We start from the raw sequence: 72,089 nt of genomic DNA, 5'->3' as shown, positions 1-72,089 counted from the left end.
TGACATTTACGACCCCCATGTCGTCTCCAGCGACCAGGCTTTTCCGCAGCGTATTCAGGGGGCTAGCAGACTGAGGAGAGACACCAGCAACAAAATAAAAACGAGCTGAACCCACACATGTGCACCTCCACTGTTCACTAATCTATGGTAAATTGATCATTCAGATCACTGTCACATTTGGAAAAAGTTCGCTACAGCGTCCTCTTCATCTCAGCCAATCTGCTGGTCGTAAACGTATCATAAAATAGAAGCGCTGCTCTTTTAAAACACAGGTAACGCATCGGTTTAGGATCACACATTAGATTAGACTTCCTGAGATCTGTAAGTCTTCGCATATAAAAGCATCTTTGTACTTGAACTGTGCATCACAAGTTAAGTAGGCTCAAAGAGTCTCAGGAGTTAAGCACAGCTATTGCCCTTCAATCCCAAAAGAATGAATTACCTCTGATGTGTGTGTGTGTGTTCATATCCCTGCCACTGAGTGACTCGAATTGTAAAGCACCAAAAGTAACTGGTCCTGGACGCCGTGATGGAAGTGATCACCCATGAGAGGGAAAAGAGCCACGGCTGCAAGCAGGAATCCATCAGGTTGAAGCCTTTTTGGTCCCTGGAACTGGGTTTGGGAGAACCTTTCCAACCCTTCACACACCTCTCTGTCTCTAGACGTCCTTGGAAAAGCTGAGAAACGTGTGGATTGAATGAATCCGACATGAACGACATAAAAGCAGCTGCAGGTCGAGCCAATAGCTGTGGTTTGTTTTTTAGGTCTTTGATGTCTGTCATAGCAAGAGTTCTCAACTCACGCCGGAGCGCTGCCCCCACCACACGGAGCAGTATTCATTTTAGAGGGATTGAAAACATCGTGTTATCAGAACTTTTAGCCTTTGTTCAAACAGGCCTTTTAATTAAGAGCTCGTATTTGCAGAGGCACACGGCTGGGGGTGAAATGGAAGAAAGGAGGGGGCGGGGGGGCTGGCAAAGGTGCAGCGTGAATGCAAATATATCACACAGCAAAGAGAAGAAAATTAGTCAACTCGGGGAAAAAAAGCTGTAATTAAATTCTCTTGCAGCGAAATGACAACAATATGGTTTTAAAAAGAGAAAAAAAAAAAGCGACACAATGTTGGATTCTGAGCAGCCGTTGGTCAATGGGATGTGTAGAAACGCTCCATAAAGAACATTTGGATTCTTTCAAGCCTGTGACAAAAAGGGGAAAGAGACAATTAAGGATGAATTTAAAATAATCGTGACATCAATTATCTTGCCGCTTCCTTCTATCCTCCAAAGAGCGCCTCCCTATTGGAGATGGAAGGCCTCCAAAAGTTCCTGTCCCACGAGGCGGGTTAGGATGCACAGATAATTACCGGATGATGATGTTTTTGATGCCACAACCTGTCATTCATCCCCTCGGATGAACAGGTAAACCGTCCCGTTCACGTCACGCCGGCTATTTTTGGTCAGCTCTTTTTATCTTGGGAACAAAGTCTTCCCTTATTTGTCTTGAGCATATAGATTTAACAGCAGAATAAAAACAAACCTCACCCTGCAGGGTGGCTTTGTTTCATCTCTCTGGCGTTGGGAGGCATTTTCAGACTCCATTAGGAAGGAGTTAATCCACATTTGGAAGGAGGGAGCATGCGTTTCCTATGTGCAGGAGCGCTCCCAGTCCCAACACGTGATGCTTAGATCAACACATTAATTCATAATGTATTGACAGAGGTTGGTAACGGAATAAAAGGGAATCCATGTGTGGCACAGTGCAGTGTGTTAACAGCAATGGAGGACTTTAAAGAGCACATTTAGGTCAGGGAGAGGAACTGCTTGTGGCTCAGCTACTGTTTCCTTGTGGAGCTCTCAGAGACCCACGCTGAGAGCTTTCCAATCAAATCAATTGTTTGCTTTGTTGGATTACTCCCAGACAAATTTGAATACTTAATCCATAATTTCGCCAAATCACATTTACGGCGTCACATTTGCACAAGTGTTCTCTTAAGCCTATGAAAGTCCATTTTAAGTAATTAGGGTTGAAAATTGAAAATGTGTGACTGAGAAGGAGCGAGACAGCGGCGGGCTCGAACTTACTGGAGAGAGCTCTTTTATGCTGTTTACGATGGATTATCCTGGTTTAACACTGAGAAAGAATGACTGAATGCTCGTACCGTAAATATGATTACTGCTGGCCTTTATAAGATTTGTACACAGATTTTAATTAGATCCATCAACAAGGCGAGCGCTGTGTCTGATAAATTGGGTCATTCTTGTAAAAGCGGGCCTTCTTGGTGCTGGATTCACCCCGAGGAGGAATACACGCAGCTGCTGCTGAGGCGTGAGGGGAGAATCACCAGAGAGAAACAGAGGTGGGTGGACCAGAGCGCAGATTCGGAGCAGTCTGAAGGGTGCAGGCAGATTTCTCTCATTTTGGTTTCAGATAAACCTCCGGCACACTCACCAGCATTTTCCTGCTATTGCGTTCCACTTGTTTTATTTTCCCGCGGTTCAAATGCAACACGGGAGTTCTTACAAGAACTAAAGTGGGGGTAGAACGGGTGCGGGGGGGGGCGCCACACGTTCAAAGAAAGATTAATAGGTAAAAGGTCAGTGGTCACGGTGTTGTGGAGCGCTTAAGAACCTACCGATGACACCCGCGGCTCCCCGTCCCAATTAAATTCAATCATATGTGAGGTGGTCTTTTTAAAAACACAAGGCTGCATGTGAACACCTTTAGTGTGTGTGTGTGTGTGTGTGTGTGTGTGTGTGTGTGTGCAACCTTCTCTCTTAGACAGCTGCTCCTGAATAAACATTGTTTACTTCCTAATCGAGCAGGGACTGGGTCGGGGGTCTGAACTCTCACTGTTACGGTTTGAGTGCACACACACACACACACACACATACACGCACACACACCAGCTTTAATAACTTTAAGCGTTGATATTGGTCATTAAAGTGCTTTTATTTGTGCGTGGATCCCTCGGTCATGGGGCAAACATAGAAGATAATTCTGTAAATTAACAGAAACCCAAGTGAGACCACAACAGCATGTGTCATGAATATGTAGGTAATCCTAGTTATTTATTTTTTCCCCCCAGAGTTCACAGATATCCACAGGCTCATCCACACTTCCCAGTCAACACTGGAGGGGCCAGGATGCACTGGGTTCTCCTGCAGGAACAGATGGCCTTAGCTCTGGAGGGATGATCACAGGGAGGATGGAGGTCAGGAACCAGCGAGGGAGGGGGAGGAGAGCTGGAAGGAATCATCAGATGGCCTGATGGCAGCCGAGGAGATGTAAGGAGGCGTGACCTATAAGGATTGATATCTGGAGAGGATGAGGGTGATCAGTGCAGAGGGTAAGAGGTGAACAGGCCCTGAAAAATAGAGGTCTTATTGGAGTGATGTGGAGATGGAGGAAAAGATCGTCTTTGGTGTGTGTCGTAGGTGTGACTGGCGCTGGAGAGAACACGTGATCAGGGTTAGGGACAAGGTAAACACCAAGGTACTAACGTCAGTGTATGCGATTACTGAAATGGATGGAAAATAGGAAATAAAACTCTTTCATGTATTGTACATTTTGGAGATCGGATGGGATTCTTACCCAGGCGAGACACTGGTGCAGTAGGTTTTATATTAGGAGGTTCAGGTACCAGGCTAATTTAAATCATGTGTCACGGGCACAGCGTAGTTGGTTTGAACTGCTCCCCGTTTTAACAAACTCTCAGTCAAGATCTGCTCCATTCAGTTAACATGAAGGGAAACACATCCTTCAGAAGAGGCACCTTTCAGTTAGCGATCAGTAGCGAAAGAACGGGCGCTTTGGGTGGATTGGAAATGAAGAATCTCTTGGCAACAAGACGTAGAAATGCACCAGACAGCTCTGGATTTGATTGGCAGGTCAGTCGCCGCGTGAGTGCATTGCAGACATGTTGCACCCCCCCAGCCACCCACATATTCCGTCGCTCCCGTGTCCAACTCTCTCTTTCTCTTGGTTTTCATCACTAATCACGGCCTTAGGGCCCCGTGAATGAACGACCGAGGTTAACACTCCCCGGAGGTAGAGAGCAATTGTAAATGAGGCAGAGGTGAAGATGAGCGGGTAAAACGGGCAGATAAAAGAGATGAGGGATGAGGGATGAGTGGCCAGTGTGTCTTTAAAGGGCCGGACACATGGGCAGAAACACAAAGGGAAAAAGCCACCTGATAGACATAATTTATGCAGTGATTTATTTTTATTTTTTTCTTATCTTCAGTGTTCTGGCCCTGGCATCTGACCATTACTGGCACCTGCTGCACCCTGTCGGTAGTTATCAACCCCCCCATGCACACGCACTCACACAAGCAAAAGAAATTTGACATTGAAGGAAAATGCTGTGACATTTCGGTGTCTGGGTTAGTTGTGAAGGTCTGCAGTCAAGAAAGAGCTGAAGCAACAGTTGAGGTTTTTTTATTTTATTTACAAAAGTTTGGCTTCAACAAGGAGTTTAATGCAGAGCAATTTGCAGGAGGGAATCTAATGCAGCCGAGCACACACACACACACACACACACACACACACACACACACACACACACACACACACACACCACACACACACACACACACACACACACACACACACACACACACGTTAAAAAAAAACCAAAAAAAAAACATTTGGTCGGGTTTTGGTTTAGTCCTCATTTAAAACAACAAACACCATCATTAAATTAGTTTGATAAGAAAAAAACCAATTCAACACCCAAAATTGAATTTTTTAATATTAGAGGTGGTTTTAAAATGTTTGTAATTACACCCTAAACCAGCCGCCAACTCCAAATTTAGCACACTGGCTTAATACAACTGAGAGTTGTGTCAATCTTCTGTCACATCTGCTCAATTTTGATGACTACATGATAAAAATGCAGCCCGATTTATTTAACAACAACTAAAGCCATTATGGGCCTGCACTAATGGTCTTAATAATCCTTGTTTTTAATATCCAATTTAAATTGTATATATGATCTCCAGATTCCTTTCAAACACCAAAAAGTGAAATTGTTAAAGGACAATTTAGGTTTCCAAAACTTTGCTGTAAAACAACAAATCTGAGGATTTTAAAAATTGTTCCTATCATTTTTGCAGTAGTTCTGTCTCTCTTTGCATTGTGGTGTATAATGAGAATGGATGGATTTCACAATGTTCACGCTATTTACATCAAAGGCAGTCTCAAAGACACACAGGCGGCTTCCCTGCACTTCCAAAAAGAAGCTAGTTTAGCCGAGGAGCCGCTCAAGTTATGTTTGCTGTGACGACTTTGAACCATTTGAGTTCCATAGAATAAACCCTGAGGAACATCAAACCGAAGCTTAATGCGCTTCAACCCCTCTCGCAACTGTTTTTATTGTGTTTTGTTTTTTTTAAAACTAAAGTGAGAGGATCAGCGTGACTTTCGAGACTTTGTATTCCAGCTATATTACACACATATCCCATTACTTAAAGTAACCCCCCCCCCCCCCCCCCCGCTTCATGTTTGAATAGTTATCTGACGCTGCCCGTGGTAAAATGTTGCGGTTTTGTGGGATATAAACAGCCTAAAAATCCCAAGATTCGCTGGCTCATTATAGCTGTTGATTTGGACACACACACACAACTACAGCATAACAGCAAAAATTGGGGAAAAAATGGTCAGATTCATTACTTTAGCCTATTAGTCAACTATAACTCTATAAGTAGGATGTTTTTACTGTGGCCTGGGGATTTAGAAATACACTCAACACATGACGCACCGACATGCTCTACCCCACTGAGCCTGCGAAAAGGATAGCTACCAAAATAAGGTAGCACCATTATCTAGCAATAGTCATTCAAAATAAAGATTAACAGCGTGTGTGCAACAGTGCCACAATAATCCCTTACACATCAAGAACGCCCCGAGGCTGCAGCAGCCTGGGTGCTGCCAAAGAGTTTCTAATTGCACTGCTTTTTCCCCCTGCAAAAAGAGGAGCAGAATGGTATTGTTTTTGACATACAAGGGTGATTCCTGCATGCGTGATGGAGACAACAGAGCGAAAGACAAAAGGAGTTGGTTTGAAAGACAATTACAATATCGGACAGGCTTCAATACAAAAGCTAATTTCAACAAATTAAAGCCCATCGTAGCGTTTCATTGGAGCTTCAAGATTTGAATCTGAAAGTCATTTCTTGAAGTTTTCTTTTCTTTTTCATTTTTGCTGGCTATATAGCAATGAGCTAAAAAAAAAAACCCTAGCAGCTACCACGCATGTTCTAATTTATTTTACCAAAGTCTCCATGTCTCTCCTGTTAAACAGACTTCTTTGAGGTCTGAAAACTGCATTAATTGTCAAAAAAACATGCTATCGGCTATTATCGTGTTACCCACCAGTGCCGGCTGGCTTTAACAAAAAAAACACTGCCCTCAGGGCTAAACATGCCAAACAGGAAGGTAGATGTGGCTTCCTGACCTCTTTCAAAGCACAAGAGAGGTTAGGGTTCAAAGGTCAGAGCTTGTCTCTGTATTCGAACCTCATTGAGTGTGACATGTTTGGTTCGGCTGTGCCTCGGGGCTGTGATTTCCTCCGACCCGATCGACTTCGATATCCTGCTTTGACTTCCAGCTCCACCCCCACAGCCAGTTTCTCCTGCACCTCTACCCCAAAGCCACCCTCAAGTCAAGCCATGTTAAATTTAATTAGTCACATTCACCTTGCTTTTCTTTCCCTGCTTTGTTTCTGTCTTGAAAAGGTTTATCTATTTATCTCTTTCCATCTAGTGCTTCCCTTGGCCTTCCTTGGCCGACGTTGTCCCTGATTGAGCTGGTAATGCCCGAGGAAGAGACATTAAAGCCGTAATATGCAAAACAGTACTTATTTGTTACACTTCTCTGTCTATTAGGGGCTTTTTAGCTTATCTTTTGTTCAGATGACAAAAAAGGAAGGGTGCAAAGCATGTGGGAGACAGGAGATAATCATCCACCTGTTTGTCCTTGGTAGCCTCTCCTTCATGACTTAAGGGTGTGACCAAACTCATACACCCACACGCTCTATAAACAGTAAAAGTGGGTGTTAGATGAGAGGATGCAAATGGGTTTGTCTTAAATAACTGACTAAAGCACACTTTTCCTGCACCCTCTGGCAAATCCCTAATCAACACACTGACATTCTCAACCAATATTGAAAGGGCCTGAGAGACAAAAGACTCTGCCAGTCAGGAGGCTTATTCACTAACTCTGACATGTATTGTTATTTGAAACTGCTGTCAGACAAACTATAGGCAACACACACACACCAGTCCGCCTAATCATCTGACAACAAGGAGCCCATTGTGCTGTGTTATGACTTGAAGCAGCCCACCACCCAGAGGGAGGAAACATCTTCAAATCTAAAGCTTACCCTTGACAGTCAAGAGCCAGATATCACATGCCAAGCATATGAGGTTGGGGCAATGCAGACAGAACCAGAAAGCATGTTAGTCAGCTGAGACATCAGTTCTTTCCCGTGCTCACGCTGACCTTTGCCCTGTCCCAGACGGACAATAACAGGCCTCTGAAGGAGTCACGGGAAGTGATTTACTTGGTTACATCATTCAAACCCTGCAGGCTGTTGTCAAATCACATTTTAAGAGTTTGCATCCAGCTGCTGATCGAGAACATCGATGTGTATGGAAATAATTATAACAATGCAAATAAAAATGATATTTTTCGGGCAAGTTATTGTTGTCATTATCTAATCTTTAAAGCAATCGCATTCCACAAAAAACATTGCACCGTGACAAAGAACAAGCTGTTCCTTTATATTAAAGGGGAACACATCAGATGTGGCCCCAATGTGCACAACATCCGTACACCATTTTAAATTATCTTATGAGGAGATCGAAACAGATTTTTCTTGTGAGTGTGCCCCTGACAGTTAATCTCCTCAAATAAAGCGCTGCGAACTGAGTTATGGGATATTTTGTTTTTCAAAATTACCTGACATTTGTGGGTGTGTTTTCTCTAATAAATTACTTTCCTTTTTTTTGGCATATAGTGTTCTGATATACAAGCGTAAGACACATGCACAAAAAGCTTTTAGACACTCAAAGTAAGGAAATTGTGTCTTGGATGTGAGATTTTTAATAGGAAGTTTGACATGTCTGCTCTGTTAATCAGACTGTAGGCTACCTCCAAGACACTGATATGAGCAAAGCTGATTAAGTATTTGAAGGCACGCTGAGCATTTTAGATCTCCATTCCCTATTTGATTTGAAATGTAATTAAAGGAACAGCACTTGCAAATCATTCAATCATGGATGGACTGATTGTTATTTTGTGATGTGAATTCCAACTTCATTTCAAAGCAGAGCCACACAAAGCCTTTTAGAAGCAGCTACTCAGCCATGTTAATTGCCAAATCAACTGATTTGAAATAAGCCAGTGGCTTCTGAGGTCTGTTTATGATTTGTTTGAGGTTGTTATTGCTCGTAGTGGATCTGCATCATCTCATTTGTATCGCGCGAAACAAAATCATTCCGTTAACAAGCTACCTTTGACTAACATAGCGTAATCAGTGCTTAATCAAAGTGTGCATCATAGCATGTACATTCAATAGGAATAATGAAATATCAAATTCTAATTTGTTAGAAGAGTACCCAAAGAATAATGATTACTTGCGATGGCTGCATGTGCGGCACCATCATCGAGTGGCCTTATCACCAGTAAAAGCCCACGTTGCTGCCCGATAGTTGTTGTTTTATCACATTTTGATGAACTCAGTGAGAAATGTGAGGATATTCTAGCCAAACTTTATGCCTCACGTGTTAAAGGTGTACAAATTACCCTCCTACCAGTGAGTTAAATCATCTAATCACTGAAAACACTCTGACCAAACACACCGCATGTGTCATCTACTCGTGTGTAAGAAGAACAACAACAAAGGGAATTTTTATATCTCATCATTTTCAGTCGGTGAACAATTTAAAAGCATGTGGCAAAAAGTGCCTGACCTACAGTCCTACAGTCAGCACGAGCTCCGAACCAGCCCTGGCGGAAAAGGGGTAAAAGCTGTGACCATTTTCACACCATTTGGCTCGGATTGCAAAAGACAGAAGAGTATAAAATACCTTACTGTTGTGGAAGTGCTTTTTTCAGGGAAGGCTTGAGGACGCAGACGGATCAGGGATGAATGAAAACACTGTGCCAGTGCTGCAGTCCTGTCAGATCCGCAAACCAATGGCCTTCAACCAGTTGGAGTCAGCGTCAGGACTACCTGGAAGACACCGATTCTGCTGAGGTGCATGGAGAAGTGAAACAAGCAAGGATAGCAGAGAGAGAAAGATGCCCCAGGTTAAAGTGGAACAAAGAAAAGTGCATGGAGAAACAGATCCACACATTGTTTTGAACTGGATATGGAGACCTCTTGATGGGAGAATGACAGACGAGCAGGGAACTCATGACAAAGGACAGTTTGAAACGAAATGTCAGAGGAGGCGAGCAAATCATGCAGTGAAGCTGGACAGAGTGATGCAAGTCTTGAAAATGAATTGTTTGAGACAGGAGAGAGACAGAAAGAGGGAGCAACAGAGATCATCTGTCATGGGGAATGTGGAGGGTTTGATATGTCAATGAATTGTAAGCTTTGATGATATTATATGCTGTCACTCGTGTTTCTTCTTATGGGCACAAAACTTGACCCTCCCCTAAATAACACGTGCATAAACATCAGTATGGCTATTATTCTCATCAGCTCGTTTGGGCTTTCATTTGATCTTACAAATCTCTCACTCGGTCCTGGTTATGGACCAACCAGTTGGTTCGGATACCTCCCAGCTCCCCAACATGTCCTGGGTCATGCAGGAGATGTTTGAATATTAATTAACCAAACCCCAGAAATGTAGACGGAGTACAATAAGCAGCCTCCACTGGTGGTACATCGGTTTGCTATACCACTAGTGGCTGGGCTGGAGCCGCTTAAATCGGACGTCAATCCTCCGACACACCGACGGGGTGTACATCAGCACCATCTGGGTTTGCTGCGTCAGGACCCGAGTGCTTATAGCAGTTATCTGATATTGAAATTGATTTGTCTGACATTGATTGCTTTCTCTACCGACAACACGCCCATTTGTTTGCTATTGTCTCTGGCTTTCTTGCTCAGTCCTCCATCAGTGCCTATAGCAAGACGCCTCCCCCACAGATAGAGAGTGTGCCAAAACTTTAGGAAAGAAAGAAAGAAGGAAAGAAAGAAAATCACAACCGTCAATTAATCCGTAAGATACAAAAGAAAAACATTTTCTCCAAAGTTTTGCAAAAGAGCTCGTCCCACTTCACATGAACCAGTTGACAAGATCCCTCTTTTCTCTTTGCACCCCCACCCCTTCTCTTTTCCTTCCAGTACAATAATTCTAATTATGTTCAGACAACTAAACATGCCAGCTCTAACGACAGCGCAGATATGGGGAAATTGGCTCATTTGCACAATAATAAATGTAGGTTTGAGCCCATAGAAAGCCTATTAACATTTAAATGATACAAGGGCGTTATCTCTAAAGTGTGTGCTTATCCAGGGTGGCTTTCTGTGGGGATGTGCAGGGAATGATCAAACAGCCAGTGTCTGACTGTGTCCAGTACTCCTCAGTGCAACACGGTCAACCCGGCTGACAAGGCTTTGTAATTGGGGCGAAAAGGGAGCCCGCAAAGGTTAGAGAGTGGCACTGAAGAGAGCTCAGGCGAGGATGCTATCGGCTGGGAAACGTCGTGATACCATTGATGACGTGCTACAAAAATAACCAAAATGAGTCCGTGTCATTGACCTGCCATTCTCCACTCGGTGTCCTTGCTCACGCTGCAGGGGAGGTTGCTATTGAGTAAGCAACTGCAGCCCGTCTGTCATTGATCCATATGTGGCTCAGGTTTGTGCAAGTGAGAATCTATATTAATGAAATATCAGTAGCTTAATAGTACTCTGTATTGATAAACCCATGGCTCTATCTCTGCTGAAGAGACAGGCAGATTTGTAATTGCATCTTTTTTCTTGGATCTATGACATTCCCCAGATAAACTTTAAATTGGCTCTTCACTATGCCGTAGCAGAAACTTCTCCCACCTTCAGGATTAAACAGCAGCAGATGAGATGAATACCAAAACCCAGAACCTAACCAGAACAAGATGAGTCTCTGGCCTAATGTTCTCTAGGCCACTAGGAAAGTTTGCATGAGCACATACTTTAGAGACGTTTACACCGCCTCCATGTTCTGCAACCATGTAAATATCTCTCCAGACCAGAGGGAGCCCACAGACTCTCATTCAACACCAGAAAGAAATATGTAGTAAATGGTAGCACGCATCCCCATGGCCTCAGCAAGAAAGGAAGAAGTGAAATAAAAGACTGAAAGGCTTCGCTAAATAAGCAAGATGAAGAAGTGTACAACGATGAGCATCATGTTACTGCTGATGTTCTAGTGAGATCAAGTGACTCTCACTGCCTGACACGATGTCAGTTCAAGCTGAAGGTGCGTCGCTTGTGCACAGAACCTTTCGCTCAGCTATCTGATGATCAGCGTGGCCCAATGAACAGGTCAAGTCCGCAACTTCTTCTTTAAAACTTTGCATTTATGCGAGGTTACGGATCTCATTCGTGGAACTTCACTGTTTATAGGTCTATAATCGACTGTCATGTCAGTATCAAGAATTTATATCCTCGCTTTCGGCGTGTAGAGCGGCCTCTATTCTGTTGCCATCCTTTCAGAGGATGGAGACGGACTGGGTTGGACCAATGTCCTTCTCCAGTTCAGGATGATGTGAGGTTGGGGGGGCTCTCACTGTTGGACAGGTTGTGGCTGATTGTACGGGACAAACAGTTTTTGGTGAAAGGTTGAGTTCAGCCGGAGTTATTGGAGTGGAAGAAAGGCTGCGGTTTGGGTGGAGAGGACGTAAAGGTCATCGGATCCGTGTATTCATTCAGAAGATAAACTTCAGAATATCAGGAAAAGCCTTTTCTTTTATTATTAGCACTACTGTGGCATTTAGACTCCTAAAAACTTTAAATGCCACCGGTATTTATGGATCTGACATTAACAAAAGTGCAAGAAATTGAATTTTTATATCAGCAATCAAAACTTGTTTTCATAAATATATGATTGATTAATGATTTTATTTTGAACATGCAAGTGCAAATATTGGGTAATTAAATAAATGTGAGAGCTAGAGAACAAGTGAGGACAGGTGAATTGTTCCACGTGCATTTTATGTACATTATATACATGTTCAAAAAGGAGTAGGAAGACGTAAATACTTATAGGGTCCCTCGGCCTTTAAACCCTCGAAACTGGTCAGGAAAAACTTTGTTTACAGCGTCATATTATCATGTTGGAAGGGGAACTCCAACACCAGCCTTCTTCTTCACTGTTTCATCCCTTGAATGAGTCACCAGCTCGAAGCGGGACCCTGTGGGAACATTTAGGAGTTTGGGACGTTGCTCGATGGTACCTCTGCAATGCTCTGAATGTGTCTTTGCCCTTCCCCCTGCTATGAAAACACCAAGTTTTTTCCACGCTGGGGCTCGACCAGAGAAACCTTCTCAGCCCAGCTGCCAACAGAATGTGCTAACGCAACATCCTCTTTCCAACCAAAACACATCAAAGAAAATAAACCAGTTCGCAATTCACATTCCAGTTGACAGAAAGTTGGTAACCCGCATGTCCCAAGGACTACACAACGGCATTGCTGCGATGCCGCGGTTGGTTGTGTGCTTATTGAGCCACAACGTGCACAAAATCTCTGTCTTAAAAACAGGCGGTCCCCACTCATATGTAAATTGAAATCTAAGCTAAAGCTGCTACTGTTCGCAACAAACACACATACATTCTCATTCATGCCAGCTTTTTTTCCCCTCTTGTGGGAATGCACTTTACCTCTTCAACCCTCATTAACATACCAATAGTGAGCAGACAGCTGAAGCTAGTTTGTCAAAGGTATTTTAATTACCAATTAGAAAGTTGGCTGCCTGCACATGAGCTGGTTCAATATCACCCCCCCAACCCTTTTCTTGCTCTCTTTCTCACTCACACACACACACACACACACACACACACACACACACACACACAGGTGTATAGTTCTGCTCCCTCTCAGTGCTACAGCCTTGATAAACAATGTCTCATTCAGCTCCATATGAATAATTAAGTGTCAAGACTTGAGAGCAGGGCACTTATTTATTCAGCGAGAATACCCTTGCCGAAGGTATAGAAGCTTATGGCCTGCCCTGACATTATCTAAATGGCAAACCTACAAAAGACACATAAACACACGGGCATCTCCTGAATGTGCACCGCGCTCACTAAATAACATTCATAAATGATAAAGCAAGTGGATAAATGATGTGGTAAATATGAAATATTGATGTGGATTTGGGAGACGAGGCATGCAACGTCATCAGATTGCTCCTCTCTGGATCGCACGGATCTCTTGGTTCAAAGGTGGATCCCAGGGACTGTCAAACTGCTTTGATCACTGACGTGTCGCAACAAGAAGATATCAAGCTGTTAAATGACGTGATTACGAACAAAGCTTTTCCAGTGACAGGCGTTAACCTGTGAGGTTAGTGACTGTCAGTTATCATTTTGTATTTGCTGTGATGCTGTTTCCTCTAAATATATACACTGTAATTAAATATATATAAAAATATGTGCGTATTTCTTGATTGTGTATTCGCACCATTTGATTCCTTCTTTGGACAAACTGCATAATTTCAAGCCCTTTACTTGACCTATCAAAAACGAATATAAAAAAATAATAATACACAAACAGAGGAAATTATTGTACTTTGAAGCAACATCAATATGCTGCTGGATGCAGCATCAGCTATGTTTGTGCAGCTTGAAATTCAAATTGCATGCTGCAATTCTTTGGCAGTGCTTTGTCTGTGTTGATGTAAATTAACACAGACAACACACTTACTTGCTTGTTTGGGCTGAATCCCATTAATGTCTATAGCTACAGACAAGAGTTTGGCTTAGCTTGTACGAATCACTTTGCAGTACAATTCCAAATTTATAGCCCAGAGCCTCCAGGGTTGCAGCTCACAACGCATAAATAATCAAGAAAGCCATGGTCTTACACGCTGCAGTTGCACTTCTACGGTTAAAACACGTACTTAGCGTTAAACTAGAGCCGGGTCCTCCTGGTTAGAGACTTCCATGCTAGCAGCTCCAGCGGCTGGCAGAAAACAACATATTAAAACACAGATGTGCCTTCACAGCAGGAGCTGATATTCGCATCCCGCACTCGGGGTGTAGCGTATTGGAAACATGGAGCACAAACCGGTTGAGCCACTGGGGAACTCTGCAAGATGCATTCAAAGTCTTGGCAGGATATCTGTGTAAACAGTGATAAGTCATATGAAAGCTATTAAAGTCAGAACACAAATGCCACAGCAGGAGGTTGCTCTTCATTACTCAAGTGCTTTGCTTCAGGGTGTTAACAGAACACCGCAACACCTTGGTGCTCTAATATCTGTTTGGGGAAGATGTAAAAGTGGTATTGGGAGAAGTATATGTCTGGCACGTAGTCATAGCTGGCGCTCTCCAAGTTGTGCCGCTACCCAGTTGACACATGAAAATGTTTTCTGCCGTCTTTGCACATATGAACTCCGTTCACACCTGCATTTGCTTTTTACCACTGTCGACTGTTAATGTTGTGAAAATTGCCAGATCTCTCAATAAGGTGTTACGCTTTCACTTTCTGTAAGGGAAATCTATAAGTGGAGTAGCGTCTAATCGAAATGTGATTATGCTTATAAATGCGTAACAATGATTTCTCTTCAGCCGTCTTTGCTTCTGGATGTTTGGTATGTGTGTTCGTGGGTGGGGATTTTCAATTTTTAAAATCGTTTCAAGTGTTACCTACCAGAGATTTTAGGAAATTTGCAGTAAGCCCTCTGTAAATAAATCTCAAAGCAAACGCAGCAGGTTGACTCCTGGGGGTTTTAATTACAACAATCCCCCCCCTCCCCCCTCCCCCTCAAATGCACTTGCAATTCATAATTAATATTTTACTTGTGCTATTTACTCCTGACGTGCAACGGCCACTCAATAATCACAGTCACCGGGTCATTTTTTCCAGTTTATTACTTCATCTCAGGAGAGGAAGAACCAAAAGTATTTCTAGTCAGGACTGTAGAGACATTGTGCAAATATAATAAATACAACATGCCCACAATGGCTCGCCAAACCATTCAAAGATCACTGGAAATGGAGTCAACATCTGTCACTTCAGAGCATCTGCAAAAAGGGGTGACAATAATTTACTGTGTGACTTCATCCTGCAAGTACATGGTGAACGCTTGGGAACATCGGTTATTAATGTTTAAAAAATGTCTTTTCAGAACATAACATCTGCTGCAGATATTAGCGGCACATTGGCAAATGATGTCGCACCATCCTGGAAACTGCTTTCACGCTCAGTCTGCTGCAGGTATTTAAGCAGAGGAAACAGACATCAATCAACCTCAGGTTTTAGGGTTACATCGATTCTCCTTGACAATGCAAAATCAGCGACCGCGTGGTCGTCTACCTCAGTCCCGGACCTGAATTGTTAAGAAATTGTGCATTTTTGTAACAAGTGTCAAATATGTCGGTCCATGTAAACGGTCAAAGGTCGATGCCAAACCACAGGAACGCTCTAATTTGTGTTGAGCAGTTAGTTCACTTTGATGTGGCCTGTTGTGGCTAAAAGAAACACCGCAGGATCAGCGGGAAGGAAGGAAAGAACGATGATCAATGCTCCGCAGTGAGACCACAGACGCCATCGCTCCGGTTCCAACGTTAACACAAGGCCAGAGCTCCCAGGACCCGACGACCCAACGGTCGCACTGCAAGAAAACTATGTAATAATTCATCTTTTTCCAATTTCCTGCAGCGTGTACGAGCATTTAGACGGTCCGCATCGCTGCTGTTAGAATGTGCCTGGCTGATATGTGACTACTGGGATCATATCGCTTCAGTACTCTGGCCTGGGGCAAACATCACGCTACACACATCAGTACATAAATTCCCATCCATCTCACCGCGGTGCAATGGGCCTCATTCGACCCGAGCTGAGGGGGGGTCAGCACCAGGGTGGACAGATGTTAATGGTAATGGTTTGTGTGTGTGTGTTTGTTAGGAGATAACACTAGCAAGCTGCTGTATGACCTATAAGGACCAGTGGACACTGTGTATTATTTTCATTGGGATTGTTTTTTCTTCATAATACATCTTTCTTTATAGCTCTAGGTCATAACTGTTGCAATTAATCCCCCCGCGCGCTCATCTTACATTAACGAGAAGGCTTTATCTCCGTGTGTGTGCGCATAGCTGTGTGATAGCTCTTAACCCCAATCTCAATCCATTGAAGCAGAGAGGGATTTAAAGGGTTACCCTCTAAAACACCTCCGTGCAGTTACTCACGGGTGCACGTTGATAACATATATACCTGTAATGCTGAGATCCTATTGGTGACAACCAATTTCCGCTTTCATGATGCCGATATAAAAAAAAAACCTTAGAGCTGATAATTCCTCCAAGGCTCATAACTCACTCTTAATCGGCTCGTTCTTCTGTCGGCTGTGACACCTCTGCGGAGCCTTAGATCTCCCATCTTCCACCTTTACTCAAGTATCATCGCCTCGCTCATCCTCCCCCATCTTGTTGAGGAAGGGGGGGGGCACTCCATCCAATCACATAGGCGGAGCAGGCGCGTAAATAGGAATGTGAAACTAGGCTTGACTTAAGGAATTTGGCAGCACACCTCTGACACTCAGCCCCCGGATGTCCTATATAATGAGTGTTTTAAAGAGTGCCCAGCCTGTTTTTAGCCGTGTTTGTTAATTAATCAGTGTGAATGTCGTTCCGGCAGATGGCAGCAAGGCTAAGGGGCCTCTGGGGAAACATCTAACAGGGTAACAGGAAGGAGAGGAGAAGGAACGACAGTCCCCAGATTGTAGACAGGTGACCTCTGTCACAATACAGCAGTAGGAGCTTGTACTGTACGCACTCTTGCACTGAAATGGCTATCAAAGGGCAGAATTTGCATGTGCGCTGGTGTATTGGAGCAGTCATGGGCACATATCCACGTACATGGAGTAAACTATACACAAAGAATTGTTCTGGGAACTTTTCCTCCAGCTCTGCCCCATTGGGAGCCATGACTACTGGTTTCTAGGGCAGATACAGTGAGGGTGGAGGGTGGTGAGGTGTTATAGCGGCTGTGGGGGTTCTATCACACAGATGGACTGGGCCCACTACATATGCTGACAGAACATTATGTGTCTCTTTCCACTTCTCTGTGTAGAGCCCCGCCCGAGCGCACAGGGCCCCCGAGTGGAATATTAACCATCCCAATTCAATTTATGGGAGCCAAAGCTACTTCCTGGATGAGCAGTGTCGACACTTCTGTGTAATAGATGATGAGCATGTGGGGACTGTGCGATGTTCTCATAGTAATGAGGTAAGAGCAGGAAATAGGAGCTTTGTTGGGTGTGTTTGTTGGACGCCCTCCCAAATTGAGGCTCTGTGCTAAAAAAAGAGCCAAAAATCTTGTGTAAAGGTTATGCTTAGGTTTAGCAAGGTGGCCCCCGCAAGGGATGTGCACAATCAAGCTCCTGGCATTTGAGTTTATCATTACAAGCCAATAGCAAGCTGGCTTTGTTTTTAAATCTCTTCTGCTCTGCACGGTATCCCAAATAATGTTGATGGGCTTTGTTGCATATAAATGTTCCGCTACACATTTTCCATACTGTGGATCCAGTTTCCATAACAGTTTTCCATCTATAGAATGTACATACCTTTGGGTGTTTATTTAAAAAACCCAAGAGCATTTGAAACACACGATTAACACAATCTACGGTGTTTGGGTGTCACATCGACCTCTCTCACCCGTGTTTAAGCCTACTTGCCGTTATGGTGCACTGACCACTTCATGGCCTGATTCATAATATTAGATTGCAATAATTGCTCGGAATTACAGTGGTAGAAAGACTTTTGAAATAATGGAGCCGCGTTACGTAATTCTCTTTTAGTGGATCACTTTTAGGCACAGTAATCGTTCTACAGCCATTTCAACACATCGTCAACATATCGTATCCTGGCAATTACTTGCATCACGAAGCAGCCTGACTCAGTTAGGAATTTATTTTTTTCTTTTTTCCCCTTCTCATCAGTGAACAGAGCAAAGATAACATAAACTAGTTTATTACCAGCTGTAAATAATTATTTATTCCCGCGATCAATGATATGTTAATAGATGCAACCATGCAGCACATTTCTGTGCAGTTAAATGTCGTAGTTTGTTCCATTTCTCACCTCATGTCGGTGGTACATGGCTCCACGTGTGCCACTCCCTCGGCTTAGCGCTCATATTTAAGCCCACGTTTTTAGCTGGCTGCTTTTCAAAAACCCAATTGGACGACAGAAAAGCCTGTCACACTTTCTGTTGTCTAGCACAGCAGGAAGTAGGACAGTGTGTGTGTGTGTGTGTGTGTGAAGGGGGGGACAGAGGGAGAGACATGGGTTTGGCTGTCATTGACAGACAGAAAAAAATGGTGTCTTAAATCGAATCAAGTTTTTTTCTGGAGGTGACCCCCCCCCCAGTCACATTGTCGCTGACCCCCACTCCAGCCACCGCTGAGGTCCCAGTCGGTGAAAGACAGGGACAAATCCAGGCACAATCCTCGTTTCCATAAATAAGCAGAACAAGTATAAATACACTGAGAAGACAAAGATAATCTGGGATGCGGATTGTCATGTTATCCCGAATTACAGACAGAAAGCATGCGGGGAGGTGGGGGGGGGGGGGGGGGGGTAGATAACGCTTAGCTTATCCCTGATGGAGATTCTTAGTCTTGGCTCCACTTAATAACAGTTTAGGCTTGGCGTTTCCATGGCAACAGATACTTGATTGCTTGCCCTAATCTTCTTTAATGTGGCTTAATGCCGTTTGTATTTTTGAACATTTTAACCGCGGCTCCTCTGAGTCAGCGCCGTTCCGGGGTGAGCTGGATCCACGATGTGATGCAGCGTCCCAGGACTCCCAGAAAAACGGGGTCACTTCTTTCTCAACGGCTGACATTCAAGATGGCTGCCAAGAATTTAAACACACTTTTGGCGTCCTCGGTAAACCACACACACGTGACTCAGGTGTAGGCAGGAAGTCACAATTCTTTCTTTCTTTCTTTTCCTTGACCCCTTTAACCCTGTGGGGGTCACAGACAGGGTGCTGGAGCCTATCCCAGCAGCATATGGGCAAAGGTAGGATACACCCCCAATGGGTCACCAGCTCATAGCAGGGCTCTACGCGAGGATTTTGGGGGTTCGCTACCTTGCTCAGAGGTATCTTGGCAGTGCTCTGAAGGCATCTGGACACCTTCCCGTTTCCAGGTTTTGTCCAGACCAGGATTTTGAAGCGGGAACCCTCTACTTCACAGTCCCCTACAGACTGAGTATTAGAGTTTGAGAAGGGTTGAATCTGTTCCTCCACCGACTGCAGGACTCCTCGTCTTCTCCCACTGTGCCAGAATAGAGCTGTCACACACCATTAGTGGTTACTACTGACTTGGAAAAAGTTGGACAAAACCACAAACTCCTCCAGACAGGAGTCGAAAACCCACCAAATCTATCTGAGATCAATTTGCTGCATGTAATATTTCAGATGTTTGCAATTAAATACAGACAGGAGCACCTCAAGGTATGATTAAAATGAAATTGAGCCTGCCAATCGTTGCAAGGACCTCGAGGAACGAATGCGGCGATATAAAATCAATACCCGTGTCTCTGAAAACACCCAACCAATCTCACAGATTCCCTGTAGTACTGATGGATATGTACTCTTCATGCAAATCAATACCTTCTTCAGTTTATCGGATAGAAGAAAATGGTATATTACTATATGTCCATGAGGCAGTCCATCACCGAACTACAGAAAAGAAGAATTGATGGAAGCACTTTTTATTGATATGATAAGCACGGCCATGATCGTAGTTTCCAGGCTTTCATCCCCTACTAAAAGAAAAATCCGTGCTGACAAATGCTGATGGAAGGAGCGTCGACGGCTTGAATTAATTGCGGGACAGAAGATTACTTGGCTCATTAGTGTAGATGTGTCTTCGTTTTCAGGTATACGACTTGAAGCAACTCTTTAGGTACCAGCAGACGGATCCTCTGTGGGCTTCTTCAAGGCTTTAATGTAAATAGTGACATCTGCACCAGGCAGCAGAACAGAGTGAAGCCAAAACAGACACATTTCTGGAACAGATGCTTTAAATATGAAAAAAATAAAAGTTGGGACGACTGCTATGATTAGTAATGATTGGAATTCCTGTCACTGTTGAGAAGAAATCATCTATGGACCCCCAAAAAGGGCGGAAAACACAACAGGAATGTTGAAAAGGTGATGATTGCTGCCCGCACGCCCACAATCGAACCCTCATCACTGGGCTAATCAATACCTGGCATGTCTGCTTGAAACGGTTAAAACAAAGGGTTCCTTTTTGTAGCATTTGTGTGTTCATATCGTTTGAAGGACAAGATTACTGTCCTGTATTTGTTACTTAATTGGGCACTATGTGATTTTGCGCAATTTCAGGTTTGTCTCAATTCGTTGTTCATTTCCCCTCGATACGCTAGCTGCCTGCCCTCATTCACCGTTAGCGGAGCACAGACCCACTTTTGGTGTCAATGGGCATTCATGACAGTTAGGAAGGGGTCGAGCTTGCTCTGCTTTGTTTTGTTTTGTCATGCAGGATCACAAAGTGCACCTTTAAAGCTTGATAAGGCAACAAAGCAGTTCTTCGTGAGCTTCGTGCTAACCCTAACCAAGCCATAATTCATCTCTACCCAGAGGTGCTATTGAAAAATACATGAAATTACATGTTGCTATGTTACGAAGAAAAACCCACTGGTCCCACATGCATGCACACACACTCAGACACACACACAGCAGCTGTGAAGCTGGCAGTAGCACAAGCCCAGCTGGCACCGGGCGCGTCTCGATGGCATACCAGGGTTCTGTTGAAATTATAGATGTGCCAACAGATGTTTGGCATAGATGATATGATATCGCCGCGCAACACTCTGTATGTTTACTTGGGTCTGCTCTTGTGTGCACTCATCTCACGTGGCTTTGTTTGTGTGTACTCTCCAAATGTCGTGTTTGGTTGTTCTTTGCCTTGGCGGGGCTTTGAGAGATAGAGCGTGTGTGTGTGTGTGTGTGTGTGTGTGTGTGTGTGTAGCCGTTGGAGGGGAATTAGAGGAATAAAGAATTCATGTGAGTGGTTCAACAAGAGCAGCCACCAGTTGTTCTTTTTACAATACTGACGCTTTATTGTAACAATGAGCATCGGAAGCCTCGAGCAGGATAGAACGGAAAAGAGATTTGGAGAATATAACGATGGAGGTGCAAAGAAAGAGTTTCGGGTTTGACCGACATGTTGAAGAGAATGAAATCGGGAGGGAAAGCGGTACGAGGAAGAGGAGAGGTGGAACTGAGAGGCCAAAGGATTTGGTGAGGTGGGTTATGTAATTAAGTTGTATGGTCTTTGTTTAGTGAGTGAGTGAGTGAGTGAGCGAGTGAGCCACCATCTGCTGATGTGAGTAAAGAGGGAGATGCTCAAAAGGGATGAGATGGATAGAGAGGTTGGGGTGTGGGCTGGGAGGGTGTTTGGGTTGGGAGGGGGCTGAGAGAAGGGAGCAAGGATGGGAAATAACATGGATGTGGGGAAAGAAAGGAGGAGAGAGAAGGAGGGAAATCAGCATCTGCCGCTGGCACCACTGAGGACGTTTAAATGAGCCGCGCTCCACTTGTGAACAGTCGTAAGAGAAAGTGGAACAGAAGAGGGCGAAAGAAGGGAAAGAGCCAAATGGTGACGTGCGGAGGTGAGAACGAGCGAGCCCCACACAGAATCGGGGTGACGGAGAGGAGGAGATAGACGCTGTTGCAATAATTAAAGCAGAGGATGAGGTCACCACCGGGAACATGGCGCTGCTTTAATAGCCCGGAGATTTGGCCGACTTCCAATCAGTCCTTTAACTCCACATTAAGCTGATTACCCCCACATTTAACCAAAAATCACCACCCACACTCGCTACCGCCTACTATCGCTTTGACGGAAAGGTTTTTTTTCCTTTTTCAAATTGAGGTGGGTGTGGGGGGGGTGGGCCTCGGGGGCATGAGAGCAAAAGGGGAAGCAGAAGATGTGAGCAGAACCACATACTCGGAATTAATGCAGCTTTGTGCGTCTCCGTGCTCCGTGTTGTTTTGCATTTATTTCGGGGTTTTAATACCAATAATTGCAGCTTTTGCCTGAATGACTCATTGTTTTAATGCAGCTGTGTTTAACGTCGCAATCATCCAAACGATCCTCGGCTCTGCAAAGCTCCAGATGAGTGCAGATGCGCGACGCTTGTCGACGCTCTCGCACACACGATCACATCCAGTCATCTGGGAGCGAACGTGCGACCCCAATCGTTATTAATGGACACGATTAGGAAATTGAAGTCGGGAGGGTAAGCCGCGATGTACAAACAACACCTGAAACGTCTCGTTTACGTGCAGAAAACAGAGGTAGAGAAGAAACGCAGAGGCTTTTACATCTGAAGGTCTGGGCAGAAGGATCGTTTGACATCTGACAGAAATCTATCAAACAGAAGCGCACTCATCCAATAAAAGTTATGTTTGAATACTAGCCAACCCATCAATACGGCCTTCTCTGGGTTATTGAAAGGCCCGCACTCTGGATAATAACAGTGATTGTAAGTGTAATAAGCTCTGGTTTCCTTTTTAAGATGCTGATAATTAAAACAAAATGAAATTAGAAAACGCTGCCTTTGCTAATGATCCTACTGTGCTTAACAGTGAGCACATCTATGCCAACACTACAGCAGGTGATATTAACACTTCGATTTTGGAAGTAAAAGAACAACAGTGTTCCATCCAACACAGTCTGATACACCAGACAACCTTACCGTGCACACAGCCTACAGCACAGAAAGCTATCGGCTACGCATGTTTGAGATAAACAAAATAAATTCTGGCCTGTACATCGGAAGTAACACGATGAGGTACGATGTCGGGCTGATTTCATTTTTGTCTTGAATCTTTGGCATCTCCCCTCAATCTGCTCGCTGCCTATCTAAAGATAAAAATACCACTAGGTGGTGCACCAAAACACAAGACACCACATTGCAGCCAGTCTCCGACAAGTAGGTTGAGGGTGGGGTGAGGGTGACTGTGTGTCGAGATAGGAATTTAAAGTAGGAGTTAGCTCATCTTGGCATCATTAGCATAGCACAGATCCTCTTTTGGGGGGGAGGGGCGTGTTTGAGGGCCTGGCTAAATAAAAAACAAGTTTGTTAGAGATTGCAGCAAAGGCTAGCACAAGAAGCCCCCGTTTAGAAATCATAGTCCATCTGTGCTCGTTCACGACCGCTAATAGGGGCTAACTTGATCTGTTGTGTTTTGTATTTATCTCGAACGTCAATGGAAGTGACATCATGCAAGTTCACACAGTGCAGCGTTAAGGTCCTCTCCATAAAGCAAACAAGCTAACGGTGCTTCCCAGAGATACTTTTTAAGCTCCTCTGGATGCGTTTGCTATATTTTAGGCTGCATGTAGAACTATCAAGTTTTATATCCATGACTGCAGCTTAATGAGGGAGTAGCAACGCGTTCCTCGATGCACCAACACACTGCAGCGTGGCAATATGGGGAGCTTGGAACTCCATCCAAACACGCCCTGTCATGTGTTCCCGGAATAGGAGCACCAGTTTGTCTTCATGCTTCCGTCGCTGCAGAAAAAATACTTGCTGTTCTGTTGGTTTGCCAGAGCGAATCTGTGTGAGAATAACAGATGTCAGAGTACGAAGAAGCTGACGGCGGTACGCTGTGTACGGTCTAGCCGGGTAGTTATTTGTCTCACTCGTCGTTTGTGTCACTTTTTATCTGAGCATTTCAAGATATCAGAAATGATCTGATTGATTAATCTACTTGGTCTGATTTTGTTCCAACCACTCACCCTCCGCTGTCCATTAAATCCCCACTTTTGAACATTAACGATCCAAATCTGAGATCCTAATCTAAATTTAATACTCGCCCCAGTGTTCTAATTATTTCACTTCAGATTGTCTAGTGATTAGGCAAAGTGGTCAAGGAACGGCGAAATCATCATCTCCAATTATGCGATGTGGGTTCTACAAAAGTTTTTCTTTTTAAGACAACAAAAACGAGCAACCTAAATAACAAAAAAATGTCTAAAAAGTGTTTGTAAATTAAGGAAATATGCTATTTCACTTCCAGCGATCCAGAATTATAATGAGCACAAATTCTTCTGACATTAAACACTCGTCCATAGTCCAAGACACCAATTATGCTAGCGTGTAGGGGTGGGAGTTAGCATGAGCTGAGGCAAAAGTGACAATAAAACTTAGACACAAGTAACCTTTTAAAACAAACTTTGGTTCAAATAGACCCGTTTCCAACTAAGAGAGAATATTTTCTGATGCGTTTAACCAACAAATGAGGTTTTGACTGTAGCAGGAAACCCATTTTTGCTCTGTTTTTGGGTATAAATAGACCCGTTCAGCTTGTGTTTGTATCGGGCAATTAACAAAACTGCAAAGGGAACTAGCTGCTACTCAAGCATAAACGGATTTTCTGATTCCAGGTCTTTCAACCCCGTCTGCATGAAGTAAAACGCTGCACATCTCCTGCTTTTAGCAACCTGCTTGTGTACTTGTGTTTGACAGATCCACTGGCTCTGATCAGGCTTCCCTCCAAAACCTCACATATCTGGTGGTGCCACTTGGCTGAACTTGCAGAGCCGTCCCTGGTTAGATGGCGGGTCCCGGTCTCTCTCTCACCGCTTGACCTGTCTCTCTCTTCCTCTCTCTCTTTCTGTAGCCACAGGATTAACATAGCAGGCGAAAGCTCTTCAGCTAAATCCCCCCTCCCCTGCAGCGCTCTTGCTGCTTGGACTACTCCGGATCGAAGCTCCACACGCAGATGAGAGCTTTAGCACAAAGGGGTGAGTGAGAATCACATCTGGGCCAAGTCATGAGACTCTTCAGAACTGGGGAAGCGGCGCGTGAAGACAACATGTTCACAACTTTTCCGTGAAACATTGTTCCTTGGTAGGAAAGTTGCTATCGACGCCGGCTTTCTCGAAATGTGAACTTTCTCTCTTTATCTTTTGCAGTGTTTCTCTACGTTCTTGGATTACAGTAGACACTCATACCTTCAGACAAGCAGCATGAAAATGTATATTTTATTCATTCAGGTAGATTTTAATGAGGCAATTTTTCAATGGTTGCTGTCAGGGGTGATTATAATACGACGTATGTCCTGTTGGCGCACATGTGGCGTACCATTCATATCTAAATGCACTTCTCTACGTCCTCCTTTCCTGTTCCTTTCTGATCCTTTCATATCTGCCTTGACTTCAAAGTGGTGGGCTGCAACGTTACCTGATGCTAATAGTCCACATGAAAGAGAATCTGTATGAGGTGTGAGCATCAGGGACTGACGGGGCCTCCTGGGGGTACCCCTCCTTTTCTTCTCCATCAAGCCAGGCAGTCTATTCCCCAGCTTCTAGTTAGTGGTGACTTCTAAAAGACCTTCAGAGATTCTGGGTGAGATAGCATGCGCACAGCCTGGCAACAGTCCTTTCAAACACGAGTCGCAGAAACAAAGAGGCCAGTTCAAAGGAATTTAAGCGCGCGGCCCCGTGATATATTACCCTGGTCTGCTTCGGATTGAGATGACAAATGTGAAACTGTAAACGAGACTTGACACACGTTTCCTGCACGGCAGCAACGGCGGGGGTAGTAGCTGCAGACGGAATATCCCAGAGCGTCGATTAGAATGGAGGAACGCAGGTGGCCATACCCACTTTAGCAGTTAAAACAATAATTACAATCAGCGCTGGTCATTTTAGAGACAACAAGATTTAGAAGGTAGATGATTCCTCCATATATCCGTTGCAACGCTCATCTTGAATCACATGTTTGCAAATAAACCACCATTTTGTGACAATGTTATTCAATATATCCATTGATGATAGTCATCGTCAGTCTATTTTAGAACAATAGTGCTGATTAAAGTTCAGCACAGTTTCTGCCCTCTTTGCAGGTTCCTCAAGAAAAAAAGTACAACATTTTCTTTCCAGTGAGATTTATGGTGTCATTCAATGCAACTCTTCAAGACTAACAACTGGCACACATGTCAACCGCAGGGCCTTTGACTCAGTAATGACTCGGAAAAGAATCAGGCCAAACCTGGATGTGTAAAGTTAGCCGCCGCCTTGCTTCAGTATTTTTCTGGGCAGTGGTTCTGAGGTCTGATTTGATTTCTCAAAGCGCCGCGTCCATGTAAACCTCCTTTTCATTTGACTCTAGTCATTTGGAACATTTCCTCATTGAAACCAGGGCTTTGATTAAAAACAAAAGGGGGGCTTATCTCAAAGGGCTGGGTTTCTTCCCCCGGCCTTTGAAAAAAAAAAAACGGTCACAGCGAATTATGGTAAATAAATGCACAAAGCGTCTCCTCGTGCATATGCAGGTGGGCTGGCGTCCAAGACGCCGGCCTACAACACCACGGTGCTCATGACTAGCATGTTCTCGGGCTTCCTGCTTTATTTCCTTCCTCTGCTGAAGCTGCAGAGAGAGAAACTGGCGAGCTGATGAGTCTGAAAGGACAGTCAGCCTCTCGTGTGTGACCGCGGCTGTTTAACGCTGCTAAGCTGATGTATAATTCAACAAAGGACATTCGATATCTGGAGTGAGAGCTCTAGTGTACCAATCTGAAAACTGCACTGAAAGTTTAGCTTCACTTTTATTCAATAAATCTGAAGCTTAAGCGACACGTTTCAACCCACATTAGGTGCTTCTGACATTCTATATACTTTCAGTTCACGTAAACTTGTATTCAACAAGCTTTTGGTCATCGGGAGTCGGTGAGAACTTTGAGAGGACCCCTCCAAAATCTTCCATCTGATGATGCAATGATCCTTCAACACTGAACGGCACGTCACAACCACAGCCAAGTGTCCACCTCCTGACTCGTGGCGGCAGACTCGAGAGTTTGGAAAGAATCCTCCTCCTCTATTATTGTCTCTACTTTTTAAACTTTCCACTCGAGGCACCGGGGCTAAAAGAGTACCCACTAGGCCAGGGTCCCAAGCTTGTTATATATGTTAATGTAGGTCTGTTAATACCCTGATTGTCCGGGTGATCGGTTTCACTGGTGACCCATGAGAGCTACACCTCCCACGTATTGATAGTACCCTGGTGTAATGGCCACCGCCACCGTACCAACCCGTACAGCCAGTTAACAGACGGCTTGTATCAATATCAAATTGACAATAAAGATGAAAACAAGCTTGCCTCTCAAAAATGTAATCACATGTCAGATGGATCAAGATCAACCTTTTTTTTTTTTTAAATGAAAATCCGGTGAGGAGTAACCTGATTTCTCAAAGCGTGCATCGTTATTACTGTACGAACCGCCTACGTCTCTTGGTTTCAAGCGCTTGCGATTCAATTCGAATTGAATGCAAAAGAGTCTTTTTTTCTCCGCACATGGAGCTAACTACAAGTTCATGTTATCATTCCACTTCCCATCTGTGGAGCCAATTCTTTATGGTGTCACAAGATTGCACCCCAATTTCAGCTCACTCAAATGTTAGTCTTTGGCTGCCGAGTCTTGCAGATGAGTTGCAGAGAAGCTGCTAATGGAATTTAAATCGGGCCACGTTCTGAGCCTAATTCTGAATATCAGGGGGATCTGTCTGAGATAATGACAGCTAGCGGTTTGTGGCTGCACGCTTTAGCATTTAGAATTTTTTTTGCTCGCCGTTGAAATACCTGCTCCTTTAGGCCCAGTTGCTGAAGTTTGGCATTCAATTGCAGCCAGTTGCATCACAGTTGAACGTCTTTGAAGTTCCAGTGGCTCTTCTTACCCCCTCGATCAGCACCCTTCCCCCCCTTTGACCTAAATAAAAAGGACAACACGCGTTTAAGCCATATTGTTCCTGGGTGAAGCACAACAAAAGTCCGCCGTCCCTCCATGTCAGGCACCCGTTTGCTGACGTGTATGATGGACTGTGCCATTTTGGTTTAGAGTGAAGTTCTTAAAAGCCTAGACTCAGATCTGAGACTCCAACCCTCTCTTATCTGTCAGTTGTTATCTCCAAACTCACATCTGAACCCACAGGGATTGGCTTTATATGCTCTTCGACTTGCTCTCTGTGTTGTTTTCTGTACTCATTTGTTTGTCTTGCTTCACATTTGATCTTCCATTCTCCCCCTATGGCATATTCCTCTTTATGTTTTTAATTTAGCAGCTTTCCCTAACAAATGCCAAATACCCCCTTCTCTGTTTCATCTGCGGGCTTTTTTGCTTCTCTGCCCCTCGCTCGATGCACGTCCTCGGCACAGCGAGGCATCGGGAGCGTCTGACGCTCAACTGCAAAGACAGGCGGCGGCGGCTAATGCATAGAAAACACAAGCCAGGCATGCATAGCACAAAGGAATGCTCATCTCTGCTGTACAGTCCAGTAATATTCATGGCAGCTGCTGGCATGTGTACACACACACGAGGCCCAAATTATCGTCTTTCTCACCAGGCACTCTAAACACCCGCAGGGACCAGAATGCTAAAGTGAAGGGTAGCATGAAAGAAGCCTCCTGCTCCTTTTCAATGTGCCTGTTTTCCTCAGTTATCTCCTATTTGCCCATAAAGTCATTATTCGATCACACTGAGCCAAGGAAGGCATTCAAGCAGGCACATCATTTGGAAAATCTACCGGAATAGGCGCCGTGTCGAATGGAAGTTGGAGGGCTTGCAAGATTTGGTAACACCTGGAGCTAATGGGCGTGCTGTTGCATGAGCAAGTCGCTCAGTGGTAGTGTGAGAAAATGCATTAAGCCACAGGGCTAACATTGCTAATACCCTTCTGTCACTTCAATGCCGATGCGCAGCGGAACAGAATAAATCGCAGTGGCGTAGAGGTAAACTCAGCATGGGGCTCAGAAACTTTTTTGCTTGTTTTGTGATTTTTAGTGTTCGTCTTATTCAGTGATACCGAACTACAAATTGAGCCTCTTTTTAGAAGGTGACTACTCAGAAGACACAATGTTCCCAAATGAGAAATTAGCTATCCAACTCCCCCACCCCCAAACTTCGCTGCAAAAGCTCCACACAAAGTAACTGGAATAAAAAGCGCAGTAGTCCAAGTATATCCGTCAATGAACAGCTGTCGCATGGGTATGTCATAAAAAAGCCTGGTGATGCATCAGTATGAAAAGAGGTAATAGGAAATTCTGAATAATAGGCTGATTTTAAGGTGAGAAAAGATTTATAACATAAATAATTCACCAGGAGAGGAAAAAGGGAAAAGAAAGGGCTTGATATTACCTCCTTGGTATTACAGTCGACGGTCTTATCTGTCATCCTGGAGTACAAAAAGTGCAATTTGTCTCCTCTGTGGCAAACAAATGGTTGATCTGCTTGAGCCAGCATCCATCATAGCAAGCTGCCAGTCTTAAATAGGCTTTTACTTTATGACAAGGGTAATGCTCACATCCGATGAGAGGTGCTCAACCTAAGACAGGAGCCCCCTCAGTGGGACGCGTGATGCATTTGTACACGTTGAAACAAACGTAAAGGCTCTTGCATTCTCTTGTTGAATATAGAGCAGGACAATATCTTATGTCAGCAATGCAGAAAAATGTTCCACTCCAGAGCGAGGCAGAGTGAGAGACCTGGGAGAGGCAGCTAAATTGGCCATTTCATTATTGATAAGCATCACAGGAAGAAGTCGGTCTTCGTGAATGATTGACAGCGGAGTGTCAGCCACCGATTTTCCACATGAGCGAGGGAGGCGAGTGGGCAGCGAGGGGGTGCGATGGTCCAATTTCACTTAAATAGAGCTGCACCAGGATGACAAGCAAAGTGCCTGAACATCAATGTACCTTTTGTAAGTATTTCCAAAGAACTGAGAGCAACGCTAGCCAAACAACAGTCTCTTCTGAGCATCTACAGATGTTTTAGGGTGAAAGTTAGACTGATATTTATGCTAAAAGCAGTGGAACCAAAAGGGTTTAATAGAACTGTTCTATTTAGATCTCATCAGGTGTAGACATATTAATAAATGAAATGGATAAATTATCTGTTTTTCATACCTTTCCATGAATTCAATTATGAACAATGACCCGCGCAGTGTGTTCTTCAACAGCAAAGACCCGGAAGAGTTGATGAATACGAATAAAAATATCATTTCATGCCATGACCTGCAAATTAATTTTAAATGCCCATGTAGCATTTGTCCATCCACAAAGTAAAATGCACTGAAAATGATGTAATGCTAAGAAGCCATGCTAACGAGCCTAGCTAGCCTGTGAACATATATGTGAGGCATGCGGGAAAATGGATGCATGCTGAGGAGAACATGTGAAAGCTCAATCATGTCTCCCTTTCTGAAGCAACCGAGTCTTTTAGAGCTGCAGAATCATAATGCTTCCTTTGTTAAAACATCAATGCAGCTTTCATAACACTCAACAGCGTAGCATTAGCATAAAATGTCATCTCAACTAAGTGCATACATTTAGTAATGTGACTCTATTTGACAGCTGTTCTGAGGTTCTCTTTCCTGCACAAAAAGTCAGCCGGTTCAGGATCATTTATCATGTTAATGCCCCTTTTAAAAACCAATTCCAGCAATTTTCAGCGTTTAATAACTTTTAATTGCACACGGAACCACAAATCTTCCCACTGACACCAACAGCCTACATTTGTTTGCACAGACTGAAAGGGCCCTATTGGTCACGGCGTTCAAGAGAAATGGTTGACATTATGTTCAAAATGAACAGAACCGACTGTAAGGATTAATAAAACAATAACAAGGATTTTTCTGTTGCTAATATAGTCCTGCCAAGCAATGATATATTCTATTTATAAGAATGCATTCATGCTGCCAAAAATGGTTGATCTGGAAGTGGAGAATTCAAGAAATTCATCTTGGGTTTTTATTGTAGCGCCTCAATTTGTCAACACTTTAGTCCTGGGTTAAAACGCACACCTGAACCGAAGCGCTTTACATTTGAATTCATTTTACTTCCTGACAGTTTGGCTCAGGTCCGGCGAAGCTGGGTTCCTTCTGCACAATGCAAAGACTCTAAGCTGCAACGAACGCCGCCCAGGTCGGAGCCGCTCTGCACAGGACGTGCCTGGAACCCCAACAGGAAAAAGAAAAAAAAAAAGAACACACAGCGACTGTTTTAAACAAAAGGCTGCTTCAAAATCAAATCAAAGTATTTACATATAACGCGAGCGTCATAATGAACAAAAGTGCTGCTGCTGGCTCTGTGCTGCTCCTCTTCAGTGGCACCCACGGACAGCACAAGAGCCAAGTAATGGCTCTGTTGGACGCCATCCTCTGCCTTTCTTGTCCTGGCATGTTTACAGCGGTGGCTGTGCACCAAGCACGCTTTATCTGCACACTGCCTCTGGCAGGAGAGATCCGCCGGCATGTGTGCACTGCCAAGCCATTTTGGCCGTTCAGCGAGCGGCCGCCAGAGCTCGGTCAAGGCCATTCTTCAGTGGATGTGTTTAATTGCACATGTGACGATCATGGCAGGGTTCTCTCCAAAGCCCTGCACACCTGACCAGGAAGTGGACCCAGATTTTTCGACAAAGAGGCAGACAAGACGCTCTTGGGGGACCCTGGTTCAGCTTCAGTAGTCTTACTTTGTTTGTTGTCAAGGCTGCTCTTCCTGGCAACAGGAAGCCTCTGATGAGATTAGCATCTCCCAGATGTAGTAGCTTCTCAGGTGAATCGCGTGGTTGAGCTCCATCTTAGGGTTGAACTCAGATCTTTCTAATGGTTTATGAAAGTCTCCGTTTTATCCGTCTGCCGTAGATTTCGCCAAAGCAAACAGTGCTCACGGGCCAGCATGTCTGCTCATTCAAGCAGATGGGCCTATTTCAACGCTAGCAATCTGCGAACAGAGTTATTGTAACAAATAGAACAACAAGAAATGAGAAGTTTTCTTTAGATCAATTGAGTGTGAGAAAAAAACCCAAAAGACAGCAAAAGCCACTTGTGTAGCTGTTCCGTTTTCCCCACGGAAAGGGTAACTTGGTGTCCAAACTATAAGGATGCATTATAAGCACAACTTTCCAGCATTTACATACACATTGCAACATTAAACAGCATTACACCAGATGTTTTAAAATGTGACTAATTCATTTTGTATCCTGATGGGGCATAAAAGTTCAGTAGCATGATGTCAGTGAACAAATGCATTTTAAATACTTCACACATATTATGCCTCATATTCAAATATCAAACATCAAATATCAGCAGCAAATGAAATCTTGAAACACATTAATAACATTCAAAGTAGCAAATCCCAAGCATTTATGTATGTCTGAAAGGCAAATGTGATATAGCCCAGCAGCCCCAATAGCCTCTATCTCTCCAGAGGAAACACAGCTGGACTACAGCTCCCAGAAACCACTGGGCAAACCAGGAAGTAGACATCCTTGCTGCAAGCTGGTTAAACAATCAAACATTCCAAATCAAGGGAAAATGCAATCTGAACAAACATTTAAAGCTTCAGAAAGACAGTCAAACACCAAATCCATCTCCATTAACAACATCACAATATCAATAATTAAGTTTAGGAGCATGGAGACAATGACAGTGACACACGTATACCAAACAAACCCAAGACTTATCCAGAACTTATCATTAGCTTTACCAAGTAGACCCAACAGCACAGCAGGAGCCACCATGACAGCAGATGACAAAGCCAGCAGAAAAGTAAGAAACCCAATAAAACTCACCAAGCAGCCGGACACCGGGTACGAATGTTGACAGGTAGCAACTGAAATCTCCCGCTTCCTTTTCAACAAATCAGAAGCGGTCACATGGACAGACACTACTTAAAGTGATAGCGCTCATTAAGCTAGCCTAGCTACCAAGGACGTCTTGGCTTTTTAGTCAATGAAACCATTAAAGTGAAAAGAGAAGAATTAAAGAAATAATTAAGGAAAATTAAAGATGAAATGGGAGAATTCCACAAAACACAACAGTAGCAGTGAGCGAAGAGAGACCACCGCACAGGCGGAGGTGACCCCAACAGATGCTTCCTCGTTCTTCTTTTTCCCTGCGAGGCACCAGTGAAATCTGGTGATGGAGGCCTCAAACACAGATGTAGGAAGAGCGAGATCCGGCGTCACGCTTTGATGGGATCAAAGAGGAGCCGGAAGCCGGTAATCACAAACCACGGACAGAAAAAGGACGTGAAAAACGTCCTCGCCAGAAACCGTTTTAGACGTCCTCAAAAGCAGATCGCTCGCAAGTGCAGCCGCTCGACTTGACCTAAAATCTGTTCCTCAATGCTCATGACGTCACACGTGGTCGCACCAAGGGGCAGCGCTTTATAATCTCACACTACCGCTTTCCAAATATAGTTTGTCGTTGGCTCAGGAGCGGCTGGAGAGAGACATTGCTTTAATGGAACTAAAGTACAGTGGTTCCCACTAATGCATGGAAATGGCTGTCAACAAGCTTTCAGCCGCGGCGCCACAATTAGAGCTTTGTCACTACAGCCCCTGGGTGGCTGGCAGTCTATCGCACCCAATCGCAGCGCTGTCAAGTGCCTCACTTATGAGGTTGCCGGCACATTTCCATTCCTAAAATATCAGAGGTTGGCTCCAATAGGGAACAGTTGATGCGAGCTAGCGCATACAAATGGTCCGTCGCCATTGGTCGGTCCTGAGTGCCGAGCGGCCCAATAAATCTGAGGCTGTTTACGGGCAAACCGCAGCCACCGTTGCAGCGTTTAGACCAAAGCCGGGGGGGTTTTGTCCGCGTTAAGAGGGGCAACAGTTACTGCAGCTCATTAACATTAACCACTGGCTCTTCAGAAACAGGCTTTTTAATGACCCCCGCAGGGCCAATCATCTGAATATGCAGGAGTGATCGTTTAGCTGTACAATACAGGCCTCCGGGGCTTATTAGAGTATATTAATTTTAAAAATCAACCTTCAAAAGCTTGTTTGTGCACGGCCACAGACACATACCCACACACGGAGGTGACAACTCCACGCAGTAGCGAACCGATTTCATCACAGCCGCGTTCTTCTGACACCATGAGGACATCATCGATGCGTCTGGTCATCCAGCCACACGGGGTGCAAATGAACGCGTCCCCACATCAACCGTCTCCAGCGAATAGACGCCTTCAACACACGTGGATGTGCCTTCGCACCTCGTTGTGGAATTGCAAGGGCCCGACGCCAAGGTGTAAATCCACTGGTCAGACTGGTTGGTGTGTGCATCGTCCCAGTCTCCCCAGTCAGACCAGAGCACGGCTCCTCGCGGTGGACCTCCGTTAAAGGCCCGGGCGCGCGTGTGGAAACAAAAGTGCAACCTTTTACCTTTCTTCTCTGGATTTCTTAGGATAAATTTGACAGGAGGGCGCAAAGGGGGGAGGGAGGGTGCTGGTGGAGCTCCGTCAATAATTGAGCTGAACTAATTGGTTGAGGGGCCTGAGGTGGGAGGCAAGAAAAGCTACATTTAAACCTGCAAGTTTGTTTTTCCATGTTACCATTGATTACCGCTGGAAAAGGGAGCTAAATATGCAAAACTTTTATCATGAATGGCTGAATGTCCTCTGGCAGCACACGTGTCAGATCCTGTGCTGCGTTTATTACACATGAATAAGCAATGTTTCAGGTGGGAATTCTGGGATTAGGAAACCAGAGGTTGTGATATGTTAAAAAAACAAAAACAAATTCTCAGTGTATTTCTTAACGTTTTAATGAAGAGTCAACTGGGCAGGAAGTGGGCAGAAGGTGGGCAGGAAGTGGGCAGAAACTGGCCAGGAAGTGGGCAGAAACAGGGCAGGAAGTGGGCAGAAACAGGGCAGTAGGTGGGCCGGAAGTGGGCAGAAACAGGGCAGGAAGTGGGCAGAAACTGGGCGGGAAGTGGGCAGAAAATGGGCAGAAACTGGGCAGGAAGTGGGCAAAAACAGGGCAGGAAGTGGGCAGGAACTGGGTAGAAACTGGGCAGGAAGTGGGCAGAAACAGGGCGGGAAGTGGGCAGAAAATGGGCGGAAACTGGGCAAGAAGTGGGCAGAAACTGGGTAGAAACCGTTTGACACCACACTGGTTCCTTGGTTCTTCTTCCTATATGTCTCACTTGAAATGACACCTTAGAGGAAACCTTTTACTTGCTATTACATGAATAAAAGGGCGATAATGTTTTTAAACCTCAGAAGTGAGAGATATTTTGAACAGGACTGGTTGCATGTAGCATCTGCCCCCACCCACCTGCTCCATTTAGCAGCCTGCATATGAGGGGACTTCTTCTCTCTTTTACAGCTCAATTTCAGCATGTTACAGCCTCTCAAAAACATCCCTTTTAATATCCGTCTATGGCATATTAGAGTTTTATTACTCCTCAAATGTTATTCTTCGGAGGAGCGTTGCCACCCTTCGGTCGTCACTGTCTCTCAGCGGGAAAATTGCCAACCTGTTTTTACAAGATGTTTTACCTAAATGTCAAGTCTATGAGCACTCCTAAAACAAGCTGACGTGCTCATTAATCCCATAGCAGCAACAGATGTACTGAACACGAAGCAGAATATAGATTATAGTTGGCGCGTTCACGCTAATTCACAGTAGTCGGCGATGCAGTATTAAAGCATTACCCCCTTTAAAAGTAGTTAAAGTGATTATTTTTTTAATTACAGCTAAATATCTTTAAATATCTATATCACGCTCTTCCTGCAGCACATTTAAACCTATGTGGGTTTTTTTGTGGTGGCACACTGTGAAATGGACGCGCTGCTAGGACTGCTTACATGTGGGTTTTGGGATAAACCTGTGGATTTCTGGATTAACTTTGACATTAGTGAGCGTTAAATGCTTTGGTTCTGGATTAAATTGTTTCTTCATTCCGCTCATACATTAACATCAAATACGCGCTGTGGCGCTGCCCCCACGGAAGTGGCATTAAAAGCTTAGCATATTTGCTTAAAAATGGCAAAATAATGACCACAAGCGAGACTGGCTTTTTGAAATTTACAGTACATTAAAGGGATTTAGTGAATGTGCATATTGATTCATTGAAATCAGTTCAGAAATGTGTTCCAGGCCGGGTGGAATAATGAATATCACCTTTCCCCGGATTCCATAGCTGCCTTTCTCTATTTTAAATGAAGTTGTATCCTTCTCAGCTGTTGGATGGACAATGACAGAGCAGCCGTGTTGACCTTGTCTCCCTGTCTTAGCCCACTGTCCTCACCTCAGGTGAACCTGCCCCCTCCCTGCCCCCTCCCTGTGCATTAAAAGGCCCTGGCGCCGGTGCCAGATCATCCTGTTTCAACCGGGATCCCAGCGTCTGTCTTCATTACACTAATCTCCAGCCATTTGCATCTGTCAGCCTGCCTCAGTTCCTGTAAAAAACGATTCATTTAAAAGATATTTTAAACCCGTGAAGTGTTGACACCATCCTTTTGAGTAAAAAAAAGAGCTTTTTTAAGGGTTTCAGTGTAAAAACAGAAGTGGAAGAAATATATATGGAAAAGGAGCAGAACAGTGGGTGTTTTTTTTCTTTAGTACGTCCTGTAAAATGGAAATACTGTTATAGATTTAAACTAGTAAACCACCGCCGCTGTGGTACTTCCTGCAAAACTGCAAATATAAGCAGAGAGTAAATATGTTTAGGCCTTACTTTCTCATTCCCGTTCTCATCCTAATCGAATCGTCGCCTTTTCCAGCCAATAAGAATATATCGACTTCTATGTGAGGGATCAGCTCAAGGAAAAATACTTTTAAAGTCCTGACGGGAGCAGAACAATATCACTCATCTCAGCACGTGTTGAGCAGCTCTGCTGCCAGTCAGGGACAAGCCGATAGAGATTTTATTATGGTCTTTATCTCTAGATTCTGTTTGACCACGTCATAAACCTCAGACTGGTTGACCTTCTGGAACCTTCTCTCTGATTTCTGGGCCCTCAGCCAGAGGGAACAGTGGCTACTGGGACCCATTTCACTACAACGGAGGCCAACCTTCCATCAAATGTGTGATTTAAGCTAAAACATGTTTCATATTTAGTGGAGCACTGTGCAATAGCTAACTATTTTATACGACTACTGTCATTTGAGCTGTAGCCAGTTAATGAAAAATGGATTATTTCATCAATCCCACTGTTGAAGGAAGTAGTGAAGTAAAAGGACAAATTTCCTGCACAACATAAACTCAACTAAAGGTACAAGGACTACATCAACCATCTTCCTAAAATTAAAGTACTCATTAGAAATAATTTACTTTAAAGTGTTTTTAAAAGTTAAAATACTCCCACAGTGGGTTACCATTTGTGCCATTTTGAACTAGGTGATGACTTGTCAGTGCTAATGTAATCCCTGTGTCCTTTTAATTCAATTTTAGCAAAAAATGTGCTTTTATTTTGCTACGAAACCTTCCCTTCATGACATCAGGAAGGTCTTGGGACAGGTTACACAAGTAATAATTACAACTATAGTGGTTTGTTGTGTGTGTGCACTGCAACACTGTGCATATTCGGACATAATTCTGTGGATGACAAATTACCCATAACCAATGTTCCCTCTAAGCTGCGCTCTTGCGCAATCACGCACTGCTTGCACATACTCAGCGCACAAGAAAATCTATGCAGCGCACAAAATAAAATAACAGAAACATATTAATTAATATCTAATTTTAGAACTGATATAATCTAGTTAATTAGACCAGTAATAGCCAATAATCCGATACAGTTCATGTGTGTGTTCCCGGACCAGTTCCATGTGCCCTGTCTTTACTCGCCATGCAGGTTAGCTAACTAACAACAGTGCAGCGGAGTTAAGAGACACAAATGCTAATCCCTTATCATGGCGAAACGAGCGGGCAGAGACACATCCACTCATCAAGCCAAAGTAAAAGAGAAATGCGGTTCTTTTGAGATGGAATGGCTGTCGGAGTGTGTGCAAATAGAAGAAGAAGTGGTGAAACTCTTCCTAGGACTCTTCCTATGGTTAAAGCAGGACTCTCACGTATAACATAGTGCACATCTCATGAACAACAAGATTTTTGTCTTTTTCATTTTATGTGCTGCTGTCATTTGATTCTTTTAAGAAGCCATGGAACTTGCTATGATCCAAGGTTTTGAACAAGCCTGATATTGGTGTGTGGCCACAGCGGGCCTATCCGATGTTGCTCACAGTGGTCCTCAGGGTGCTCAGGGAGCTTGTGTGTCTGCTCAGACACATGAAAAATTAGAGGGAACATTGCCCACTACCCATGAAATGATCAGTTAAAACTAACTGTATCTTTAAATCCATTCATTTGCAAGTAAAACTACTTAAAACATTGTGTTAGGTGCAGTAAAGGGAAACCACAACAGTTACCAACTCAGTGCCACTGAAGTGCCACTCGCAGCCCTTTAATCAAGTCGTTGTCTAAAATGGCTCTTATATTTTATTCTTATATTCTCTTCCGTTTTATTCCCTGATCAACACAGCATGACCAGAGCTTGTTCTTAAGATTTTCAGTTGGTATTTGCGAGATTGAGGAAATTGTGCTGATGAACTGTAGCATAAATAAACTGTAGAAATGGAGTCGATTAGAACGTACAGATAACTGAGAGAAAGTGCAGCTATGTCACCAATTATTCAGGTACAGTCGAGAAATACGTCACTAGATTCCACCGGTGCTCAGTCCGAGTGTAATCGGACACTCAGGAAATGCCGTTGGAGATGGGTTTGCCTTAAAGAAGGAGGCTAAAAGGATCGAATCTTATCTGACGATAAGCAGAAGGTGTTACCTACGAGATGAACGAAGCTGAGCGATGATCCAGCTTCCTGTTGTTCAAAATGCCGGTTTGCTGCCTGACTTCAGGTGCTTTCTATCTCACATAATTGCACAACTGGAAAGATGATTAGCGCCACCTAGTGTCGACGAGGATACGTCCCCACATGAAAACTGGGACTGGGTGCGAATCCTGGCGAAACGCTCCATCCATCATCCCCGAACAGCTGTAAAGACACGGTCACATTTGGGTTCGGTCTCCTTCAGTTTGTTTTTCTGCCGTTTGCTTTACATGATTAGTCACGTTTAATTGGCATCCCGCGGAGATATAAACTGATGATGGGACTTGAGGTGAAAACGTCACGGAGGCTAGCCAACAAAAGCGCCTCCACTCGCAGCATATCCTAAAATGAGGATATGGCCGTATCAATGGTTTTAATGAGCCGTGCCTTTTCAGCTGGATGCCGTGTTTGTGTTTATCAGATGCACAAGAGTGTGAGATTGAGTTGATTAGCACCCTGCTGCTAGGCTTCTCCAGTCAGCGGCAGCACGTCGACAGTTGTGTCACCAAACGTGGCGCCATGTAAAGAAGTCAGGAGTCAGAAGTACGACAAGGAAGTACAATCAACACATCCTGCACTCTGGTGAGAATGTGAGCAGAGCCTTAGTTTGATAATTAGTGAAGTCTGCAGGGCATCTTCAGTTCGAATTCCTCTGCTTTTTTGGGAAGTTAAGCTATTTAAACATAATAGAACGATAATAAGTGTGAATTTGTAGCACACAAACGTGAGTGTGGAGAGGTTAACACATACGTGTGTCTCTTGACGGGCTGTCGAGGCAACAGAAGGCAACAGTGAGACGAGCCAACTAGTCAGAGTGAACGCACACGCACATGCACACGTGCATGCACACGCACACGCCCCGTTTGACAGCTAAGAGATGACATGTTAATTGCAGCTTCTGTTTTAAAAGCCCAAAAGTCAGTGAGTAAAAAGAACTCATCAGAGGATGATGAGAATTTGTCTTTCTGCCGGAGCTGACGAGCAAGACGAAGAAGCTCCGGAGGTTTTTATGCTCATGTCATCAGATATATGTATAAAAAAAATAAAATAAATCACCTCATGTGCATCTTGTCTCGACTTTCAGTGATTAAATGAATGTCAGCAGAATCCACACAGAACCACATTTACTCATTGCATCACCTTAATATGGGCCAGTTGAGCAACGCTCATAATTTCGGGAGCTTTTCAAATCAAAAGGCTGGAATTCATAGTTAAACGTAGAAAACTAAGTCGACCCATGTTGTCAAAACTAAAAAAAATAAAGGTGAATTTAAGAGATTAGTTGACAAAATCAAAAGTAGAGAATGCGAGTTTAAGCTAGATTGTCCAATAAACGTTTGAGAAGAATCAAATATTCATTGGAAATAAAAGTAAACAGAGCATTTGTTGTTGAGAAAATGCAACAGTAAAACTATTGAACGTGTCTGACTGGAGCCAAATAGTAATGAAACTGACAAAAACCACATTAAAAATGAAATGGCTTGAAGCACCAACACGCATCTCCTCCGCAGCATCTGCTTATTGGACAATAAAATCCATCCTCCTCTCTTGTCTCCACAGTTTCCCTCTGAGTTTCAGCCCCGTCGATAAGTCCTTCTCCGTCCACTCATGTTTCTGACAAGTTTTACTCCGTTTTAATGCCGAGGACGCGCAAGAAGCCGTGGATACGGGGACACCTGGGACCAAATCTATCAGTCCTCCTTCAGCCATGATGGATCAAAGTAGACTTTTAGCTAATGGACCTCTGGGTTTACTTCAGATCTTTTATAAAGTTGTGCCTTTTAGGTTCTCCCAAGACCTTCTACCTGGCCTTGGTGTCACACACTCCGTAACTGTTGATCCAGAAGAACTCGGGCAGGTTTCCTAAAGTCTGTGCAGCACAAGCTGCCCTTTTCTAACGGGGAGTTCATCCTAACAGCAGAACCGTTGATCTCTGTTTTAATACATTTAAACGACCCTTTTGAGAACAATTCTCATGACCGTATATCAGCCTGATGAGATTATTTGACTTTCGAAAATGAATATATGGCACATAAGGGAGTGTTGAGAAGTGTTCATCTGATCTCACACACACGCACACACACACACACACACACACGTCATTATTCTATAGCAATTGCAGAATGTAATCAGAATAGTGCACTGTTCTTAATTCTCGTCTGTTAAGACCAATAAGAGATTTATCTGCCTCAGTTAAACAGTAGGTGGACCTTTTGAAAGAAAATTGCTCGCTCCTCCCTGGGAAGGGGGGGGGGGGGTGGTCTGCAGCTGCTTTGGTTTCTCTGGTGGGTGGCGGGCCCCAGGTCGAGGGGGTGTGGGGACGCCTGCCTGGGGTGTGTGGTTGGGAGCACCGTTGGAGGCCCTTTGCTGGTCAGTCCTGGGAGAGGGATCGTGGTTGTCCTCGGGCCCTTTGGTCCATTCTAGCCAGCGGGGGGGTCATTGGGTATTGTGTCTATCTGTGCCGCTTGTGGCCTCCTGCCTGGATCGGAGTGGTGGGGGTGCAGCGTCCCAGGCTCACTAATTGGTACAACAAGTGACAGGCTATCACACACATCACACACAGACACACAGTAACATTAACACACACCACGTCTATATCTACAGATATATATACACACACTTAAGGACACACACACTGGCTTTTCTATCACATTTAAATACAGATTTTGTTGATTGAAGCTGTGTTTAGTTTCAGTGCATCTGAATACGTTTATTCCCAATTCACTTTTAATGCTGTTGTATTATGTCAATGTACATTTGTAGGTATATATATTTCTATACGTGTCTATACATTTGTTGGCATATATGAGTACTCGTGGTTTAATCACAGGATTTGTCAAAAACGTTGGGATTTGGGATGTTTTTGACCCTGAAAAACAAGCAATCATCAGGCATAATTCCTTTTTTACGTGAACAGTGACGGAATTCCAAACATTGACGATTGATCTTTAATGGAAACAAGACATGAGATGTTTAATGTTCTTGCCGTTTATCAAATCGTGCCAGGTCAACGCAGCCACCAACCACATGCTGTGAGGCGCTTCCAGCAGCACAGCTGACTTCAGAATTCTCCTCATGGGCTCTGGGCCGAGGGATTCACCTCCACTTTAGTGGGCTTTGATTCATTTTTGCGTGTGTAGCTCCTGTTAATAAGGAGGCTTTGCTGCTCTGGACTCACTTCATTTTGCCCTAATTTACAGTGTTTAGCTAATTTCCCTCTATATAATAGTCTTATGTATACAATGTAATGTAGCACGCTTGTGGGCGTTCCGCTAGTGTTTTAATTGCGGATCATGAATGTATTTGTAAATGAGATGATGCGTTTATGTGCGTGGGGAAATTCGAGTATGTTCGTGGACCTCTAGACGTGTAAGAGAACTCTGTCTCCACTTGCCTGTTATTTAACTGGGTTTTTATCAATGACGGGGTTGTGTTGTTTTGTGTTCAAGGCTTTGTTGTTCATTATTTGTTGGTGTGTGGGTCTCCCAGCAGTCAACTATAGTCCAATATAACCTCCATTTTTGATGTAAACCCGATACAGGAGGAGTTCAACACACTCGTCCTGACAAGGCAAAATATGCCCGACAGAAAAACAGGCATTCAGATGCGATGCTGCTTCACTGCTGACAGGACAAGGGTTTAAACAAACAAACCAAAAACGTGCTTACATACACATAATCTGACATGCGCTCCTTTTTTTATTTACGTTTGCTGACGAGGCTTGGACAGAACTTTTTTGAGTGTACCATGAAGCCAGAAATAGAAAAGATCATAACCCCTGAGTGGCTTTTCTGGGCTCTTCTGCAAGTTTTTAGTTGGGCCTCGGTGCTTTGGTAAAGGAAAAATGTACCCACTGCCCAGCATTTACGTTAAAGCTCCCAAACTTCGCCCCTTTTCAATAAAGAAATGGCTATATTTTATACTGCAGCTATATTTTATACTCTCCAGTCTCCAGAGCCAACTGTATTTAGGTCTCATGGTGATGACATCATCCAGCAGGCAATCTCATGTGAATCAGGTCAGTTGGGTAACCAGGGGGCAGACGCCTTGATTAAAGCTCAGATTAATTGCAGACCAGAGCGCTGGTGGCAGCGTATGATCTCCAGCACAGAAATGAGACCCTTACATTCCAACCAGTTCCTGCAGTGAACGGATGGGAGCTTGCGTTCTTGGAATCTTCCTTCTATTAGATCCAGAGAGGCAGCAGAGAGGACAGTTTTATTAGAAACTGATGCTCAGGGGTCTGAAGGTCCCCTTGTGCTGACAAAGCTTCAGGCAGAGGGCATCAGAGACATGAGGAAAAACGAGTGGTAGATATGATGAAGATCAAGTGGCCGAGCACAAGAGTCAAAGCATGATGAAGAGGAGGAGGGCTCCGTGTCGTGTGCTCACAATGCTAACGGTAGAATCCAAACTCTTCTGATGAGGGCGAAGCGTGAAGCTCCAGCATTAATCCGTGCTAGCGCCCCAGCAAGTCTGCATTCGCGGCGCGTAAGCGTTTTGAATTGTTTGTATTCCGCACGGCGGAAAAATTGGAGCGAGCACTTCTGACCAAGATGAGAGCGAAGAGAAGCAAGTGAAATATTCAAACCACCATTTTTACTTTGTCACAGATTTGTTCCACACTGAGTTCTGCACTTAGTCTGTGCTTCCATTTTGCATAAAAAGGAACGTTAAAAAATGTGAAGTGGAAAAAAAAAAAGGGTTTAAAGGACTATTTTCCTCTCTACCGGGAACTAATGTGATGTGGAAATCCATTTTTTAGCCCACTGATTATTAAATATGGATTGCCAGGATCACTGGGGCTAAATGAAACCTTTACTCGGCACTCGGTTTACGCACAGCTGCTGTTAATTTGCTCCAGTTTTCATTTTGTCTGGTGAAATCTATATCTGAACACAACAGCCTGAACTGGACACATGGAAAAATAGATAATTAAAAGAACATCTTCACGCAGTCGTTCTGAGCCATAATTACCCGTCACTTCATTTACTCAGATTTCTGGAATCTGACTGGATTAGAGGACGTCTGTCCTGAATAAACCAGATTATTAACCCACCGAGGACCCTTTTCCGCTACCTAAGAGTGCTCCGACTGTACAGGCCTGTTCATCCCTCCGAGGGTATGCCTCCTTAGACCATCACCGACCCACAGCCGACCTACCCTTCTCAGGGATGAAGGGAAAGAATGTTCTTCACAGCATCTCTGCCTGCTGCGGACACCATCATGGACTCTTTCCTTGACAGAAACCAGAGTAAACTACAGGAGGTCCTCCTCCTCCTGTCCTCCAGCCTCTTTCATCTCTCTTGGTGACCGTCTCCTGACTTGACCACATCACTCCCGTCTTACAACCTCTCCACTGGCTCCAGGTAAAATTCCAGATGGAGCTCCTCTTAACATTCAAGGCCATCCTCTCCATACCTGCGTGACCTCTGTCATGTCTCCCTCTCGCACCCTCAGATCTTCTTCCTCCGTCCACCTGGCTGTGTCTTCCTCCCGTCTCTCTGCTCCTCGACTCTGGAACTCTCTCATTGAAGCTCAGAAACATCAGCCAACCCTTCCTCCTTCACTCCAAAGTCACCTGATCGAGACTGATTCCTCTCTGAGTGGCCAGAAAGGCACCTGTAAATAAATATATTGTTATTGTTGTTATTATTTTGCCCCTGGTTTCCCTGGTTGGCGCATGTGAAGATACCACATCATCTCTGTTAGGCTTGAGCTAGGGAGACTTAGAGTTACACTTCCTCACTCTGCGTCCACCGTTCTTTTTCAGCAGTGTGGTTGTTTCCATCGATCTGGACATCGATTGATCACAATTGACATTTCCACCTGCACTTTCACACTGTGAATTTGTGTTTGATTGGAATTTTGCTCGTAAAACTTTAATCCAAATTGTGCGTTGGCCCTCTAGGAGAGGAGGCAAGGATGAAGTTTCTTCATACCCGGATACCAAGACGTCTCCTGTAGTTGGTTTTCCAATCACAGGAACAGAAGTAATGAAGCCATGTGATTCCCACTTAAGAAGACTCTGCCTTTGATCTTTAATAACGATCAATGGCGTGAGGAATAATGATGCGAGGCTATCGCTGTGCCTCGACGGCACCATGGGAATTTTCTGCTAGCAGGCACTTCATTAGTTTGGCCATCAGGTGACTCCATCTGATATTTGCTACCTTCCATTTTGATCATGCAGTTTCACAGGTGAGCGCCGCCTCGTTGTGGCGAATGTCCCTCAAAACATTCATGCTGCTTTTCTTCTTTCATCAAAAGGCCTTTTCTTGCAAATGCTGAGGGGCGAGTGCGAGCGATCTGTCACTCCTGCCCCCGCCAAAAGTGTCCGCATAATGTAACTCTGCCTCGCTGGGAACGGACTTTAAGGGAAGATTGACACGCTCATTCATTAACTTTCGAACTTGACAGAATGGCGCTTTGCCAAGACGGATGAAACGTTCCGGCGCTGAGGTATTTTATTCAGAGGAGGCGTGACCGGCGACGCTAACTGCAGGTGGACCCACCGATTCCACATTTTCTTGTCAAATGTCCCCTCAAGCGGCAGCAACTTTTTTTGGTTTCCTCCATTTTCCAACCACAGGCCACTTGAACACGTGTTGGTCACAATCGATTCAAAGAGGGACAAGGGAAGACGAGGCTTCACAACCCTCCTGCGGCATTATCTACTTTGCTCAGTTTGCTAAACTATCGGTTTCTTTCGCAGTTTAGGCCCTCGTGGCGCCCACAACAACGCCATCAAGGTCGATGTGCACTGTAATTGCCAGAAATCTAAAGATACTCAAGTAAGCTCGTGCATCCATGTGCAAATTAGGAACCTTGAATCCAGGAACCTTGAATCAGCACCTGTTGATATAATAATAAAACTCCATAGTGGGCAGCAAATGCAACACAAATCACAAAATAAATAAAAATAACAATCGGTCCGTTTTCCATTAAACCCTTTTGGCGGATAAGCTTCGCACATTGTTGACTGTTTTTCCGGCAGGCACCGAAACAGGGGAAACGGAAAACATCCTAGCTGAGGTGTTCCTACACCTGGACGCTCAGTTGAATGCTCACGGGGTAACGGAGATGAAAGAGGAGAAGAAAGATGAGGTAATATTTCGGTACAAAGCGGTGGCCCGTGTTCATTGACCCCACTGTTGGCAACGCTGCTCACATATTGAGTTGAGGGTTATCCCGTGTGTGTGTGTGTGTGTGTGTGTGTGTGTGTGTGTCTTTGTTCTGTGTCCACAGTGACCTAGATCTAGTGGAGGAGCATCAGAAACATATCTAAAATATAGAATTATATGGAAAATTGCTTTTGATGACTCATCAGTCTTAACGGGAATGCAAATTACCAGCAGTGAGGATTGAGAGATCCCTACTCAGAAGTAAAGGGGGAAACATGACGGAATGGATCTAAGTAACGTGCACGGCCTCCCTGTGCTCGTTCCCAGCACCTGCAACGGGAGGCGGTAGGCGACCTGGATCAGGGCGGCGGTAGGCGACCTGGATCAGGGCGGCGGTAGGCGACCTGGATCAGGGCGGCGGTCGGCTCCTGTGCAGCGATGCGCGATGTCCCAGAGGTCCAGTCAATAACATCAATGCCTTCATCATCCGGCAACTGCCGACGCACTTGAGCCACGCGGGGTCGGTGGTTGTCATGGCAGCTGTGCACACTGTGCAAACCATCTATGAGACGTATGGATGTTCCACTACCTGAGCAACTTCTGTCAACCGCCGATCCGGAGGAAGTGGTCCTGCAACACCCTTCCTGTAGGGGCTTGTCTCGCCAATGGTCCCCACGTTCTCCCTGTTTGGCTCACTTGGACAGCGGCAGAAGAAATTGATTATTATTGCTTTGAGAGGTTGGTGCCCCAGAGGTGTGATTGATGGAGAGACACGCGGGAAGGTGATCGGTCCATTCTTTTAAGCAGCATAGGCAGAATCGACCCTCTGACCGGCATTTAAGTGGTTGCAATCAGAAGGTTATGCTTCTGAAACACAGCCTCTGCCTCCATGTGCTTTGTAATTTAAGGGAATTCAATTAAGTTGATTGATGGTAATAATAGTGTTTCTTTTACCGCCTTTTTGAACATTTCCTGCAAGTTCAAAGCTGAAATAAGCCAATTCTCAGATCACTTGGGTTTGTGTTGGCACATTCTGAAATCCCGTTAACAATAATAATGCGGGAAAACCTAAAGTCTTTGGCCGTCTGTGTATAAAGATCTTACCCGACACACCGATATCCTCGTGATTTGAGGCACTTGGACGCCGGTTGTGAGACGAGTTTGGGATTTTTCCCAATTTCTCTTGGGGAAATAATAACTACAACCCTGCTGAAATCAGTTGTGGATCCAAACAAGGACACAATTCACCCGCTCCGCACTGGATAATGCATCATAAAGTGCCACGCGAGTGTACTCCACTCACTCGATGCTAAAAGCAACTCATGATGGGGTTTGAGTTATGCAGTTTTTCCCCCTCCAAACATAACTCTCCCGCCACGAAAACAACGTTGGCAGATGGAGATGAAAAATCCGAACTGGAAACCGAATCACTCAAATGCAGATTCATGGCTGGTCACCCTCCTCCCACATGTCTATTTGCAAAATTACTTTCGCCACCAGAGTCCTGCCACACGTCAGTCAAAGCGCCCTCCTCCTACCGGCCCCTACGGCTGACCAGACGCTGAACTTTACAGCCTAAGGAATTTACATGTGGAAAGGCCGTAATTTAACTGGCAGTTCTCAGGAAATGTGACTGAACTCGAGCTGGGGCCAGCCTCCTCTCGTTTGCTCTGCTGCTGGGGCGCAGTCATTAGCCTAGCAACGCCGAATGAATAAATTACCACCCACCAAACACTTAAATGATTTCAAATTTCCTCCGCTGAACGGACCAAAAGGGGAGACCGGGGAAGGGAGTTCGCCAGGAAGCGAGGCACACAGTATGCTCGGAACAGACGTCCCCCTCGAGAAATCTGGTCCGTTTAAGAAAAACTGACGACTAAAAACTTTCTACAGAGGAACTGGCTGTAAAAGCCGAACGCTGCTGGGGAGAAAAAAAAAGAAAGAAAGGAAAATTTGGGTCAGGAGTCTGTCATTTAAGAGTCATGTAAACTGTCAGCGTTCTCCCCGAACTCATACAGTCTGTCAGGCTACCAGTGGCTCTTGCTTTTAATTGCTTTAGTGTTGCCAGGCAACGGCCAAAGCGGCTATGCCTGACTGAGTGTGGGTAAATGAACTGAAACTTGGGAACGGTGCATAAACGTTGTTTGACATGCGATGCCTCTGCACACATTTGAAGAGCATTTAATGCTGTATTGATATTAAATGACCTCCCGGCGTGTAATTACGTCCTTCGTCTGTCTTCCGACTCGTCCCCCACACCGCTCATTATCTGCTCATCACCGTTCGCCCTTTAATGGCCACATTTTTAGCTCGTTTTATCTTCTTTTTTGGCGCCTGTGTTTTGACCAGAACCCTTTCACACACTGTCGTCATGCTGTTAGCTTTTCTCTCGCTTCACTCAACGCCTCCACTTTCTCCCACTCATCCCCTCGATCTGTTTCCCACCCCCACCCCGCCATGTCCCTCACCTGACTTTCATTTCTTCTTCTCTGCTTTTTCTCCTGCTGTTCTCTCTCCCGCCCAGCGTCGGCCTCTCCTGCCTCTCCTGACCTGCGTCCGCCCTCTTCTCCCACATTTCAGCCGCTTTTATTTCATCCCCATCTTCCGCTCTACGCTTCCGCCCGGCTGGCTGTTTTCCCTCTTATCCCCGTATTTATTGCGCTTTCCCTCTTTTAGGCTCTTCCTGCTCTTGTTTATTCCTTCCCTCTGTGTTTCACACTTACTGTTTGTTCTCGCTTCCCTCTGAAACAGTAGCGCAGGCTGTCCGAGGCTCTTACCAACCACAGTAGAAGGCCACATTAATATTGCATGCCTCTGTCTTATCGACCACAGCAATGCCAGGAATACAGAGCCGTGTACAAGACAAGTTAGCAGCTAGAGCACTCGCTTGCTCGCGTGCGCGCTCACACACACACACACGTTCGTCTATAAAGCTCTGGTAATGGCTACACACCCCAATCTGTGGCCGGGGCAGCTGGTTTTGAATTGTGCGGTGCGGGCAGCCTCGACTTGGGTGTGAAGTTGAGGTTTCCTTTCCGCACAGGAAACCTGAAGCATGAAGGACGGGCGGGAGATATTTCAGAGGGAATGTGGAGCAAAGCTGTGACCCCGGAATGTGGAACGGCTCGTCCTGGAAATGCAGTTTCACTTTCCTCACATTACCAGCAAAAACCAAAATGATATGTGTAGGTGTGTGAGTGTGTGTGCGTGTAGGTGTTTGTATTTGTGTGTGTGTGGGTGGGTGTGTCCGTGCGCCTGTGCATGTTGGTTGCCTCTTTCAATCAGCCAGCCCTATCGCAGCTTATTATCAGCTCCTTTCAACCATGGGCTCAGAGCATGATTGCATTCCCAATTAATGCATCTATGATCTACTTTGACGGAGCGAATAATGACAAGTGCCTCGCGTGGGCCTCTGCCCGCTCTGCGCGTTCATGCGCGCGTTCGTCTTCGCGCACATGCAGGAATAAATGCCTTAACGTGGGTGTGCATGTCTGCACGTTCATGTGTGACCGTGTCCTTGTGTGCCTTTCCACTACTGTAAATTAACATGCACACATGTTTGACGTGTGTGTGTGTGTGGTGTGTGTGTGTGTGTGTGTGTGTGTGTGTGTGTGTGTGTGTGTGTGTGTGTGTGTGTGTAAGCAGGCGGCAATTGTGCGCAAGCGGGTGTACGAGTCCCGTCCGGGAGTAGTGCGCCAGTTTTGTCTAAATTGGGAGAGACGTGTGGCTTTGCTTCGCGTGTCTGTTCAAAAAGCCTCAGACATTGAACTTTAAAACCCTCTCAAATTCCTCCGCCTGCACTGGTCAAAGAGAAGTGACTTTCTTATCAAATCAAATCTATTAATGATTCATAAAACTCAGCTCGTGGGGAAGGCTGATAATAGTCTTCTACTCTGAATCCTTTTGAATCCTGCAGGATCCTGACCAACCAGCCACGAGAGGCTGTTGGTCAGGATCCTGACACCGTGTGGCCGATGCTGGTATTACAATGAATCATATACTGGGGAAATCTCATGAGTCCAAAAGAAAGTTCCCCTCCCTGGTTTTAATGAGGATCCCAGCCAGAGTTTGTAGAGATGACTGCCCTGTACGCTGTCGACCTGATGTGTGTGTGTGCGTGTGTGTGTGCGTGTGTGTGTGTGAGAGAGAGAGAGACCTTGTGGCACAACTAAAGAGACATGGCTCTGCCCTTTGGTGAGCCTTTAGCGGACATGGGGGGGGGCAAAGATCAGGCAAACAAACTAAACAAATAAGTTGGACTTCATTTTCAGGCCATTAATAAGACCGCGGTTGATACAGTCTAAAGGGAGTTCAATTAACACCCTTCCTGCCGCTTCCTGCGCGTTATCTCCAGGGCTGCGCTCCTTTTCATTTGTCAAGTCAGCTATTTCAGTGAAAACAATGGGAGGGAAAGTAGCCTGGCCTGCTTCCCTTTCCTCGCCTCCTTCTGAATATAGATGTGATATAACCTAAGCGATATTAGCGGCAACGTTCGCAGCCCGAGCGCCTGATTGTGCCCTCACCACGTCATAATTCATCAAGAAGCTGAAGGATCCGTCGACGCGTTGCTCCTCGCAACACGGCAACACTCTTCCTCTCATGTACAACGTTTGCCTGCCTTTAATTAGCTCTGTCTAATCAGACAGCGAGGGGTGTTTGGTTATGTAGATTAAATAAGATCAGGAAAACATAATTAAAAATAATTGAAACTCAATAATTGAATTGGAGCAGGTTTCAGTTTGAGCTTTCTTGGCTCCAAACCAGACGCGAGCCTTCGGTCCACTTTGAAGCGTCTCCTTGAGTTCCACCGCCTGAGCGGATCGGCACATCTGAACAGATGAAAGGAATGTGTGTGTTATTCAACACGTTGGCATTGTGTTGAATGGTAAAAAGCCATAAAACCACACACGTTCCAGGAAACCTGGAATTCCTCGTATTCCCCTCCTCTGACTGCGTGACCACATCGCTTGGTTGGCTTTTTGGCATTCAAATTTTTTTACGCTGCCACTCGTGACACTTCCTCTGTCCTTGCTTGTCTAAACAGAGGCTGGAACACTGCAAATGCGCACGTGAGTGTGTGTGTGTGTGTGTGTCATGGATGTATGTGCCAGCCTGGTCCCCCTGGTCCGGAGCCATCAGACTTTATGAGGTATGGCAAGGTGAGAGCAAAACATCTGCTAGCTAGAAGAAAAGTCCTGGTCTGGGACTCATACTGGGTATGGACGCACAAACAGAGACACACACACACACACATACACACACAACTCTACTGCAAGAGTGCGCACACTTACTGTCAGAACACTTTTGATCTAATTTTTGACTATAGGCTACAGCTGCATACATGCAAACAAACAACATACATCTAAAAGCAATGTTGTTCCACACACACACACACACACACACACACACACACACACACACACACGCACACACACACACACACACACACACACACCGCAGGCATTCATTTTTGTTCTGATCCTGGTGTATAGGTTGACGCCTGTTTTCTTTTCTCCTGGCATTTCTCTCATGTCAAGGGCATTGGAACAATCGCCCCAGTACCTGCCATCCCCCCCCCCCCCCACACACACACACACACACACACACACACACACACCACACACACACACACACGCACACACACACGCACACACCGCAGGCATTCATTTTTGTTCTGATCCTGGTGTATAGGTTGACGCCTGTTTTCTTTTCTCCTGGCATTTCTCTCATGTCAAGGGCATTGGAACAATCGCCCCAGTACCTGCCATCGCCCCCCCCCCCCCCCCCCCCCCACACACACACACACACGTTTCATCCCTCTACCCCTCTTTTCTTCCACCACCTCTCCTGTCTTCTTAGAACACCCCGGAGAGGAGAACTGCCATGTAAGGTCTAGTGGAGAGAGGATAGACGCCAAGAATGTTGAGACTGCCTTTGACATCAGAATCACTGAACCTGCCCACATCTATTCTCTCCAACCTTGTCTGTCAGACTGCCTGGCTGTGTGTGTGTGTGTGTGTGTGTGTGTGTGTGTGTTATATATGTGTGTGTGTGTGTGTGCGTGTGTTCCTTTATCAAACTTATTTTTACATGTCTGTGAAGTTTAAAGTGGGTTCTTTCCTCTCTGGAAAACTGGAGCGGATGAACCTTAATTCATGTTCGGCCGGTGAGGCGCCGTTAAAGCTCTCGTCACTGCTCCACCGGCTCGATCACGAAGGAACCCCAGAAGAACCTCCAAAGAAAGACGGAGCAGAAAACAAGCGATACAGATGTTTTCGCCTTTGTCTTCCTGTCAATCTTGATGCCTTTCTTTTCAATCACCCTGCTGCTGTAGGAAGCAACAAAAGCTTAAAAGGTCGGTGGCGGAGTGTGTGTGTGGGAAGGGGGGGGGGGATTTTCATCTGTAAATTACATCAACATACCAAGTTTATTCAGCGACAACATCGTGACGTGAGGAAGGGAGGCCGTTGATTACAGTGTTATTGAGTCAAAATGAAATGTCTATTTTCTACACTGTGGGAAGCATTTACAGATCTTTCTTGCACAACCGTGCCCCCCCCAACCGTGCCCCCCCCAACCATGTCCCCCCCAACTGTGTCCCCTCCAACCGTGTCCCTGTTAAGATTGGGTTTTTACAGGAACTGAAAGCAGGCAAGAACACAGCAATAAATGTCCAAAAACAGGTTTTATTTAACCAACTCCAACTGGCGGTCCTCCTGGACTGCAAAGAAGCACTAGTTCAACCTTCCGGGGAGCACAAAGAGCACCAGCGCGGAGCCAACACGGGAGTCGGGCTCTGCACGTTCACTAGCGCAGCAGGACAGCGTGGAGACCTCAAACGAGCTGGGAAGACACCAAAAACACTCCGACCCTGACAGACAGGCGCTCCGTCCTTAAATGGGTGGCCTGATGGAGATTGCCGACAGGTGCGCCTGCCTGCAGCGCCAGCTGTTGCCAATATTGACTCAGCTACGCCCCCTGCAGGAACAACCAAACACAACCCAGAACCCCAACAGCCCCCACCAACATCTGATTGTCAGTAAGCTCAGAGAGGAGGAGGGAAAAAGGCATAAATACAAAGGTGTTGTCGTTTATGCGGCGGATATTGTTTGCGTTGCACATGGAGGCCGTCGGGTCAGAAAAGTTAAATCATAATTAGCTGTTGTAAAACTTTAGAACGACATCTCGTCTTTCTTGAGCGAACACCACTGACTCACTGTGACCACTCAGGGCGTCGCTCCAACAAAGCTAAACAAGTAGCTTTGGCTAATGGTCGCAAGCAGCCTCCAACGCGTCCCTCCCGTCCTCCAGCTCACCTCGGGAACGCGACTTCTTCATCTTGGTGGAAGACTTCGGACCAGAATTGGAAAGGAGGTGATTTTTTCCGTGCAGCTCTGCAGACCACACATTGACGTTTCCTCAGTCATTTTCAGTGTGTTTAATTTTGCTTCCAGCTATATCCTTGTGTTAATCTCATTGCTACCATATATTAATAAGATTTAGGGGTCGTCGATGCATGTGTATGACCCACAAACTATCCACATCTGCTCCTGAGAATTTCTTTTTTTGTGAGGATTTGTAATGCAAAAAAGGCCCGTAAATTTTTCCAGATTTCTTGATTTTTAAATCAAAATGACAACTGCAATGAAGTTTAATGACCTGGTGACGATACCACGGTTATATTTAATGACAGAAATTCACTCTTTAGAGTCTCTCGCTCTCTCTGAAAGCACATTTGGCTGAATAGAAATGTAATTTGACTTTAAACCTCGTCTCGGAGCCAAAGATTGTTTCATTGTTTCGCAACAGTGCAAAGCAGGTTCATGATCTCAGGCTTTCCACACATTACTGGGAGTTAAATAAAAGCCACACACACCCACGCACCCACAATCCTCATCTATCCTCTAGCTACACGCATTAGCATATTTAGAAAGCTTTTGTCTCAAGAGCTGTTTGGTGGAGAACATGGTCCACGACTGATAAATGACATCTGATCCGGTTAAGGGAGGAATAAGTGAGTGTGTGATTATTCACTTATTCACAAGTGATTATTCACTCGTTCTCCCTCACACACGACGAACGGAGCGAAGAAGAGCACCGGGGTTTGACATCATGAGAAAGAGTCAATGAGGAACTAAACGGAACATTAGGAAAGTTAGAACCTAATTTGGACTAAATGATTGTTCACCACTTATTCCTGAATTCATGAACAGATGTAGTGTGTGTGTGTGTGTGTGTGTGTGCGTGTGTTCCTTTATCAAACTTATTTTTACATGTCTGTGAAGTTTAAAGTGGGTTCTTTCCTCTCTGGAAAACTGGAGCGGATGAACCTTAATTCATGTTCGGCCGGGGAGGCGCCGTTAAAGCTCTCGTCACTGCTCCACCGGCTCGATCACGAAGGAACCCCAGAAGAACCTCCAAAGAAAGACGGAGCAGAAAACAAGCGATACAGATGTTTTCGCCTTTGTCTTCCTGTCAATCTTGATGCCTTTCTTTTCAATCACCCTGCTGCTGTAGGAAGCAACAAAAGCTTAAAAGGTCGGTGGCGGAGTGTGTGTGTGGGAAGGGGGGGGGGGATTTTCATCTGTAAATTACATCAACATACCAAGTTTATTCAGCGACAACATCGTGACGTGAGGAAGGGAGGCCGTTGATTACAGTGTTATTGAGTCAAAATGAAATGTCTATTTTCTACACTGTGGGAAGCATTTACAGATCTTTCTTGCACAACCGTGCCCCCCCCAACCGTGCCCCCCCCAACCATGTCCCCCCCAACTGTGTCCCCTCCAACCGTGTCCCTGTTAAGATTGGGTTTTTACAGGAACTGAAAGCAGGCAAGAACACAGCAATAAAAGTCCAAAAACAGGTTTTATTTAACCAACTCCAACTGGCGGTCCTCCTGGACTGCAAAGAAGCACTAGTTCAACCTTCCGGGGAGCACAAAGAGCACCAGCGCGGAGCCAACACGGGAGTCGGGCTCTGCACGTTCACTAGCGCAGCAGGACAGCGTGGAGACCTCAAACGAGCTGGGAAGACACCAAAAACACTCCGACCCTGACAGACAGGCGCTCCGTCCTTAAATGGGTGGCCTGATGGAGATTGCCGACAGGTGCGCCTGCCTGCAGCGCCAGCTGTTGCCAATATTGACTCAGCTACGCCCCCTGCAGGAACAACCAAACACAACCCTGAACCCCAACAGCCCCCACCAACATCTGATTGTCAGTAAGCTCAGAGAGGAGGAGGAGGGAAAAAGGCATAAATACAAAGGTGTTGTCGTTTATGCGGCGGATATTGTTTGCGTTGCACATGGAGGCCGTCGGGTCAGAAAAGTTAAATCATAATTAGCTGTTGTAAAACTTTAGAACGACATCTCGTCTTTCTTGAGCGAACACCACTGACTCACTGTGACCACTCAGGGCGTCGCTCCAACAAAGCTAAACAAGTAGCTTTGGCTAATGGTCGCAAGCAGCCTCCAACGCGTCCCTCCCGTCCTCCAGCTCACCTCGGGAACGCGACTTCTTCATCTTGGTGGAAGACTTCGGACCAGAATTGGAAAGGAGGTGATTTTTTCCGTGCAGCTCTGCAGACCACACATTGACGTTTCCTCAGTCATTTTCAGTGTGTTTAATTTTGCTTCCAGCTATATCCTTGTGTTAATCTCATTGCTACCATATATTAATAAGATTTAGGGGTCGTCGATGCATGTGTATGACCCACAAACTATCCACATCTGCTCCTGAGAATTTCTTTTTTTGTGAGGATTTGTAATGCAAAAAAGGCCCGTAAATGTTTCCAGATTTCTTGATTTTTAAATCAAAATGACAACTGCAATGAAGTTTAATGACCTGGTGACGATACCACGGTTATATTTAATGACAGAAATTCACTCTTTAGAGTCTCTCGCTCTCTCTGAAAGCACATTTGGCTGAATAGAAATGTAATTTGACTTTAAACCTCGTCTCGGAGCCAAAGATTGTTTCATTGTTTCGCAACAGTGCAAAGCAGGTTCATGATCTCAGGCTTTCCACACATTACTGGGAGTTAAATAAAAGCCACACACACCCACGCACCCACAATCCTCATCTATCCTCTAGCTACACGCATTAGCATATTTAGAAAGCTTTTGTCTCAAGAGCTGTTTGGTGGAGAACATGGTCCACGACTGATAAATGACATCTGATCCGGTTAAGGGAGGAATAAGTGAGTGTGTGATTATTCACTTATTCACAAGTGATTATTCACTCGTTCTCCCTCACACACGACGAACGGAGCGAAGAAGAGCACCGGGGTTTGACATCATGAGAAAGAGTCAATGAGGAACTAAACGGAACATTAGGAAAGTTAGAACCTAATTTGGACTAAATGATTGTTCACCACTTATTCCTGAATTCATGAACAGATGTAGTGTGTGTGTGTGTGTGTGTGTGTTTCAGTGCATCTGCTTAACTTCGCTAAAGCCCTCAAAGGTTTTTACTCCAAAAGAAAGTCTCTGAGATCATCCCATTTGTTGTCAGCAACACAAGGCCGGGGATTTTTTTTTTTTTTTAAATACACCTTTTACAATTTTGTCTTGATATTGGACTTTGGTGTGTTATATTTTACCAGATTTAATGCTGAGGCCTCATTTGAATGCAGGACATTGTGCTTCCCTGCAAACAGAGACGTGTTTCGAACACACGAACGTCTCCCCGCGTTGCTTGTGTGGCATTGTGTACCATCAGGGCCTGACTGTGTGTAACCGAGTCGAGGTGCGTAGAATAAGTGTTTTTAGGGGTGTTTTTAGGGTGTCAAATGGAAAAAAAGACGACAAACGCTGCAGTTCAAGGATGGGTGTTAGTCGTCGCCTCCTTCATTATACACCATCTTCACTCTTGTGTGTTTTACTCATCCTTTGATGGTAAAGTTTCCAGTTTATATGAGTAAGTTGGACTGGTCCTCCCAGGGACCTTCAAAGTCCATGTGAACATTAGGGTTTTCCTGCTGGGTGAAAATCCCACAAACGGAAGAAGACCACAACGAGATTCCCGATGCAGTCTAGGTTCCTCAGGAGCACGCTGTCCTCCATCATTCTGGGATGGAAGAGGTTTTAGAACAAGCAGGGGTCTCTTCCGAGCCAACTGTTTCCACGACCCCAGTGGTCACTCTGGATAACCTCCAGAGATCCTGTTCCAATAATCTGGAAACCAAGCAGACCCCGTTAGCTGTCCAACACAATCCCGACAGGGAAGCATGGTGGGGGCATTATTGCAGGATGGGGCATTTGTTTGGCAGTTGGGGACTGGGCTGAGGAGTGGAGGGTTCCTGGTTCCAGCCAGTGTGGACAAAATACGGAAGGTGTTCTGGTAGTAGGGGGAGGTGCCTGGACACCTGTAGAGTACCGCCAAGGTACCCCTTGGAAAGGTAACCTTCGCCCATATGCCCATATGGGATAGGCTCCATGAAACAGGGTATAGCATCAAAGGAAAAAAGGAACCTTAGAGTGCTCATGAGTGGGCTGAAGGTCCAAATTCCAACATTCCAATCAGGTGTACCGCAAAAACACCTTGTGACATATATGTCAAAAGAGAGCAACTATCAGGAGGCACAAAAGGGTACATTTGAAGAAAAAGGGGCAACAAAAATATCAAAAATTCAATCAACAAGATGCACGTGAAAGATCAAAGGTAATCTTGGCAGATAAAATGATATGTAAACCCACTCCCACAGATCACACAGTGTCACCCACATGATCCAGTGCGGCATCTGGTGAGGCTGTTAGCGCGCTCTAGCAGAGCAAGGATTCTAGGGCCATATGCGCTGGTGTGCGTGCTGCTGCACAAGTGTACATGTTTGGTGTGTGTGTGTGTGTGTGTGTCAAGTGTCTGTGGGGACAGCTGCTCACTAAACAGTATTATTGTGTCTAATTGGGGATTATGGAGCCAGTGTTCAGTGGTGAAAGGTATTTTGTCTTGCCTGTTGACAGGGCACACGTTCGGTTTGCAGATGTTCAGGAGTCAGAGGGTGGAACAACCTGATGGGAGAACTGTGTTACGCCTGTGTATTAGTCCTAGCAGCTACCAGTGGAAAGTCTTCCCTAAATCCAGGATGAACAAGGACAGTTTTGTCGAATACTGTTCAAATGTGTGAAAACGTGCTTGCTAGATAGCATTATGGCTATTTTCACTTAAAAAAAAACCAGGCAGTTGCCAGCCAGAATATGCCGCCACGTCTCCTAAGAGATGGGTTTATTATTTCACTGTGAAATTCACCATATGGTGCGACCGTCTTCCATTTACATAGGTTTAAACAGATGAATCCTCCACTGCTCCCAACTAAAAATAGCCTCTTCTGTTTTTCCATTCTCTTACGGCGCCTTTGCCTTAGCCCTCAGTGCTGGATAACCTTTCCCAGAGCTGTGCGCACAACAGAATGAACTACAAATGATATAATAAAATAAAAATGCACTCCTCCACACACTTTGATCATCCTGCCGCCTGTCCCTGTGCACGCTCACCCCACACCCAAGAATCGCTGAGACAAATCACTTTGGGACCTGCCTCCATTTTTCCACACACACAGCCTTCCAATGCCTATCCATCTAAGCCTTGACACTCACCGGTGTAAAAATAACATGGCAGCACTTAAAAAGGCACCCAGGGAACGGAAACATGGCAGCCAAAAGCATTTCTGTTTATTTCTAAGGGCACACCCACAGAAGCCAGGATGGGGGTATTTATCACAAACCCTTCAGGAGAAACATCATATTTCTTGATGCCGATGATGAGTTGATTGACTGTCCGAGACCTATAATGAAGCAGAAAGCTTACGATCAGCCTCTTTTCCACTGGGGAAACTTTAATCATCTCATTTCCACCAAAATGACCGGGAGAAATATGTATTACTATTCCCGTGCCCCAATCGAGACAGGGTCTTAAACCCACATCCCCTTTGGGAGGAACTGCAACCTTTCCTCTCAACTACACTTCTGATCAACACATCAGTGCCAATAATTTCAACATAAAACCTCAAACCCCAACCCCTAACCCCCAACACCCATCCCTAACCCCAACCCCTAACTGTTACGAACAGTTGTACCAGGACCCGAAAGCAGGCAGCACACAGTGGCAGATCGTCTTCCGAGAATCTTTATTGAAGATCCCAGGAATGTATTTAACTCAAAAGAGGTGGAGACCGCGATTAGTTCTAAATCTAAGCCGGAAAGGCAAACTCACAACAAACAATCCTGAGAGGGGTCAAAAGTAGTCCGAGAAGAAAAATCCAAACGATAGTCCATAAATCGGGTTCCAAATAATCCACACAGGAATAAGTCTCTACGAAAATCCAGGAAGGTGTAGTCGGGGTTTTTGGGATCAGACAAAACACGCCAACGCTGGCAAGCCGTGAGAACAGTCCATAAATAGGTGGCTTGATCACTGATAGTGTGCAGGTGCGCCAGTCCCCGGCGCCAGCTGCGGCTGGGACGTGGCTCCACCACGGCCCCTGCAGGGGAAAAAAGCCACAATAGAGTTCCCAGAAGCTGGGAACCTGACACTAACCCCCAACTCCCATCCCTAACCCCAACCCCTAACCCTAAACCTAATGCTAAAGCTTAACCCAATCACTGACCACAGCCCTGACCATAAGCCTAAACCCTAACTCTAATCAAACGCAATAGTTCTGGTAATATCTAATAACTAGTTCTTGGGAATATCAGTGGAAAAGACACTGAAAAGCTAAAGGGCAGGGAAGGCTATTTTATGGAAGTTTATAGGTTTTATTCGATGGCAGCTCTCTGGGACTGATTCACTCTCCTGAGATCTCTTTGCTTTTAGGGTGTGTGTTTTTTTACAAGATTTTTCATATTAGTAAATTCAGAATTTTTGGATCCCATCTAGATCTACGTAGGACCTAAAGTGAATAAAGCTGATGTATTTTTTCTAGCAAACCCTTTAATGCCGACGACACAAACTTCAGATTAGCCACAGAATTCCAAAATGATATTCAAAGCGTGCAGTTTCTCTCCTCTTCCTCTTCTTCATGGTTCACAAATACTCCAGCACCAACAAAAACCGTGAACAGCCCATTTGCATTCATTGTAACTTGTTTGGTTCTGGAATCAGTGCAACGTGCTAATGAGCTTCACGGTTCCAGATTATACCCGTGTATAATTAGTTAGTCGTACACGCCTGGTCTGACTGGTTAGTCAGTCTAACGTGTCTGAAGTATGTGCATGTTTACCTGCACGGGCTGATTTCAGCATGTGTGCACAGCTCAGCGGAAGGGAGACCATATGGAAACCCGGCAGAGGCTTTTCGCACCTCTTTGCACCTTCTGGTCCTTCTACTGCTGTCAGGATGCAGTGGAAGAGAAGAGGATAAAGTGAAGCTATAGGGAACAAGAAAAGAACTGTAAATGGCTTTGTGAGGCATGCTGCGTGTAAGGACGCTGCAAGGACGGGAGATATATTGGTAGGCGGCAGGGGATGTGAGGAGGGTGGTTAATAAAGGAATTCCTCAGCACAGAGGGAAATAAACAAACCGTGATCGACAAAGGCTCACTGCATCCCGAACAGCCACATAAATAAAATTCCCTAAAAGAGGCTGCTTGGATCCTCTGTGGGCCTTTTTCAAAACCGTACTGACATGCTATGTAAACCGCTTTAGTTTCACAGTGGGGCCGGCATGCTAACCAGCCCTGTGCTAGTGTCTGACAACTTTCTAAATGAAGCTCATTATGTCTCCATTGATTTTTCATATTCGCTTCTCAGAGGTAAATACCCCCGAGGTACTCCTCTTCCACTCTGCCCTCCCACGTGGAGCTCCTCTCCCTCTCTCTTTCTCTTTACCTGCACCATCTATCTGTCCATCCCGGTTTTTATGAGGCACTCCTCCAAAAGGCTGGAACACAGCACAACACTTGAGGGAGGTTAACGGTTTCCAATTAGCAAAACAAATACCTCCATTGACTCTCGCCCGGTCAACATGGCGCTTCAGAGAGCCTGGCCGGCCATTACGGACGATTAGAATTTAATAAGCCCAATATGCTCACTGTAGTAATCAAGAAGGTGGGGTAAAGGGAGGGGAGGAGGGTGTGCGCTCATCAACTCTATCGCCTCCTTCGCTCTTTTGCTGGATACCTTTTCCTGCTTCACAGCCAGTCGCCCTGGCAGCTTCCTCCTATGCGAATCAGTTTCTGGAGTAATCTCAATGCACCTCCGTTTTCTTTCACTCTCTTTCTGTCTCACTTCCAATATCACTTTGTCACGCCTTTCTACCTACAACCCCCCCTTCAATCCTTTTGTATCGCAGTCATATTTATCTTCTTTCGCTCCCACCTCACCGTGTTTTTGCCCTCACTTCTTACCTGCCCAACCCTCTGTTGCTTTTTAGTACATTATTTTTGCAGTTTTATACGATTGTCTCTCTTTGGATTTCCCTTTCAGCTAAAGCCCCCCCTACCCCACCCCTTCTTGGCCTCTTCTTTCTTCTCTGCTACACTATATCACCCACTTTCATGCTCTCTTTCATCTTCATGCTCAACCTACCACTGTATATCTGCGCTCGCTCGCTCTGCCTCTCTTTCGGTTCTGCCCCCTTCGTAAGGCCTTATGAAATGAACTGACACAAATGGCATTTTATGGGTCTGTGCAGCACAACCAGCCTGAACACAGCAGGCAATCATAAAAGCCATTGTCTGCTGCGCATGCCACTTTTAATGTGTTCCATTTGATTTAATGCAAGCGCTAGGTGAGGCGGGAATAGGAGGTGAGGCCTCGGAGGTGAGGTTGAGCGGGAGTTGAGAGTTAACAATGGAGATAAAAGGGACGAATAGACAGAGATGGAGATGGAGAGCAGCAAAGGTGGGGATGAGAGGATGGCAGAAAGGAGAGGGAGTGGTATCTAGGTCATAACCAGAGTCCTCACTTCTGGGTTCAAATAATAAGGGACAGCCAGGCTGATATCTAATTTCTCGAGAAGAATCGGCATTTAGAGTGAGAATGAAAATGAAATGCATATGGGGAGGTAAGCCGGGTCAGGAGGAGAGAGGAGCAGGCCGAGGGAGAGTGAAATATTTAAAAATAAATGCAATATCCAATGCACAAAGTGATTACATTGCCAGAAGGTGTGAGGATTCTGATGGCTTCTTTGTGCTTATGAAGCCGTTCGTTTAAAAGAACAGCCTTGTTTACATCCAGATGGAGGGGCTAGCAAGAATTACCCAACAACCCCGTTTTCAACGAGCGCTATTTTGTAAATCTGATGTCAGATTGGGACTGGTTCAAATTTGACTTTTATGCTTCAAAATCTGTTTCTGTCAGAGTACACTGGGGCAAAGCCTGGAGGGCGGGTGGCAGTACCTCAGCAAATACACGTCATGGATGAGTTGAAGACTGATGAGGCCATATCAAATGCTGTTTATAGCTCCAGTATAAAGCTAAAAATGAGCCTCATCAAACCTCTGTGTCTGGTGTAGTGTTGAACAATGCACTAGGCTCATTTGATGGCCTAAATAAATGGGCTTCGTTATCCAGGTCCACCCCACCCCCTGAAAACAGCAAATATATGGGATGAACTGACAGAACAATAGCAATGTTCTAGTCGCACAGAACTTTTGCACACCTCTGCAAAAATGTACCAAAAATAGTGCTTTCTTTTGGGTATGGGTGTTTGGTTGCCGAGCAATTTCAATATCAGGTACCTCAGCTGCGCTTTGTGGGCCCATGTTCACCGATGCCAGCAAAGAAACCCACCTTTTGAGACGTGGTTGACGCACGTCCTATATTTTCTCACACCAATCCTTGAAACTGGGGGTGTCCAAGTGGAACGAAGTCCAATGTAGCCCGAGTTCCGCCCAAATGCGTAACCAGCTGCTCTCTGCTCATCAACACCTACATTAACTGGGTCTCATTCCTGCAGCTACCATCTCTTCTCTTGCAAATTTGCTTCTAACTGAAATGGTTCCTGTCAAATAGCTGGAGGCCAAATGGTTTGATAGGGTCTGCCCCATATGACCACAGTGATGAGTGGATTGGGCCAACCCTTGTCTCACAGCCTAATAGCTATATACACCCTGAGAGCAGTCTTGTGATTATCAATGACTACGTTTGCTACAAAGCACAATGAGATAATTAGCCTGCCATTGCTGCCTGTCAGACGTGGCAATATCTCTTTCTCTTTCAGAGTCTCCATTTCAATATTTTCCTTCTCCCCAGAGTAATCAAGAACAGCGCTGCGATCAGTTAAGATTGACAGATTATTATAGGGTTGTTGCCAATGTTTGTAGCACTTTTGACTGTTCTTGTCGCTAGACACAATGGTACTTCGTCACTTTTTATGGAACCTACATGTGCTAATACGCTTTCCCAGAATACTTCTATCGTCATGATAATTAATCTAGCCGACAGTAAAATGATGATTACTTTTAATTATCTAAACTAAGTTCTACAAATCCTCTTCATTTAAGAGATTATCTGAAGAATGTAATAAAATAAATTTATGCACAAGTGATCCATGATCCTAAACAGTGTTATTAAGATGAGAACTGGGGATTAGTGAGATTTAACAGACTCGAGGTAAAGCTCTCTCTCTCTTGCATTCATCTTCATTAATGTTTACATTATTATTCACAGCACTGTCTGCAAGTTAGAATCTGTAAACATCATCTGCGTCCTATTAAAATAAGTTAAGCATAATACTGTGTCTGTTCTCTGGTGCAGAGATGCTAACAGGGTTCTACAGCCATGTGACATGTTTGTAAGACGGCTGTGCTTTGAGCTGTTGTGATGTCAGCAGGCAACCATAATTGCTACGATGAAAAAGCTGACATCCGCTGGCTGTGGTATTTAACATGGTGACCAATCAATTTAGCACGCTAACGCTGGCTAATTATTGCAGTAGAGGAGCTCGTTTTGATAGGTGCTTCCAAAGGAAATTTAAAATATCAACGCACAAAACATCCAACTGTGGTAAGAATGTTCAGGGTACAAACAAATTATTCCAGTAGTTTGTTATGATGGATAAAGTCTCATGAAGGGCGTCAAGGTTACTTTATAATGGTACTTAACAAATACTCGCAGATTATGTCTCTGCTCCAACCGCAAGAAATGTTTAAGGCTGAGGTTTATTGTCATCCAGACAATGCAAAAAAATAGTGCACAGCCGAACACAATTACATTATTTCTGACTCTGAATCTGATTTTGTGAACAATTTTATCAATCTGTGTGACGGTACAAAGGTTCAGAGTTGAGAAGAGGGGAAAATGAGAGGTCTGATGGCTTTTCAAAGTTGTTTTTTTAAAAATCTTGCACTATATACTGCAGTTTCATTGTCCAGAGTGTAGAAGGCCGAGACGTCCACGAGATAGTTGTGTGGCGCTCTGCCACAGCATGGAGAGCACAACAGTTCCTCGATGGACGGGAGGCGACTGAGATGCCCAGCGTCTCCATGTAGAAAGCAGCGAGGACAGGAATTGGCACGCGTGTGCTCTTCATCTGTCATAGGAGCTGCGCACATTGGTGTGTCCTTTTTGACAAGATGGGGTGGTGTCAGTGTAGCGTCTGAGATCATCTGTCATGCACCCCAAGGGACCGGGCGCTCCTCGCTGACTGCACGGTGTTGCCATGGAGGCTGAGTGGAGTGAAGACTGTGCGCTCCCTTTTGTTTTGTTGACATTCAGTGACAGGTTACTGTTGTCACACCGGGACGTAGCTCCACCTACTACATACATCAGACAACCTATTTGTTTTCTGGAATCAATCTTTGGAGGCAGGACATGCTCCATCTGAGGTACCATCTGAGCTGAGCTGAGGAGCACTCTACTTTAAGGCTGAGGAAAGGAGGTCATCCATCATACCCACTGAGCAAAGGTAGATCATGTAGAGTGTGGAACATCAGATTGTATTATGCAAGAGTTTAATGTACTGTGCATACAGTGCTGGTCCCCATTTTTGCCCTGGCCTGTCAGGACGTGGACTCCACTGGAGCACTGAAGGCTCACTGTCGTGTCTGGTCCTGCACATTTGAGGTGGGCTCCTCCATGGTTCAAACTTGAAAGATCAGTGAAATATGAAAGCCACATCGCCTCAAAAACACCTTAAAACCGGGCGGCGGTTTCCTGCTGAAAGGGGCCAAACATCAGGAAATATCATTTCCATTTACAAGCGTTCAGGGTCAGCAGCAAGACTTCCATAGTTGGTGCGTGTCAAAGTAACATCCTCAAGGATGGCAGATCAGCGCCCAAAGCATAACACTGACTCCTCCACACTGGCCGATCCCCATCGTGCTTCCCGGTGCTATGAGCTGCACTCCCACTGTGAAAGAACTCTAGTTCAGCTGACCAGGCTACCTTCTGCCACTGGACAGGGGTCAGCGTGGGCACTCTGCCTTCTTCTGTTTCTATGTTTTCATACTGTCTGCTACCAAAATTATTAATTTATGGTTGTTGGAAATCGCTAAGTGAGGAAGCATCTGTGCCTGTGATCCACAATAAAAAGGAAACAAAATAACTACATCAAATAACGATCTCGCGTGCATGAATTTACATAGTAGTTTCAGTCTTCAAAGTGAAAATATCAACATTTCTGTACTCTTCCCTATGATCACTGTTTACAAAGCGAGCCTGGGATGAAAGTGGATTGTGTTGGGGGTGGGGGGGGGGGTGGGGTAGAGACACAATGGAGTGAGATTGAGCACGAGCACACAACGCAACACAAAGCAGAGAGAAAAAAGAACAAGCAAAAGAGTCTGCAGAGCCTGGGTTGAACAACTGCAGGAGTTCTTACACCACCCCATAATCATTTTGAAGATATTAAATTTGGATTAGCAACAATAGCTGAGTTACACTGCAAGATGCCAAGGAAATTATGTTCATCTCACTAATGAAATTCATGAAATGATGTCTGCCGCGATTCTCACCTCGAAGTGGGCTCGCTCTTATTTCCCACTCACGTACACACATTCATGAACAATGCAAACCCAAAGGGGTTGATTAGGAAGTAATAATGGAGGTGCTGCTGTGTCATCCATCACTGAATTTCATGCAGTGGTGCTCCACAGCGTCAAGGACTAAATATGGAAATACAGTAGTCACTTCTTTAGATTAAATACATAAAACAATTTGTCATGTGTAGTTTATAGGATATTACACAGCCAAAGTTGTCATGGAGTGTTGACACGACTAGCACAACTAGGTGTGTTTAGGGATTAAACATCTCACAACCAGAATTAAGGAGCAGATCTGGAAATAGGAAAGAGTGTTTGTTTTAATAGCCAATTGAACAAAAACTACTGAAAGCTCTTGTGTGTTCTAAATATTTTAGCCACCGCTGTGCAGGAATACAGAGTGCGGGGTTATCGGTAGAGCAGCTGTGAAATGATATGGTTATGGGAAGAAATAAAAATGTACCAGGCTTAAAGTTACTGCATCGGCAAACTCATATTAGCGAGCGAATCTCGAGTGCATTCTTATCCAGCACCCATTCATTAGTAAGACTATAGTGAAGGTGGAGCAAATAAAGCAAATACTTCAAAAAAAAGTTTGCCATTTTTGTTCGTTTTTCTATACCAGGAAAATGAACCATTTGCCAGGTTAAATGGACTTTGTGAAGGTCTTGTACTGTAAGAAGGTGAGCCATTTATGCCTTTCCTCACCTGCCCCAGCTGATTCATCTCTCCTGGCCCCAGCCTTGAGGAGCGTTGCAGAGTGTTGCAAATTTAACAGATCCACTTGTTAGCACATAATGACGAAGGCCTGCTTTACCTCTTTGTGTAAGGGTAACATGGCTTTAATGTTCAGAACTCACTGCCAAGTGAGGATCGGGTCTGGTATTTGATGCATATCGCCAGCTTTTCATCTTCTACTTCATGATCAGTCTTTAGAATTCTCTTTGTCGGATATGACACACAAAGAGATTTTACTTTTATTTTACAGGGACAGCAGGTACTTGAGCTTTGAAAGATAAAAGTCCATACCTACATGTTTGTTCCCACAGGGAATGAATATAATATGAATACATTTCTGAGTGGGAGTGCATTAACCAATACCAGTATGCAGCATTATTAAGATTTATGTATTTTCTCTTTAAAATTACTGTAACTGACTATTTGAGGCTTTTCTACTCTGTTAAGAGATGGCGGCTTGCCTCCAGATCCCCCTCACTAACCCCTCGGGGGCAATAACGGCAGATGATGACGGTATTGAAGGTCGGTGCTAGTTATATAATTTATTCTTCAGGTCCATACAAAGACTTAAAAACTTACCGGTAACAGAAATAAAAAAAAAAGGCCTGTCACGCAGACATTTTTCAATCTTGTGTGTGCACAGTTAAAACCCAGATAAAAGTGTGCTAATGTAAACATTGGAAATGTGATCAAATGATAGGCTTAATGTATATTAATGCACATGTGGCAACTATGATCAGCTCAAGGGAGAAGAGGGGGGAGGGAGGCTCAAATGACTTTCCTTTTTTCCTTTATCCTGAAACTCTGGACATCAACCCACCAGGTCATGCAGCATAGCTGGCAACCAGGCTGGGATCGACGATACTACCAAACCATTCGGTCAGTGGGTTTAACAGATTCACGTTAGTAACAAACCAAAGCAAATTTCAGCAGAGAGTCTCTGGGGAGAAGAGGAGAAACCTCCAAAACCCAACCCAGATGCATTTATATGAAAACGCCTGCATGATGTTCATCCACAACAGTTTCAGGACATCCAAGTCTTCAGATTCTGGTTTTATAATTCTGGAATTGGAGTAGGGACAGGGAACAAAGTTGAATTGATGAAGGTGAAAGTCATTCCAGAAGGTGTGCTGAGAGATAGGCTGGACAGACACCAACCTGAACCAGATCTCAGTCCAGCGCAGTTCTTTCACTCTTCCTCCAAGGGATGTAAAAGGTTCAATCAATACTTATTCATCATGTTAAAAAATGAACAATTACTTTGTCTATTTCAGCAGTGCATGGCAAAAGATGTGGACTCACTTGTGTGGCTACAACTGAAGTTATTTTTTTCAGGTTTTATTGAGTTTTACATGACTAAGAAATCTAGCAATCCACCTTCTTTGCATGTGCAAGTACTCCAAGCCACTAGGTGGCAGCACCTTTGTCTTTTTTTGTAAGTAAACCACAGTCACATAAGCAAAGATATGAATGTCTCTATGGTCTGGGGGAAAAGTCTACTCTGTAAAAATCTTTGAAAAATCCAGGCTTTCCAAGGGTGAGTGTGCAGATATGTGTATGGGGGCTCTCGTGTTCTCAGGCGGACTCCGTGCATATACGCACAGATGTAATAAAACCTAATTGAACGTGTCCACCATAGTATCTGTGCCCCTCTCTCCCTGAGATGTACCCTTGCTTGACTACCCCCCACTGTGACGTGATGAATTATTTCCAGAATAGCTGGATTCTCTGTGGAACATTTACTGCGGGGTGATGAAATGTTAAGACCCCGCGCACTTCTCTCCCCTCAGTACTGCAATAACCATACATGCCCGCTCCATAATCAAATGAGACACATCCACAGATGTGTGGTCACAAATGTGCATTCCCAGAATATGTATGTGCACATATTTATCAGATTATACTAGGAAAGGCTGAGATAACATACAAAAGGACACGCATCTGGTGTGCTCGTGTGCGTTTGCAGGAATGTGCGTATGATTGTGGTGTGATGGTAATTCCTGTGATTCTGCCAGCCAGCCCCAGTCACAATCATTCAGGAGGGGCTACCTTTGATGCTACTAGCCTGGGATAAGGAGCCTATATCAGGCTGATGCACCCTGGCACAGCCTGCACTGGCAAAAAATTGTTCCCGACAGTGTCAACTGCATCCCGTCGGGGCTTTCAGCAGTGGACCGCTGACCCTTTAGAGGCCTGAGAATGAATATTTATTAAAACTGAAGCGAAACCATAGATTCTTAGTCAATATAACTGTTTGAGATTCATTTATTTCATCGTGAGGTTAAAGGACGAAGGAATGTCTGAGTAGACAGAGACTGGTAGATTTTTTTTTTTTTTGTATTCTTTTGGAAAGTATCTCTAACCCAGCAAAAAAAGGGTGACTTTCAAATGTGGCTTCCTGAATTTCACCTCAAATAGAAGCTCAATCAGTATTTATGTGCATTGAATGAAAATGGAGAAAGCATATTAAAAATGGTTGTGTGTAAGACGCTGACTCAGCCAGAAAATGGTGGAGGTTTTTTTTATCAGTCACATCATCTTTTCTCAGATCTCTTCTCCTGGTGTTTATTTAGGATTTTTTTTTTAAATTATTTTTTTAAACCTTCCTGTGTAATGTGTCTGCCATGGATTTCCTCACATGTCTGCTATGAAATGGGAGGTTTTTTCTTTTGAAAACTGACCTGAGTTGCACAGGATGTACTTCCTGCCTGGCTCCTCTTCTACCAAAACACCAACCTGTTTCTGTGACCACTGAGCTGATTCAAAAAATCTTTTCAATTAACACCCTGATGGCATGAAGTCGCTCTGGTGGCTGCAACTCCACAAATGTGCAGTTCTGCCTTTGGTTTATCATTTCCTGTTTTATTTTGAAAAGTAACTCTCCTCATTTTCAGTTACTTTCCCTTCCCTCATTTGTCTTCCCTGATTCCTGATTGTTTCCACCAGTTCCCAATTACCCTCCAGTCTGTATATAGTCTGTCTGTCCTGTGCTTGTCCTGTTGTACATGCCAGCTTCTTGTCCAAGTCCTTGTCTGTGCTACAGATCTTTTCAAAGCTCTTTTTTGTTTGCTTCTTTTGAGAGACTGTTTCTAGAAAAAAAAATCCACAAGACTTTTGTTGAGCCTCTTTTCCTAAAGCCTTTTTTGGTGAAGACCATTTTTAGTTCTTAGTTAGAAAGTCTTTTTTTTCCTCCTTCAGAGCGATTTTTTTTTTTTTTTTTTTTGCAATCTTTAAGTTTTGGGTTTTTTTCCATCAAGAGCGATGTTTAGTCAAAATTTTACCATATGATAATCCTGTTAAATAAAGATGCCTTGTGCTCTTAGTCTTTCACATTTGCCCAAGTTGCATACATGTACACTGTATAAATGAACATTGATCTCAATGAGTCAAAGTGATTAATGTATCCTTGATGTTGAATTTGAATGCTTCAAGTGCAGTAAGTTCCTCAGAGACAGGAGCCTGCTACTATTCAAAGCATGTTATAGTTAGCTTGTTGAATTATGGAATGGCTAATTATATACTGGTTGTGCAAATAAAGCGAAAAAGGCAAAGGAGCTGACATATGACACATGGTTCATCATTAGCCTACAGTCGAAAGCTATCACTGTGACCCACACTTAATATGTGTGGATGAGCAGGTAAATGTCACGATGACAATTAGAAGGTCAAAGATTCTGTCCCAGGTCAGCTCAAGCAGCATATATATGTATAGGTCGAATGTCAGTAGATTTACGACATCTGTCTGAAGAACACCACGAGTGGGTGGAGGTAGCTCAGGCTGATGGGGTTTGGGCTGAGAGGCAGGGGGTTCCTGGTTCAAGCCTCAATGCAGAGAAAGCATAGATGGTGTTCTAAGCCCTTGAGCAAGGTACTGAAGCAGCAAATGCTCAAATGGGGCCCTGCAATGAACTGGCAACTCATCCAAGGGTGTACCCTGCCTTTGCCCCTATGTGTACCCACCTCATGACCCCAGAATGGGGTAATTTACTCACAGTCCCTGACTGCACTCGTTCTGTGATGTAAGAATTTTAAATCTGAAGTGTGTAACTCCAGTATTAGGCTCCACAGGTTAACCTCTGTGGCTGTCAGGTGCTCCCCTTATCTCAGTGTGCAGAGCGACTGTTGTTGGGGACTAAATGTTCTTCCCTTGTCTGTGTGGGTTTTCTCCAGGTTTTCCAGTTTCTGACCACTACGCCCAGTATATTACCACTGTGAAATGGTTTACTTGCATGGTAACGCCATCATTTGTGTGAACATCTTCCAGTTCTGATGGATTCATTCTCTCCTTCATAACAGCCTTGCTACATCCCCTTCAATATAAACGTCCCAAACTCGCATCCCTTCATCATCGGGAAGTGTCACCCCACGCTCTCTAGCCTCTTCAGTCCTTTTCAGAGAGCAGACTGGTATAAGAAAGATCCGTGGAAATATTTTCAAAATAACCTGGTGAAGTTTGAAAGGGTAGCCTGTAAAACGGAGTTGAATCCCTCTTGGCAAAAGAAGTGGGTCCACTCAAAGACGGAGTCCATATCAAATTCCTGACAATCTTCTGCCACTGGTGTCCCTCCTCAACATGCAATTTTAAACCATTTATCTAAAAGATAAATGGATGAAACCGTGGGCTCCCGGGACTTTGTGAAGTCCCTCCAGGGTCTATCCTGGGACCACTACACTTTTGACCGCATGTGCCTACTTGTTACAGTTCTTAAAACTGAATTTGTGCTTTTAAACAACTGTGAATACACTTGTGTTACACTCAGTGTTGTCTGATTGTAATATTGATGGCAATACTGTCTAATTATTTCCCATTTCCCAATTCAGCGTTATGCTTGTTTAATAACTTTAACTTCTCTCTAAGGATGTAAATATCACGTTATTGCAGTTCTTTCTTTGGAACTGCTCTTGAAAACTCTATCTTCTTGTGGGTGTATGATTATACTTCAGTCTTTGGCAGACTAGTGTTTTGTCCAGTTTGCTTTGTGACAGTAATAAAAAGTAACATTCTGACATTTAACAAGACATTTATTCAGCGCTAGTGTGTTTATTCAGCTGGAAAAGGACACACACATAGGACCCAAGATGATAAATTAATTATCTTGAACTGACAGATACGGAATAAATAAAGGTCCACTTTATTCTACCATTGATACCACACAGTGCGTGACAGAAGTGACAGAAGCTCCAGGCGTGCAGTAAACTCTATAATGTGATGAAACCAGAAGATATAGAACTTTCCATTCTTTCTGAACAAGTCGAAAAAATATGAACACCTTGGTGATCTGATGCCAGTGGGCTCTATGTTACAACTGTGCCACATTCCATCTACACAAACTGCTTTACGAGGCTGAATTTCAAAATAAAAGTAGAGGTAAACCAGTTTGGTTCATGTTTGATTCACCGTGACCGGAACTTTA

General features: G+C 44.6%; 1 long non-coding RNA gene across 1 annotated transcript; it reads right to left on the bottom strand.

Annotated features, from left to right (window-relative positions):
• Positions 1-30,712: 30,712 nt before the first annotated feature.
• Positions 30,713-32,892, bottom strand: LOC130527720 (uncharacterized). Its single transcript, XR_008951111.1, has 2 exons — positions 32,840-32,892; positions 30,713-31,989 (listed from the first exon to the last, which is right to left on the bottom strand). It is a non-coding gene; the product is annotated as an uncharacterized LOC130527720 (long non-coding RNA).
• Between the last annotated feature and the right edge of the window lie 39,197 nt (positions 32,893-72,089).

Source organism: Takifugu flavidus, chromosome 6 (genome assembly GCF_003711565.1).
Source record: "Takifugu flavidus isolate HTHZ2018 chromosome 6, ASM371156v2, whole genome shotgun sequence".
NCBI classification, from domain to species: domain Eukaryota; kingdom Metazoa; phylum Chordata; class Actinopteri; order Tetraodontiformes; family Tetraodontidae; genus Takifugu; species Takifugu flavidus.
The sequence above is the reverse complement of the archived record's forward strand: the minus strand, read 5'-3'. Positions and strand labels throughout refer to the sequence as shown.